General features: G+C 37.0%; 2 protein-coding genes across 4 annotated transcripts; both read left to right on the top strand.

Annotated features, from left to right (window-relative positions):
• The first annotated feature begins 17,522 nt into the window (after nt 1-17,522).
• On the top strand, nt 17,523-19,782 carry H2AZ1 (H2A.Z variant histone 1). The gene is made up of 5 exons (XM_060011620.1): nt 17,523-17,680; nt 18,124-18,201; nt 18,490-18,603; nt 18,954-19,083; nt 19,326-19,782. The coding sequence occupies exons 1-5, from the start codon at nt 17,678-17,680 to the stop codon at nt 19,385-19,387; spliced, it is 387 nt and encodes a 128-aa protein (XP_059867603.1). The 5' UTR covers nt 17,523-17,677; the 3' UTR covers nt 19,388-19,782.
• Nucleotides 19,783-21,048: 1,266 nt separating this feature from the next.
• Nucleotides 21,049-68,453, top strand: DNAJB14 (DnaJ heat shock protein family (Hsp40) member B14). Of its 3 annotated transcripts, XM_060012038.1 has the most exons (9): nt 21,053-21,103; nt 21,327-21,481; nt 37,012-37,183; nt 43,584-43,729; nt 56,377-56,562; nt 58,322-58,416; nt 59,234-59,343; nt 60,227-60,399; nt 63,206-68,453. In XM_060012038.1, the coding sequence occupies exons 2-9, from the start codon at nt 21,349-21,351 to the stop codon at nt 63,328-63,330; spliced, it is 1,140 nt and encodes a 379-aa protein (XP_059868021.1). In that variant the 5' UTR covers nt 21,053-21,103; nt 21,327-21,348; the 3' UTR covers nt 63,331-68,453. The 3 variants fall into 3 exon arrangements, with proteins under 3 accessions (XP_059868022.1, XP_059868021.1, XP_059868023.1); XM_060012039.1 differs by lacking the exon at nt 37,012-37,183 and having other exon boundaries at nt 21,049-21,103; XM_060012040.1 differs by lacking the exons at nt 21,053-21,103; nt 37,012-37,183 and having other exon boundaries at nt 21,300-21,481.
• The last annotated feature ends 3,636 nt before the right edge of the window (nt 68,454-72,089 follow it).

The following is a 72,089-nucleotide window of genomic DNA, read 5'->3' as shown; positions in this document are numbered from 1 at the left end:
CTTTCTCTAGTTGCATTGATTGGGAGCTACTCTTCATTGCGGTGCGCAGGCTTCTTATTGCAGTGGCTTCTCTTGTTGAGGAGCACGGGCTCTAGGTGAGCGGGTTTCAGTAGTTGTGGCTCGCGGGCTCTAGAGCACAGGCTCAGTAGCTGTGGCGCACAGGCTTAGCTGCTCTGCAGCATGTGGGATCTTCCCGGACCAGGGCTCGAACTCGTGTCCCCTGCATTGGCAGGCAGATTCTTAACCACCACCAGGGCAGTCCCAGCCCAATTTAAATTAATTTTAAAAACTATCAAAAAGTTTTAATGAATCAAGAAACATTGTCTAATTTGACATACTGTCAACATATATTAAATGATAATCTTGATCATAACATAATTAGTGACATTTCTAAAATGAAAGGAAGAATAACAATTATTATGGAATAAATATATAATAATTTATTAGTTCCATATCCCTTTACTATATACTATCCAAATATCACTGGTTCATCAACAAAAGGCCAGACATGCCAACCATAATTAAAATCAGTCATCCTTTACATTTTCTAACTTGGAGTTATATAACAATAACATAGCTCTTCATTTAAAAATTTTTGTCATTATAAATGAAGTTTTTTCAATGTAGGGAGATAAAAGATATTTTATTTAACAATGTTAGCTTAATTTGTAACAAGCGAACATTCAGGAATATAGTATATGAGTCCACACAAATGCTAGGTCTGATTTATTAAAAGTCATTATATAGGGCTTCCCTGGTGGCGCAGTGGTTGAGAGTCCGCCTGCCGATGCAGGGGACGTGGGTTCGTGCCCTGGTCCGGGAAGATCCCAATGCCGCGGAGCAGCTGGGCCCGTGAGCCATGGCAGCTGAGCCTGCGCGTCCGGAGCCTGTGCTCCGCAGCGGGAGAGGCCACAACAGTGAGAGGCCCGCGTACAGCCAAAAAAAAAAAAAAAAAAAAGTCATTATATAAATGTATAAAGTATTGTTTCATTCCCAAGGAATTGAGGATTTATATCTTATTTACTTGCCTCATTTACAGTTTATCAGCTGTTCTAGTTTGTGATGCTGAAAAGAGATGACTCCCCATATTAAAGAACCCCACTGAAGATTACAAAACAAAGGCAAAATGCAATAATAGGATAATAATAGAAATTGGTTACTCATTAAGATTTTGACATCTGTATTGTTTTATTTCCTGTCCTACAGAGACAGTATACTTCCTGGTGCTTTATTATAAACTAATAAATGTAACCTATAGATACTAATAGAATTACTACATATATTATATCATGTCAGACATTATTATGAGCTTAAAAGATTCTAACAGAACTATTAGAAAAAAGATTTATTATAAGTATTCTATCAAAATCTTAGGGATGTAAATCTAATAAGAGTTATATGCAGACAATGCTTAGTCCCATTAAATATTTAAATAAATTAGTGATGAAAATGACAGCTTTGATCTTCACCCAGGTGTTTTTGAGACTCCCTGTTTCTAAAGTGTACCAACATTCCTAAATGTGAATAATTCCAGACTCTTAGATAATAAAAACATATTTGAGACAGACTTTATTATTAAAATACATGTATATATTGTTTTATTGCCGCACCTCTTTCTTCCCCAGAGTATCTCTTCTATATCAAGTAAATTTTCTATGGCTTCCTGGCAATGTATATATTCCCTATTTTGAAGACTTCCCTGTTAGGTGAACCCTACCTTCTGAATAATACAGGCAGTTTCAAATCAGCGTACAGAAGCTCATCAACAAGATGTTTCCACTAGAGATGAATGGGGAAGAATGGAAAGGATGGCTGGGGGGAAGGTTAGAGAAAAAGGGAGACCTAGCAGTTGATGGAGGATTTTAGAAAAAACAAAGGTAGCTGCGATCTGGAGGAATTTAGGGAAAGAAAAGAGGCGTGTAAAGGGTGTTTTATGAAGTGTGTCATGTGCTTTGCTATTTAAACTTACCTCCTTCACTTTATAGCCTTAAAGTGAGTTTGATTTGTAGGCTGTAGTTTTTCTAATATCATTGAAAAGAAATACTTATCTATTAAGGTAACATTTTTTTCAAAGCATCTGCTATCTGAAATCATCTCTATGCACAAGTTGTGCATGGGAATGTGTGGAGAGAGCAGAGGGCTTAGGATGAAGCCCTGGGAAACTGCCGTCCTGCAGTCAGGTAGTGAAGAGGCAGTGAAAGGGGAAACGGAGGGAGAGAAGGAGCAACCACGTGGATCCTGCAAATCAAGAAAGACGGTGTTTGGAGCCCAGAGTGGTCATGCTGCTGAGAGCTGAGACGGAGGCCGAAAACTGACCCTTGGGTTTGGCAGCATGACAAGTAACACAGACAAGGACATTTCTGGATGGCTGATAGGAATGAAAGCCAGATATAAGTGGGCTGAAGAGAGAGATGGAGAGGGAAACAATGACAGCCATCTGCATAGCAAAGCCTTTCGAGAAGGTTTGCCAGGAAAGGGAGCCTAGACAACGTGTCTGCTGGAAGGAGGCCTGAGGGAGGAAGAGGAACTCTTTCCTACGGGCAAGCAGAGAAAAGCAGGAAAGATGGGTGTGGGTGAGGCAAGGGCTTGCGCTCGACCTTGGTAGGAAGAGCATGGTTTCCTGAAATGAGCTCAAGGATTGAGACAGAGGGCGAGCAGGTGGGTTAGGGTTACTGATTCTTAAACTTAGCTGCAAATGGATAACTAATAAGAATCTGCTGTATAAAATAAGAAAATAAAAAAAAAAACCTTAGCTGCACGTTGCAGTCAGTCATACGGCAAGTTTTAAATAGTCCTTATGCGTAGAATCCACCCCCAGAGATTCTGATATGATCAGTATGGGGTGAAGCCAGAGGATTATGCGTTTCCACATCTGCCCAGCTGATTCTAATAGCAGCAAATTTTGAGAACCACCAGGTAAGATTTTTGAGGCTAGAGAAGGTATTAGGCATCAACCACTTGCTGAAGTCCAGACTACCTGCTACGTGGAAAACAAAAGAGATAGGAATCATTTCTTACTTTCGAGGAGCCTACAAATCCATAAGCTGTTCAGAAATCTTCTGCTCAGGAAATATGAAAATAATTTAGGAATATTAGCAATTTTAAATATATTAAAGAAAGCAAGGTACAAACCATATTCAATTATGCAGAATAAGGGAAATAAGAGATCAGTTTTAGAGACAATGGTTCAGGGAAAGCTCGTTATAGGAAAGTAGTGACCTACATTCTGAAGAAGTGAAGGGCAAAAACTGAAAGATGTTTAAAGGATAAAAGAAATAATTTCAGATAAAAGAAGTAATGTGAATAAAAGCACGTCATCAAGGAAAGTATGGGGAAAACATACTTCTGGGTAACTGAAGGACAGGGATGGGAGAGAGAATTTTCACTATGTACCTTTTTTTTAAAAGCCTTTTAAACTGTTGAAACACGTAAACATTTAACCTTTCAAAAATAGATAATTTTTATCTAAAAAGATCAATCTGGATTGAAAGACAAGAATAGTAAAAAGTGAGGGTCATGAAACATGGAAGAGCCAGCTGATAAAGGTATTAGAAGTACTAAAGTAACCACAGGAATACAGTCTGTTTTCTCTATCATTTCTCTTGAAGAAACAGGATATTAGTTTAACTACATAAGGTCTAACATCACTGTAGTGAAATGAGTGTTGGCAGGCACAAAGTAAAAAGCTAACGTGGAGCTCTGTGTCTGCTGAGCTGATCTAATCCTTCTACTGATAGAAAATCAGATGAAATGTTTCTTACTGCTGTTCATTAGGAAAAAAAATACTTTTGTGTTTCTTTGTTTTAAAGTACTTTGTAGCCGTTAAGTCATTAATTACTTTAAAGAGGTATTCATGTTCTTTCATGTGGCCTCTTTTGCTGAAGAGATGATAGGGGAAAAGGTTTCGTTTTCTTCAATTCTCTTTTCATGATTCACAATTATATTGTAAAACGACTTTTCATTAATGCGAGATGTTTAAGTGCCTTAAACAATTTAGAGAAAAGCTGTGTTCAAGGGCATAACAACACTGAGTATTGACAGCAAATTGAAATTATAAATTACTGAAAACAAGCTAAGTCACAGTTAATGTTGCCTGTTGCCCCTCAGTATGGTACTAAATTTACCTACGTTTTTGAATAGGTGCGGAAGTAAAGCAAACACACAAACTTGATATATTAAAGATAAGGCATGAAACAGTAAAATGGGTAATATTCTGTATTATGAAGTTATCATTTCTTTACTCAGGTATCCTTTAATGGAAAATTTTGGTGTGTTTATTTGCTTTATTTTTTTAATTTTTTTATTTTTTTGCGGTACCCGGGCCCCTCACTGTTGTGGCCTTTCCCGTTGCGGAGCACAGGCTCCGGACGCGCAGGCTCAGCGGCCATGGCTCACGGGTCCAGCCGCTCCGCGGCATGTGGGATCTTCCCGGACCGGGGCACAAACCCGTGTCCCCTGCATCGGCAGGCGGACTCTCAACCACTGCGCCACCAGGGAAGCTCTATTTGCTTTATTTTAAATAAGATAATTTAGAAAATTTTTCACTTTTGGAAAGTAAAAGTAAATATTCATATGAAATATTGCCAGTATTCATTCTTCATACTAATAATGTTATGATGCTTTAGAGCTGAAAAATACCTCACATAGCTCATGCAATCTTTATAATAACCACGTTACCATTCCCATTTTGCCCAAGAGAAGCGTAGTGTTCACAGAGGTTGATTTGACCAACGTCTCTTGGCTGGGAAGTATCAGTGTCAAATCCACATTGCCTGAATTCAATTTTCCTCTTTTTTTCTATTCCTGCCTCATTGCTCCTTATGATTTGTGGTCCACATTGGTACGCTGTGAACTCTTATACAAATTCCCCGCATGTTATTTTAGTATAGACAAAGCAAAACAAAATTAACAACAAAAACATTTATATAGATAAACTTGTCTGCTAAAGACAGCTGAGCACAACATCAAACAATAAAGTATCCTTTACGTGGTGAAACCAGAGTGGCTGAGAAGCCATCCTGGTCCGTTCAAATCAGATATTGGGGTTGCCCTTTATAAAAAAACATTTTTAAGGGCAAACCATGATGCAAAACATAGTTTTAGGCCCTGAAAAAGTGGGGGCCACAAATGCATTGGACTTGAACTTTTCATGACTACAAAGTTTACAATTTTTTTCCCTCCCTACATGAAGATACCATTTGTAGCAGTTTCATCACATTCAAAAAAAAAAATTGGGGGGACTCCCCTAGCGGTCCAGTGGTTAAGATTCCATGCTTCTACTGCAGGGGGCACTAGTTCCATCCCTGGTTTGAGAACTAGGATCCCACATGCCCTGCGGCAGGGCAAAAAAAAAAAAAAAATGTTTTTTGAACTTTGCCTGAAATTTGCAGAACAAATACCCAGTTGCAACAATCATCAATGTTTTGCCATGTTTATCTCTCCTGCATTGAAAAAAAAAATTCTTATTTTGGTTGGAACGTTTTAAAGCAAATTCCAAACATTTTTTCATCTTTCCCCTAAATATTTCAGTGTGCATCTTTACAAATAATAAAATAAGGGACAAATAATAAAAATAAGGGACATTTCTTTGCAAATAATAAAATAAGGGACATTTCTTTACATCACTAAATGTTATTATTTTATCTAATAACATTAACAATAATTCCTTAATATTACCTAATGCTAAGTTCATATTCAAATTTCCCCACTTATCTAAACTTAAAAAAAAAAAACCCCACAAAAAACTAAGGACGGAACATCAGCTTCCATAGGAGGTTCACACACATTATTGGGTTATAATGTCTCTTAATGCTTTTTTAAAATCTTTCAATCTAAAACAGCGTTCTTCTCTCTCTCTCAGTCTCTCCCTCTCTCTTCCCCTTCCTGTCTTCTCAGTGCTATTTCCTTTTTGGGCACACCAGGTCAATTTGCCCATTCTACATGTGGCTAATAATGCTCCCTTGCATTGTCTGTATGGTGTCCTTTGATTTCCAGTGGCTAAGAAGTTAGTTCTAAAGACTTGAATAGATATGAAATGAACTACACAGCCCCATCTATAAAATAGTCTTTTAAAAAGATTATTCCATGTAAACTTAGAAATATTATTACTTTCAATCTTCAGTGGAATATATTATGAAGAAAGAAAAATAGTTTTACCATAGAGTTAATGACCTTTAAATGATTCATGTGAAGGTTGCATAATGGGATTTTTTTCTAATTCCCTTATTTCTTCTGTATTTATTAGCCAGAAATCTTTTGTTTAGAAGAATTTTTCCTCATCAGTTAGTTCAGTATAAACTGAAATATAATTCATTGCAGAGAGACAAGATCAATGTTCACGTCTTCCCCTTTAATTATCAATCTTTAGAGTAGTGAGTTGGAGTTGTGGACACTTCAATGGCATCCAATAGATTTTCTTTTCTCTCTGTTTCTCTCTCTCCTTCCTCCTCCTACTCCTTCCTTTCTCCCTCCCCCCTCCTCTCCCCTGTCCTCTTTCCTCCTCTCTTTTCTTTTCAATTTGAACTCATTGCTTTTTCTAAATTCAATGTGTTGGACTTAAACTTAGAGGCATTATTTCGATGTTCAAATTACCCCATTTTAGCCACTGGGAGAATCTTCAAACTTTTTTCTGCGTCCTTTTTGCAAGACTCCACAACCTTTGATAGTGTCACTTTCTGGGACAATATAATATCACAAGCTCATCATGAACATTTTCTGCCCCATCCCTGGAGTCAGCCATTTCTCAATAGATTCCATTTAGTAGGAAATGATATTTAGAGACCAGGATCTTGCCACTAGGAGTATTTACTGATAGTAGGTTGTCATTGCTTCTAAGGCTTTTCCTTGGACAGAGCTAAGAAACACGTTTTTTTAAGAGGAGGGGCAAAGTCATATGTTCTCACTGATATTTCTGTTCAAATATAAAATTAAAGGGTCTTAAATTTTTGATTTTATATTCATATCTCTTTTTCTTATGCTAACTTACTGATATTTAAGAAAATTAACATAATAATTTGCTTTATCCTATTATATACATGTAATAATTTAAAAAATAACAATACTGATATTATTACCAACATTGACTATTGAATAAAGTGTAAGACTTCTTGGTATTTTTTTGTGTGTGTCTTTATAGTATATTCCACTGCAGATTGAGAGTAATACTATTTCTAAGTTTACTTGGAACAATTTCTTTCCTCTGTTAGAATAAATCCGGTTGAATTTATTCAATTTGCTTTTAATATTTACAGATTGCTTATTAAACTTTTGTTTTTTTAATTATATAAAAACACTTACGGGCTTCCCTGGTGGCGCAGTGGTTGAGAGTCCGCCTGCCGATGCAGTGGACACGGGTTCGTGCCCCGGTGCGGGTAGATCCCACATGCCGCGGAGCGGCTGGGCCGGTGAGCCATGGCCGCTGAGCCTGCGCGTCCGGAGCCTGTGCTCCGCAACGGGAGAGGCCACAGCAGTGACAGGCCCGCGTAACCAAAAAAAAAAAAAAAAAAAAACCACTTACAACACACCAAAGTGAAAACTATAAAACAAGAAGTTTTACTTCCATCCCTGTCCTCTCTACCCTTCCTCTGACTATAATTTTTATTAATTTTTGGTTATCAATCTACTATTATTTCTTTCTGCAAATATGAGCAAATATACAACTTATACAAAACATAACACGTTAAAGAACCTATTCTGTACTTTCTTTCTTTCACTTCAGAATACTATATCCTGCAGATCACCATCTATCAATGTGTACGTATCATTCCCTTTTACAGCTCCATCTGAGTTCATTATGTTGATGTGCCGTAGTTTATTAATAAGTTCTCTATTCATGCTTTTCTGGGTTATTTCCAATCTTTTGTTATTACAAATACTGCCACAATAAGTAACCTGTGCATAAGTTCCTTTGTAGTTTTGCAAAGCACAATGGTTTTAAAAGTAGGGAACAATGAAAACAAGGATTCTTTATTAGGGAACGTTTGCCAAAACTTCTCCTTCTATTGTATAGTATTAGCAAATGAATCCAGCATCCTAATAATAATAGATTACACACAAACAGGCCTCTCAAAAACACCTTCACCTTCACTGTTTTGTGTCTGTAAACTAGGTGATTAGTTAGGGAAGGCGAACTGCTGTAATAAACAACAGAACTGTGGTGACTTAACACAGTAAAAGTATTGGTCTGGTGTTCCTGGTTGGTGGGTGGCTTTTGTATGATTGATCTTGAGGCTCTAACCTCCTATCTTACTTTGGAGTCTCCTGCTTTGTGTACAACTCTTAAACAGAGAAAAAGAGGGTGGAGAAGACACACTTACTTTTTAAAAGCCTTGATATGAAAATGACACATGCTACTTCCACACACCTTGACAAGGACCCACCCCTCCCTGCAAGGGAGCAGGAGTTCTGGTGGAATGTTCAGGAAGAAAAAATGGTTTTGGTGAATAGTGAGTCAATATCGGTCTTTCAGGGCTCTGGTTATCGGCTTCATATTCTTCAATATATTTGTTCCAATGTTTATATACGAATCTGTAGCCCAGATAAATAAAGATCATGTCAGTGAAAAGGCACTGTGTCCCACTTGCAAAATAGCCTTTGGTTCTGTGTGAAGCAAATGGAACGAAGGAGCCTATGACAGGTGCAATCTTATAAATGTCTGTATTTTTACAAGAGCTATCATTCAAGACAAAGTTTCAGCACCTAGGAGTGCCTTGAGGAGATTTGACCACCCCCAAAATATGCAGTCTGAATAAAAATGTGATGCTTTGTAAATGCAGTTTCAAGTCTCATCTCCCAGTCCTTGAGGCAATCAGATTGCCACAGGCAACCAAGAGTAGAGCCTCAATATTCCAGATCCTATTCACTGAGAATTTGTCATTGGAAATGGAATTGAACTATAGTTTAAATCATCCATAAAGAAAGTTTGTAAACCAACTTAATAGAGAACAGAAAGTATAGAAAATTTCTAATATATATTTTAAAAGTTCTTGAGCTTTGATACATTTACAAATAAATAATGCTATTACAAATTCTTTTTTAAAGCAAATCTACTAGTATTTGTTCTTGGCAAAACTATTTCCTTGTCACTTGGAGTGTTATATGTCCACATGTAAAAGTATTATAAATTTTCTACATGTTTATTTTTATACATATCATATGTGTATTTATTTTCAAGCGCTCTATAATTCATAATATTCATTATTTTGAAAAAGTCCTTTCTGTAAAATTAGCAAAGTTTTACTACATTACAAAATCAGTGATGTGAAACAGGTTCTACATTATAATAATATACAGTAACACTTTTTCCTCTCCTTACAGATTTTTGTAAAATTCCTGAATTGTCAGCTTAGTTGTGAGAAAAAAAATGACTTGTTTCATTTTTGAGAATTAAGACGAGTACACTGTTTTAATTTTAAAACAGGAAATAAAAATCTAAACAAAGAGCCAGCATGTAAATTTCCATATACTGTGGTGAAATATGATAAATGACCTGGCCAGCTCTTGCCTAGACTTGTTAGACTAATCTGTTAATGGAGAAAGAGTTCATCTCAGCCTGTTTCCTTTTGAGATTCTGAGCAGTAGAGAAGGCTTATTGAAGAAATTAATGACTATTTCACGAAACATCAGGACACTAGAAGGCAATGAAAACAGTATTCATCTACAAACACTGATGTCTTAAAAGTTGTTCAGTTAGAGATTGTATCTATTTCGTTTAAGACAGAGAAGATCACAGGTATGTATGGTCATGGGCACTAATCAAATCCTCTTCCGAGAAGGTTTTTAACTCGGAAGTACGAAGCTATAGAAAGAGCATAGGGAACTTACATCAGGTCCTTTTATCCCTGAATGTCCCCCTAAGTCTACTTCTTTATCTTTTAAAATGAAGATAAGCCATGATCATGTCTACCTCAGACATTTTTAGGTGGGAATTGGACCTCTAGGTCAAATTCCATAGAAAACTCATAAAGCACCTTGTAAATGTACAGAATCAGTAGGAAGTATTTTGAGCAACTGATCTTGCTTAATATCATGTCTCAAGTATCCTAAACCTAGTGACTCATTAATCATGTTCTGAAAGCCTTATCTACTCCTATAAGCAAAAGCATTGCTCTTTCTTTCTCTGCCTGGGTCCAGACGGTATGAAATCTCGATGAGAATAATTCTATAGCAAACTGGGAAAAACTCCTTAAAGCAGTTACAATAGTTAACAAGGTGATTTTCAGATAGATTGTTAGCTGGATTAGTTAGCTTTCACCAGGTTATTCTGTGCTAAAACATAATTCCAAACAACCACTCCCACTCCTACATACACACACAAACATACATACCACACACACAAAATGAAGTTGGGAAAGTGTAAGGGTGTGGAAAAACCTTTAGATTCTTCTCTGAGCTATGTCCATCCAATTGAGAGGACTAGGGAGTCACATTTATCTCAGAATGGCCATCATCAAAAAATCTAGAAACAATAAATGCTGGAGAGGGTGTGGAGAAAAGGGAACACTCTTGCACTACTGGTTGGTGGGAATGTGAATTGGTACAGCCACTATGGAGAACAGTATAGAGGTTCCTTAAAAAACTACAAATAGAACTACCATATGACCCAGCAATCCCACGACTGGGCATATACCCTGAGAAAACCATAATTCAAAAAGAGTCATGTACCAAAATGTTCATTGCACCTCTATTTACAATAGCCCAGAGATGGAAACAACCTAAGTGTCCATCATCGGATGAATGGATAAAGAAGATGTGGCACATATATACAATGGAATATTACTCAGCCATAAAAAGAAATGAAACTGAGCTATTTGTAGTGAGATGGATAGACCTAGAGTCTGTCATACAGAGTGAAGTAAGTCAGAAAGAGAAAGACAAATACCGTATGCTAACACATATATATGGAATTTAAGAAAAAAAAATGTCATGAAGAACCTAGGGGTAAGACAGGAATAAAGACACAGACCTACTAGAGAATGGACTTGAGGATATGGGGAGGGGGAAGGGTAAGCTGGGACAAAGCGAGAGAGAGGCATGGATATATATACACTACCAAACAGAAGGTAGATAGCTAGTGGAAAGCAGCCGCATAGCACAGGGAGATCAGCTCGGTGCTTTGTGACCGCCTGGAGGGGTGGGATAGGGAGGGTCGGAGGGAGAGAGATGCAAGAGGGAGGAGATATGGGAACATATGTATACGTATAACTGATTCACTTTGTTATAAAGCAGAAACTAACACACCATTGTAAAGCAATTATACTCCAATAAAGATGTAAAAAAAAACAATAGGTGCGATGACCACAACGTTTATATGGTTTTGGCCCTGGGGCCAAAGTCTGCAGAGGGGTGTGAAGTATACATTGCATGGTTTTAGACTCTTGCCTTTTTTTTTGTGATGCTCCCTTTCCTCCTCAGGATGAAGGTGGTATTTGGATTCCCACTAGTACTAAGATAGGAATGTGGAATTTCAAATTTACAGAATTTAGCCAGTGGGCTTTTCTCATTGCTTTATAACATTGGGCATAAATGATTTACTTAATAACCAAGAGTTTTGATAAAATGAGATTTAGTCTCAGAATTTGTGGCAACCTCATCATCTTTGGTAAACAGAAGAGAGTAGTAAAGATCAAACAGATTATTCTTTACCCAGAGCAACAATACACACATGATGAACATCATCTTGCCAGATGTTGTAACTACAGGAGATTTCTAGTTTAGTACGGAATCGTTATGCCTACTGAGACACTACGCTTTACTTCTCTGGATCTTTTTCTTTGGCTGCTCTTCAGCTTTCAATTGTATTCACTCTTTTCCTTGCTATTGTCATCTGTGATGTCAAATTAATTAAAGAACCAGGTTATTAGATTGAAGTGGCTTTAATGCTATGGCAGCCTAAAATCTAAGCCTATAAATGCCTCAGGGTTATGAAATCAAAACCTAAAGACAACCAATTGCTTTAAGCTATAGCCAGTCAAATTATTTCCTTTCTTTTCTTCCAGATCTTCTCTACAGAAGTCTCCCCACCCCCCACCCCCCACCTCCTCTTGGCGGAATGCTCCTAACCACTTCCAACTTGCGCTGCCTGATTCCAACTGATTTTTGCTCAAATAAACTCTTAAAACTTTTAAATATACCTCAGTTTATCTTTCAACAGTTCTGACATCATCGCCTAATGTTTTTGTTGGGAATCCTTCTTGGGATATATTTTTGAAACTTCTTTCAGAAGCTCCTGCCCTTATTGCCAACATACTTACTAGAAAATTCCACTTGAATTCCCCAAATGTCAACTTAAATATTTCAGAACTTTCCTGACTTTCCTCTTTTTTCTCTCCTCTGCCCATGCGTGTCTACCCTTTTGGCATCCCCATTTCTATAGATGCTACTTCATATCTTAGACCACCAATCTAAAAACCTGAGTATCTTCTTCCACGCCCTCTCTCATTTATCCATTTCCACTTCCTATACCTTCCTAAATGTCACACCTAGCTACTAAATCTTATTGAGTCTTCCTTCAAGATGTTTTACATCCTTGTCTTGGTTTCAGTGTTATACTGGTTTTAGGGTTTATACCTAAATGACATACATCAGCTTTACCAGCCTTCGAACAAAAATTTTCCCTTTTGCCATTTGCCTTGTACCCCATGCTAGATTAGTATCCTAAAATCAAGGAACCCCTTCTCAGAAATATTGATTGGTTTCTTAGTGCCTCAGGGTAAACGGTGCTATCTTTCCTTAAGATTTAGGGTGTTGACTTACTGTAATGGTTAAGATCAGGTTCAGCAAGTGATAGACAATCCAAAATAAAAGTGGCTCAAACGAAATAGATGTAAAAGTTCAAAGAGATCCAGGGCAGGTTTGAAACTCCATAGTATCAAAGACTCTTGCTCATTCTATCTGATTTCCTTTACATGTGGCCTGCATTCCCAAGTTTATTTCATGGTCCAAAATGGCTTTCCAACTTTGTCTTTATTCCAGTCAGTGAGAAGAAGAAATGGAAAAGAAAAGGGCTTGTCTCTTTTAAGGAAATTTCCTAGATCTTTTTTGTGCCTACCATTGCTGCTTACACCCTTTGGTCAAAACTTATTTCCACGGCCAAATGTACTTATATTCTCATGACCAAGTGTCCCACTAAAAATTTGAAGTTCCAGTACTGAGGAAGATGGGAAAATAGACACAGGGTTATAACCAGGAATCACTGCCACACTTACCTTCTAACTGCTACTTCCTTACGTTAACCTGTCATTGTAGTCAATCTCTCCCCTTGTCCATTTAAACAGAAATTCTTCAAGACACTTCAGCCCATGTTTTTTTCTGTCCTTCAAGCTAGAGGAACTGTCGATTTGGCAGCCAATCAGGTACTTATTTTGTAACAGCCTTAGAAATGTGGCCTTAATGATTAGAGCATTGTTTAAATTTTCTTCCTTGTCTAATCCTCTCAGCTAGATGGAGGGAAGAACCTGAGCCTTATACATCCCATCTCCCAACTGCTATTGCTTGGCCTGTTGCCTGGTACAATTTAATGGTTGTGTTCTAGTTTATCTAACAGGCTGAGAGCACCAAACTGGAATATATCACATCTATTCCTTTATTAGGGAGGGATTATATATCATATGTTGTGGTGTACGGTATTGTATTCCATTTCAGTTGTATATATAAAGACAAAGAAGACAATACAATAATAAAAATGTGTTAACTGTCAATAACAATCTCCTTGAAATTATGTTAAAAACGTATGATAGGGACATTATTATGCAAGTGAATGTACAATTTAGCTGGAGGGATAAGTTATTAAATACCAATATAGGTGAAATATTATTTAGGAAAACAATATCAACACATAGACTCCCTCTCTCTACCCAGCAAATCCTAAAGATCAATAATAGACAATAAAAGGATAATATGAGAAGAAAAGACCCCCAATTTTTTTAATTTTAAAATTAACAGCAAATTTCCAAAAATTTTGAGGACTGTTAACATACAGAAAAAATAACTTAGTGCTGTATTAAAAGAGATATTGGGTCCCATGATCTTTGAATTGTTTTTCCTGAAATGGCAATGGATCAGGTAGAGTAGATTCAGCTGATCCTCTTTACTTATGCCCTGTATTTGTGAATTAAGTGTGTGAAATCTGTGGTCATGGGAGGTGTATAACTGGGAAATTTGGAATTTAAATCCATGGTCTTTGTTTCATCAACACTGAGTTAAATACAGAGGCTTCTCTTAACATAATCACACTTACGTGAAGAATTCAGGGAGAACTATGGCCTTTGTGCCACAAATATTAGTACATCATATTAGAATATATGGAGTACATTCCTCACACTTCATGAAATCCTTTCACAATTCTATGAGGTTGGCTTATCTAGTGCTGCGAATCCCTCTATAAAAAATGAAGAAACTGTGGCTTAGAGTTCAACCTACTCAGGGCCATATAGTTAGTAAGTGGCTGGCTGCCCAGAATCATTCCCAGTTCTTTTACTCTAGCTCAATATTTTGTATTATACTGCAGCGGGACTCAGTTATCGACAACTGAGTGAGCCCTTGAGGGCACTTTCTTTCCCGGATGCCCTAGGTGGATGCCAAGATTCTAATGTGGATTATCTAACCAAAAGAATTCTGCCATTATCTATCTAGGCCAGTGGTCCCCAACCTTTTTGGCACCAGGGACCGGGTTCTGGGAAGACAATTTTTCCACAGACCGGGGGCAGGGGGGTGGTTTGGGGATGATTCAAGCACATTACATTTATTGTGCACTTTATTTCTATTATTATTACATTCAAATATATAGTGAAATAATTATACAACTCACCATAATGCTGACAGGAGCCGGAGCTCAGGCAGTAATGCGAGTGATGGGAGCGGCTATAAGCACTGATGAAGCTTTGCTCGCTCCCCCGCTGCTTACCTCCTGCTGTGCGGCCCGGGTTCCTAACAGGCCAGAGACCACTACCAGTGGTAGGCTGATATCCTTTGAAATAACTGGGAAGTCTGTTTGCATTTGCTTAAAAAACAGGTGTTCAAAGTAAGATATACTCGAGAAATTTGAGATTCCCCAGGGTGAGACCATCTCTCAAAAAGTCAAGAATAGAAGTTAACATTCATACTAGTGTTTGAGAGGGGATAATAATTGGTCATAGAAAGTGTGGCTGAGTTAGGAAAAGACTACTAAGGAGAAAGTCAATAACAGTGGAGCCATCTACCTCATATTAGTTTAGTTTCCTATGATAAGAGAGCACTTACTAAGTAGCTGACTGGGTATGGCATTGAACAAAAAGAATTATATAGCTCTGGCTATATATATACACACGTGTATTACATGTATTAGTATAAACCCAAGTTGAGGAGAAACCAAGAATATTAACACATTTTTACCATGCTGTTTCCAGGGCAGCAAAGCGAGTAGGAAACCTTCACAAAACTGCTGTGAAAAGTGTTGAAACTGATATTCTCCAAAGGATGAGGAAAACTATTGAAAGCATTAAACCAATTTTGGATTTTAGTCTGGATGTTGGATGACTTGGTTGCATATACTTCGGGTAGGTTTCAGGCTTGCTGCTTTCATGTCAAAGGACAACAATGCACTAGACAGGGAAAAAGATTTAGGAATCAAAGATACCTTATTTCATCCCTCCCCAACATCCAGTGTAGAAGATACCATAGTTATCATCAAGGGCTTGCTGTGTGATAAACACGTTAGCGCATACATCACATACCTTCTCCTTTAATCTTTCAACAACCATGTGAAAATAGGTGTTCCCATACCGTTTTCATAGAAGAGGAACTTGAAGCTCCAAAAAGTAACTAAGGTGACACATTGAGAAGGAAGCAGAGCAGAATTCTTGTCTACCTGCTCCTGACTCATTCTCTTAACCACTATTCAGTGAGGCAACAGGGAATTCCTTTAGCTGGGCCTCATGGCAAAGAGTACATATATAGTCTCCAAACTAGAAAAGGTATTAATGTAGGTTTGTGAGTTATATATCAGGAAGCCTCAGTGGAGCTCAGGTTAACTATTACATCAGGTTTCATAGCTTTTAATGTCATTATATCAATTCAGTGGGAGAACTGATTAACTCTTGCTATTGATTACATCCTAAGAAATCTCAGTTGCAAGGGGAAGAAAATAAGAAGCCTTCGTGTCAAATTGTTGGGAATCTTGGAACTTAACTCCTAGAAATAGAGAAGTCCTCTAATTTGATAAAATCTTTCAAATTGAAACCCGAACTACAGTATTTAAAAGTATGTATTTCAAAATTTCTTGACGTCAGAAATACTGAAATATGTTTAAAATGTAATACACTATTAAATACTATAAATGTTAAAGATTTAGATCACTACTTTCTTCAAGCAGCTGGACATGTATACAGGTGTTATTAATCTATTAGTTGGAAGACTAGGTAGCTGGCATTAGGATCGTACTGTGTGTGTACAGTACTATTTTTTAAGCCCACCATTTGCAATTGATTACACGGACCATCTGTAACTGTCTGTGAATCATGCTGGGAGTTACCCCACTGACATTTACCGAACATTTGTCATGTAGCAAACTGTTTAGCATACAAGTTGACACATAATAGCTTTAAGGTTTCACTAAATCAACTTTAGACACCAGGCTATAGGTACAACCCATTGACATGTAATTTCCAGAAAAACATGGCTTATGATTTAAGAAAAGATAACCGCCTCACCCCAAGCCCTCTATGGGTAGACCAAAACGTCTTTTGTGACCAACGAGGTGACTTTGCCTCACTGAATTTCCTGTGAAACTATCCCGTTGGGGTGGGGTAGGGGAGGTAGGGGAGTCACAAGTCGTGAGGAAAGAAGAGTAGGGACATTCAGCTGAAAATGAAGTTGCAACAGTGGGTCCTGATCAGTCGGTGGCTCGGGACTCGCCTAGGGGGAAGGAACGCGGCATCACTATCAAGGCTGTGGTTCGCGATGAACTCGGGGCTCCTCTCACTGTACGCGTTCGCGCTACCTGTCAGACCGGAGGAGCCGCAGCGATGCAGAGGGGACCGGGGAGGAGGGTACCCCGGGCCCCGGAAGAAGGATGAGGACTGGTGGGTCTCCGCCTGCGAGGTACTCTTGCGGGGGGAGGCAGGGCGGGAAGGAGGGCGCGCTAGACCCCGCGGAGACTTCACGTGGTCTCTGGAACCAGGCTAGGAGAAGAAGGCTGAGCGGGTGACGTGAGTGGGGGGGGGGGGGGGGGCGGTGCTCGGTACTGCATGCCCCTCCCCTAAGCCTCTCAGCCCCTCCTCCCAAGCACGTGACCACAGCCGGCGGGTCCCCTTGCTCCCGCAGCGTAGCTCGCTCTGTTTCTTCCCTCCCGCCGCCGTGCCCTTCTTCTCCCCAGTTCCCATCCCTCTGCCCTCCCCCACCGCCTTCCCCACGCCCCAATAGCGGCTCGAGCTGCGAAGCGCCCGCCCCTCCGCCCTTTTCTTCGCTTGCTCATTGGCTGGGGCTTCAAGGACGCGTCCCGAGGGCGGGTAGCAGCCATTGGTGGGATGAGCAATCCGGGTTCCCGGATGAGGGAACATTCTGCAGTATAAAGGGAGCGGGGAAGGCGGGAGACAGCGCAGTTTGAATCGCGGTGCGACGAAGGAGTAGGTGGCAGGTTCTCGCTGGGTGTTTGACTAGTCCTCTCTCTGCCTTGCTTGTTTGAGCTTCAGCAGAATTTGAAATGGTAAACTTGGTGGAGGCGCTCGAAGACTCCGCGGGTTTTTGCCGGCGGGAGAAAAACCCGTTACAAACGGAGATGGGTTTGAAGCGGCAACGGCTGGGAACGCGCGGAGACAGGATTTGGAAGAGCGGGGGGAGGTGTTTTGTCGGCGGCGAGCGGAGCAGCCTCCGATCTCGCGGCGGGCGGCGACGGTTGGGTGGCGCGCGCAGCGCCGCTGGGGGCCGGCGGGCGGCGAGCGGGTGGACGGCGGCGCGCGGCCGCGGCGGGCGCGCAGCGCGGGTCGGGCGGGCGGGGTCGCCCTTGCGGCGCGCGGCGGGCCGAAGACCCCGGCTGGGCACGGGGCCGCGCTCGCGCCCGGGCCGCGCCGCGGTGGGGGAGGGGCGCGCCGCCCTGGTAATCCTATATTCTGCGTTCCTTCTTCGCTCGCGGGCGTGTGCGCGCCGCAGGCTGGCGGTAAGGCTGGGAAGGACTCCGGAAAGGCCAAGACAAAGGCGGTTTCCCGCTCGCAGAGAGCCGGTTTGCAGGTCAGTCAGTGGTGGTTCGTGCAGTCTGGGAATCGTGGCGTTTTTCTTTCCTTTTCCTCTCTTGTTTATCATCACTCTAGATGAGCGTTTCGTCTTTGCGTGGGTGATGGTGTCGCGACTTGGCTTACCGATACAATAAATATCAGGGAGGGGGGCGATCACGTGTGTGGGTGCTGGGGCGCGTTGCTGCACCAGCGTCCGTTCCCCTTGCTTTGGCGCGCGTATAATTTTACCGTCTTTGGCCCGTCTACCTTTGTGCATTTATGTTTGTGTATGCTAAAAATAAAGTTCCCGGTGGGCCGTATTCATCGACACCTGAAATCTAGGACGACCAGCCATGGACGTGTGGGCGCGACTGCCGCTGTGTACAGCGCAGCCATCCTGGAGTACCTCACCGCAGAGGTAAATGGGTGTACGCCTATAATCTGGGAAAGATTGGGGGGGTGGGGTGGGGGGAGGCGGCGGGAGGGAAGGAGGAAAGTGATGCAAGAAAACTCCCAGGCTCTAAACGCGGCGAGAAGCTTCTGACAACGCTAGAGGGGGCTGGTGTTCACGATGGGTTCCCGCTGGGCTTGAGTTTGCGGCTTCAGGAAATAAAATTGCGTTCCCCCTTTACAGGTTTTGCGTATCTTGCCATTCAGGTAGTGGGGGAGATGACACTTGGTAGATACACGTTCATGAGGCTTTGATTCTTGTCAGGATCTTGAAGATAAGGAAAGCGGGAAGGAGATTGATTACATTCTGTCTTCTAGGTACTTGAATTGGCAGGAAATGCATCAAAAGACTTGAAGGTAAAACGTATTACCCCTCGTCACTTGCAACTTGCTATTCGTGGAGATGAGGAATTGGACTCTCTCATCAAGGCTACAATTGCTGGTGGTGGTATGTAAATACTAAAATTTTAATTGCTTTAGAGAAAAGAGTTCTTTGCTTTAATTCCTACTAGTAATTTTCAGTCTAGAAGAGGACACAGTATAGTTTCAGTGATCTGTAGTATGGTTGCATCATGAAATTTGATATCTGTATGTATTTCTGAATTTTTACTCACATTTAAAGACGTCTTCCAAGTTGAACATTAAACTATTTTGGTTTTAAAGTACTATGTTATTTTATCCTTCTTCCAGGTGTCATTCCACACATCCACAAATCTCTGATTGGGAAGAAAGGACAACAGAAGACTGTCTAAAGGATGCCTGGATTCCTTATTATCTCAGGACTCTAAATACTCTTAACAGCTGTCCAGTGTTGGTGATTCCAGTGGACTGTATCTCTGTGAAAAACACAATTTTGCCTTTTTGTAATTCTATTTGAGCAAGTTGGAAGTTTAATTAGCTTTCCAACCAACCAAATTTCTGCATTCGAGTCTTAACCATATTTAAGTGTTACTGTGGCTTCAAAGAAGCTATTGATTCTGAAGTAGTGGGTTTTGATTGAGTTGACTGTTTTTAAAAAACTGTTTGGATTTTAATTGTGATGCAGAAGTTATAGTAACAAACATTTGGTTTTGTACAGACATTATTTCCACTCCGGTGGATAAGCTCAATAAAGGTCATATCCCAAACTAGTTGTGTATAAAATCTGCTTGATTGTAATAGGAACAGCTTTGTTTTGAATAGGTATCTTATCCAGCAATAACCTAAGCACATTTCTTTCCTTGAAATTAAACTCTTAATTCTGTACATCAGAGTCAGAAGGCACAAGTATAATTTATTTTTACTATGTAATGAACTGTTAAAACTTCAGCAGGAGCCGGAACATGGGACAGGTTGCTGTTTTCTAGGTTAAGTTTGACCATCTCCGTTTGTTAGCTGTGTTTGCTGTTAGTGACAGCAGCCCTACGCCAGAGCACTGTGGTGGAGTTGGGTGGGAGAGGTGGGGAGCAGGTAGGGGAGTCCTGTACGTAGCTCTCTCCACGGAAGGAACTTCCAGTTTAGACTGAGAATAGTGTTTCCTGTGTGCTGCAGGCTGTTTTGAAGGCTACTTGAATTAAATTGTTCAATACACGGTAACATCTTTGGGGGACGTGCTATTCCCGTTTTACAGAGAGGAATCAGGATTTTTATGCAAGTCCTGAGTTCATATTTGCTGGCATGGCTAATATCTCTACTGAGCATTGTGTGAAAATGGTTATTTTGTAGTACGGATCATTTCGACACTTGGTTCCTGGCAAGTTCTTAATTTTTGAAATTTGGAAGAGGACATTACCAAGCAAAAAGTGGGCCCTTTCCCTTCACCGAGGAGACCAACATGACATGGTACATCATTTCACAAGGGGTGATGTTAAAATGGAAGAAGGGAGAAAACCCAACAAGTTTACTTATGTGATGGTAATACGCTCTCAAAGAGCTGATTTCCGTCCTGTTTCGGTCATGAAGCCTTATTACGGTTGTGGTTTTCACCAGAATAAGTGCAAACTACAAATTATGTAAGCGTTTGCTTTGTACCTCTTGGATGTACTAAGTTTAATGGCATCTGGGTCAGAAAAATGGTGTATCGCTGAAATACGGCAATGAAACAGGAGTGAGGGTCAAACTAAGCTCTCCTGGGCTTCCTGAACACCTGTGCCGGAAGCGCGGTCCTCACCTGACAGAATCCTCCCGAGGCTGGGGGCCCAGAGGCGGGGCCTTCGATCCCTGGGAATCTTCCTGAAAACGGACGTCCCCACCCCGACCCGTCGCCTGGCCGCTATAGGAAGGCGGGCTGCCGCCCGAGCGGGCCGCCCCGGGAGGTCAGGGGGCACGTCACTGCCGCTGCAGGCGGCCGGGTCCCCGCCTCGGCGGAACCCCCCGGCGGTCAGCCGGCCCGGTATCGCCCGCACCCCCGGCCTCCAGGTCGGTCGGCCCCGAGCCGGGCCGCGCCAGGCAGGGACCGCCGAGTCGGCTCGGGCGGTCGGACCCGGGAGGTCAGTCCGGGGGCCGGGAGGGATGCGGCTCGAGCCGTAGCGGCCCACGGGGGGCGGGGAGGCCGCCGAGAGGAGGCGGAGCCGCAAGCCCGCCAGCGCGCCGGGGCCCCGCCGCCGCGGTCGCCTGCGCTCCTCCCCGCTCGCCTCCGCACGCCCCCAACCCCGGCCAGCCTCGCCTCCTCGGCGACGGCGGCTTCCGCCTCTCGTCGCTGCGCTCCCGCAGGAAACGGAAGAAGGCGCAAGCCATGGAGGGGAACCGGGATGAGGCGGAGAAATGTGTCGAGATCGCCCGGGAGGCCCTGAACGCCGGCAACCGCGAGAAGGCCCAGCGCTTCCTGCAGAAGGCCGAGAAGCTCTACCCACTGCCCTCGGCCCGCGGTGAGGCCCTCGGTCCCCTTCTTTCCCGGCCGGTCCCCGGGCCGCCGCGCAACCCGCCCCCGCCCCACCATCGCCCCTCTGGGAGCCGCAGGGCCCCCGGGCCCCACGACCCCGCCCGCCCGGCCCCCCGGACGGTCCTCCCCGACACACCCCCGCCCCGGCCCTGACCGACCCAGCCGGGCCCGCTGTGGACCGCCCGAGACTCCCTCCGCGCCAGCTTGCCTGCGAGATGCCGGCTCTCAGCCGGCAGGCAAGAGTTGCCGGTTCCCTGGTCGGTTTTCGTAAATGTCCAGCTGTCATTCTTCCAGGAGATTCGTCTGGTCCTGTCTTACCAGAGTGGGGCTTTATATCTGGGTGTGTGGGTGTGTGGCCCCCTCCCTCCTCATCTTCACCCCCAAATAAGGTCTAGGCCCCTAATGAAGTGAGAGGAACGGGGAACTCTTGGTGGTTAATGTACAGGTCCCTGGTTCCACCGCCTCTGGGGTAGGAAACACTGTTGCCAAAGCAAACGTTTTCGAACACCTGAGATGACATTGCTTTTCCGAGAGAGAGTTCTTTAGAAGAGAGGAGCACAAGAATGATAAGAGTCAGGAATGATTTGCTAAATAGTATCCGATTCGATAGCACCATAATTATCGGCAAATGAGGCACATGTTTAGGAATAGAGTACTGGACTTCCTTTAGTCGAAGTCCTGTTCTTGTCCTGCTTTCTAGGCTATAAAGTAATTATAGCCAGCATGTATTGAGTGCTTACAGAGTGTCTAGTGTTTTACATGAATTGTTTCATTTACTCCCCAGAACAATCCTAGGATTCATTTGACCAGGTTTACTCATAGGGAAACAGACTTTTTGATGAATGAATGAATGAGTAAATGAATGAAAATAACTTACCCAAGGTCAGACAGTAATTAGTAACAAAGTCAGAATACTACTTGAGCTCTCTAGCTCCAAAAGGCCCTTCACCACTACACTCCATTGTCTGGCCGATAGGATACTGTTTTCACTTGAGGTTCAAGATATTTCCAGGTTAAGAAAAAAATTATCAGTAAGTCAGTAAGAATGTGGGGAGACCTGTTTCATTTTGTTGTTGTTGTTTTAATTCTTTTCTACATTGTTAAAGCCCTTGCATTCCGTACTTTTCTCTATCCTTTTCATTACACTGCTGCTGAGTACTGTACCAGGAAGGACAGGAGAGGGCAATGAAAGAAAAGAAAGTGATTTTTTGTTTTTAGTGTGGCAAAAACACAACAAAATTTACCAACTTAACCATTTTTAAGTGTATAGTTCAGTCGTGTTAACCATTTTCACATTGTGGTACAACAGATCTCCAAAATTTTGTCTTACAAAACTAAAACTCTATGCCAATTAAACGATTCCCCATTTCCCTACCCACCCAGCCCCTGGCAACCACCACTGTAATTTCATTTAAAAATTTGGCTACTATAGATAACTTATATAAGTGGAATTATATAGTACTTGCCTTTTTTGACTGGCTTATTTAACTTAGCATAGTGTCCCTGAAGTTCATCCATGTTGTAGCATAAATATACCAGGAGTTCCTTTTTGAAGGCTGTGTAATATTCCGTTGCATATATATGCACCACATTTTCGGCATCCATTCATCATCTATGAATAGATTGTAGTTTCCATATCTTAGCTACTGTGAATAATGCTGCTATGAACATGGGTGTGCAAATACCTCTTTGTGATCCTGCTTTCACTTCTTTTGGATATATACCCAGAAATGGAATTGCTGGATCATATTGGTAATTCTGTTTTCACTTTTTTTGAGGAACTGCCATACTGTTTTCCATAGCAGTTAATGCCATTTTACATTCCTGCCAACAGTGCACAAGAGTTCCAGTTTCTCCACATCCTCACCAACACTTGTTATTTTCTGTTTGTTTGCATTTTGGTTTTTGATAGTAGCCATCCTGGCAAATGTGTGGTGATATCTCATTGTGGTTTTGATTTGCATTTCTCTAACAATTAGTGATGTTGAGTATCTTTTTATTTGCTTTTTGGCCATTTTTATATCATCTTTTGAGAAATATCTATTCAAGTCCTTTGCTCATTTTTAAATTAGGTTATTTTTTTGTTGTCGAGTTGTAGGAGTTCTTTATATATTCTGGATATTAACTCCTTATCAGATATGTGATTTGCAGATTTTTTTCTCCCATTTTGTAGGTTGTCTTTCATTCTGTTGTTTCCTTTGATGTACAGGAATTTTTTAAGTTTGATATAGGGCCATTTGTCTATTTTTGCTTTTATTGCCTGTGCTTTTTGGTTTCATATCCAAGAAATCATTGCCCAGAGTTAAAATTTTTTGAATTTCTCAACTGTATGACCACATGATTTCATTTAGTCATTGTCTAGTCTTAGAGGGACAGTTTTAACATTGAGCATGTAACCACTCGAGATGATACCTTGGCTTTTGAAGCCTTGCCCAAAACTAACTTGTAACCTTAATCTTGGGCAAGTTAGATAACCTTTCTAGCTTTTAGCATTTTTGTCTGCAAAATGGGACAATAAGGTACCGATTTTATAGGGCTTTTATGAGAATTAGATGAGTTAATACATGGAAGGCATTTAACAGCACTCAATTATTTTGGTATCATTTCCATTTAACAAGTGTGAGGCTTTGAGAATTTTTAAACTTGTAGTCTGTAATTCTATCATACAAGCAACTTGAATCAATCTGCTAATACTAAAGATACTGTAAGATATCAAAGCACAGCACATTGCTCTTAAAGTCATGAACATAGGGAAAATTAAGAAAATAACAGTGAAAGTTAATAGTACAGTGTATTGTATGGCAATATGTGATTACCAAATAAAGTGGTTGATTACAGTTGTGGTGTAGTCTGAAGACCTTATTCAGGTGCAGACTTTGCCTCTGACAGCTTTGTAACCAGGGATGAGTTGCTTAACGTTGCCAAGCCTTGTTTAGTTATGAGTAAAAGGAAGATTTTCATCACAGGGCCCATGTGAACATTAGCTAAGTCACATGCAAATACTTAAAGTGTATTTTACATAGAATGTTCTCAGAAGATGTTTATTGGAATAATTTAAGAATTCAGGGGAGGGAAAGATCTAGAACATTTGTATAAGTTTCTGATAAAATATTTCATGTAGAAGGGAATTGAAGCTGTTGGTTAAAATGGAATTTAAAATTTTTATACCTGAATTTCACCTATTCTAGACTACCCTCAAATCCTTGTAACAAAGAGTTTTGATGAATGTGTTTTCATGCTAGGATAGGCAAAATAAAACATTGCATTTTGATTTCTCTTATATAGTGAATGAGAAGATGTAAGACTAAGTTCTAGCTAAATTCTAGAATTTTTGTCCTCTTTACATTTTATTCTTGCCAGGTGAGAAGTCTGATTGATAAACCACTTTAAAAAGCTGGCAGGAGTTTCCCTTGAGGAAAAGCATCTTCAAATGAGTCTAGGACATTGTTGCTTTCTAAGTATTTAGTTGAGAATATTATTTTACAGTTTATTTATTGCAGTGGACTTCTAAGCAAATTGAATTTTACAGCTTTCAAATATTTTCATACTGTGAGTTTGGTTTATGTTTGAAAGGATTGATATATGTATATGTCTACTTACATAGGACATATAAATATTCTGGAAAAGTAATGTCAGCATGCGAAAGTAAATTGCATTTTAGTTTCTTAAACTGTATATTTATTGGATTATTGATATGTTTTGGATTTTTACAGAGATACAGTCTCACTGTTTTAATTCTTTACATTGGTATTTTAATACTTTAATGTTTCATACTAATTGGCAGGCAGTTTGAAGTATAGATTTTTTTTTCAGAGAAAAGCATTTTAATTGTTTTCAAGAAGTTCATAGTAATTTGAACCAAATGGCAGCCTCCAGCTTCAAAAAAGGCCATCCTGTGTCTACTTTATTGAATGGATAACTCACGTATAATTTGCAGCATCTATCAGCACAATAGCAATAAAAATAGTCCTCTTTTTATTTTTCCCCTCAGATGAGACATATGTTTGTAGATTTTTCTTCTTTTTTTTTTGCTGCATTATTTTTAAATTTAAATCTGATAAAAAATTCAAAGTTCTCTCCTCCTTTGTCACACTTAAATTGGTAAAATAAAGCTTTTAAAACTGTCATTTCACATCTGTAGTAGTATGCAGCCTATTCCTTTCAAGACAATTCCGTTTTCTTCTGTTTCTGACTTAATCAAAATTTAGTGACAAGTGTAAATTATACATTCAGAACAGTTATTTTGATAGCACCAAGTGTTATAAAATGATCTCCAAATTTCAGCTAATAACCAAACTATTTCAGACATTATAGTTGAAGAAAGAATACTGAATTTGGTTTGAGCCTTAATTTAATGGTTTTGTGCCCCTACATCCATAACTGTCTTTCTGATCCTCAATTTCCTCATCTATAAAATGGGGATATATTTATTCAACAAATATTTACTGAATCCATACTTCTTTGTGGCAGGCACTGCTCTAGGAACTAGGGAGTCAGTGAACAATAAGACAGTTCTTCTTCTCTGGGAGCTTACATTCTAGAAGAATGAAATAGGAAGTATCTGCTGGACACAGAAATGGCTCAATTCCTGTCATTCCCCTTTCCTTTCCTGGGCCGCAGTTTTATCTGTAGTCTTCACAGGATTATTATAAGGTTATTTTATTAAGAGCTATAAGAATTTCATGTATTACTATTGAATACTATGGCAAAAGTATTTGGATGGTGCCTTGGAGTTAACAATATAGTGTTCGTCTCTTTTCTGTCATTTTTTAATTACCTATTTAAGCATAAAATAATTACCTTAAATTAGGATTAATCTCTGTTTGGATTCAACTACTCATTCCCTTCTTAGTTAACATGTAGTTCTCCTTGCCTTGCACTTATTCCTTGTATTATTTATGTGTATAGCTGTTCCTCTCCTGTTGTCAGGAACTATTTTAATGTTAATCATCTTTTCTACTCATAGGGTGTCTAACAGTGTTTTGCATATACTTGTGGCATCTGTAAAGCCTAGATTTTCTGGAATAATACTTGTTTATATAATTTTATTCCCTTATCAATGAAGACAATTTGTTAAATAAATAAATGAAAAAGTTATAGCTGTAAGCCTTTTCATGGTAATATATTCACAAGTGAAGTTTTTCCATGATCGGACAAGTGTGCAAAAATGTATGTATAAGGGTTGTCACTGTAGCAAAAATTTGGAAAGAGTCCATCAGTGGGAATTGATTAAATAAATTGCATTGCATTCATACACTATGCACCTATTAAAAACGATGATGTGCCTCAGTAATTTTCCATCCACTGACCCACCTCACCCTGCTTATTGGCTACAAATTCCCAGCTGTCTTAATGAATTCAGAGTTCAGCCTGCTCTCTCTCCCCTATTGCAATAGTTCTGAACAAGGTCTTAAAAAATAAAGATGATGTGGACCTAGATTTATTGCTCTTAAGTGATATATACATTGAATTATGAACTTAATAAAGGTAGGCTACAATCATATGTAGATTATTCTCATTTTGTTTCAGAATATATAAGAAGCTAGACAGCTAGCCAACTAGAGTAACTAGAGTTAAATATACCAAAATGGTTGAGTGATTTTTTTTCTTGTGTAGGATTTATAAGTGATCTTCACTTTGTTATGTCTTTTTTAATGAGCTGAACAACATTACTTTTATAATCACACAAATAAAAGCTATTTCCAGTTTGTGAGGAGGAAGGAAAAAAATCCTTTTTTCAAATCATGTGTTCTTATTTTAGGTTTTGTTAGTGATGGACATTATATATAACAGGTGTGCAGCAGAACCTTATGAAATAAAAACAGATCTTGGTTTTTCACTTTTGGATTATCCACATAACCATTTTTAATACTATATTTACTTTTCCACTGGTCCTTAATACAGAGTATACTTAAAGTAAGTACAAATTACATTAAAACCACAAGCAAGGCTGTTTGTCTGGAAAGTGAACACATAAAATAAGGTTGCATAGTTTTAAAACCAAAAGTAAATGTACTCTGGTTTATAAGTACTGTATCTGCCCAATTAATATTTGTAATACTGTACATTATTGTGGTAACTGAGATCTCCTATGATAGCTAAGACATGTAATAAATCAGAAAAGGCCAGTGTGTTCTAAATTCTGGCAGTATTTGAAACTGAATCCATTACCTTCTCAGGCATTGGTTCCAGTGATTGTTAATCCAGAAAACCTTGCTGATTCCATTTTTAAGATGATAAAACTGGATAGTGAGACCCAGAGGTAATGGAACTTGTCCAAATTTTCACTCTTCTGGAGCCAAAGAGTGCTTGGCGTGAGTGCATGTATACACACAGCCATTGTTAAGCACAGCTCCTATGCATGAAATTGTAGAAAGATTTTCAGTATCATAATAACTTGAAAATTTAAAGCAACTGTATGATCCTGCTTTAACAATATCTAGCATCTAGCTTTTAACATGGAAGATGTCCATGAGAATCTGTTCGTGCTAAGAATGAAAGGGAATGTACAGATAACTCCTAATTAGCATGCATAGGGACTTTGTGGCCACCTGCAAATATAAACACATATAACCACTTTCACATCTGGCTTTAACCATTTTTAAAAAATAATTTTTCTTTTATTGGCTGAAATACTTCTATAAAGAGACACTTTCCCCTCACCTGTCTTAGGGTTACACAGTGTTGCAGTTCATATAGGAAAGGCAGGATATGATAAGTGCTTGACTGCTTTTATCAGTTTTCAAGAAAAGGAGTTGGCTCCCCTTTTCCAAAGGCAGATAATATTATTTTTTAGATCTGGCCAGTGGGAACACCTTTAGGTTAGCTCCTGAGTCCTATAGACACATTCACAATAGTCTTTAATAGTTTCCTTTCTCTGGTATAACGGAAAGTTTCAGGTTCCTCTTATATATTCCCTATACTAGACCTGGAATCAACCATATCTCCAGTAAGCCCTGGTTTCTTTTAGTGGAAAATGGTGTTTCAGTATCACAATCTGGTACTAAGGATGCTGTGGCTAATAGATTGTTCATTGTTTCTGGGCCTTTTCAGTGTACAGACTAGGGAATTTTTTTTTTTTAAGTTAAAACAGCTTAATAAGTTTATACTAGTAAGTCCAATTCAAGTTAAGCACTTTGGGATGTTTAAACTTTTCTCACTTCTGTTTCTGTTTTTTTCCTTCCACAGTAGTAATCCTGGTTTTCAAGGCCATGGCAAATGATAGACTGTGTCATGATTATTTATTTGCTTTATGCCACATCATATACATAATAGTTTCAGTGTAATATTACCAATACTACCTCACTGATAAAAATTACTGAAAACAGTTATATTTTCTTTTCATATACTCTCTCTATTTTCCCTCCATATTTTAGCTTTTTAAAAATTCTGAAATACTTTCCAATTTATAGAAAAGTCTTAAAAGTAGTGTAGACTTCCCTATGTACCTTTCACTCAGGCTTCCTATTTGATAAAATTTTACTGCATTTGCTTTATCGTGCCCTCCCTCTCTCTCCCTGCTATCTCTCCCCCACCCACACACATACACAATTTGTTCTTATTATATTTTTTCCTGAACCAATTAAGAGTAAGTTGTAGACATGATGTCCTGTTACCCCTAAATAATTCAGTGTATGTTTTTTAAGACAAGGACACTCTTACATAACAACAGTATAACCATCAGATTCATGAAATTAATGCATGTACCTCATTCAAATTCTGCCAGTTCTCCCAGTTATGTTTTTGATAGCAAAAAGGACATATGTTGCATTTATTTGGCATATTTTGTTCTCTAGATATCTTTTTTCTTTTTTTTTTTATATTGGAGTATAGTTGACTAAGAATTGCTTGTTTAATCAAACAATTAACAACATTGTGTTAGTTTCAGGTGTAGAGCAAAGTGATTTATTTATACATATACGTGTATCTATTCTTTTTTCAAATTCTTTTCCCATTTAGGTTATTACAGAGTATTGAGCAGAGTTCCCTGTGCTATGCAGTAGGTCCTTGTTGGTGATCTATTCTAAATATAGGCATGTATACATGTCAGTCCCAAACTCTCAATCCATCCCTCCCCAACCCCAGCCCCTCGTAACCAAACCATAAGTTCATTCTCTAAGTCTGTGAGTTTGTTTCTGTTTTGTAAATAAGCTCATTTGTATCATCTTTTTTAGATTTCGCATGTAAGTGATATCACATTATATTTATCTTTCTCTGTCTGACTTACTTCACTTAGTATGATAATCTCCAGGTCCATCCATGTTGCTGCAAATGACATTACTTCATTCTTTTTTAATGGCTGAGTAATATTCCATTGTATATATGTACCACATCTTCTTTATCCATTCATCTAGCAATGTACATTTAGGTTGCTTCCGTGTCTTGGCTATTGTAAACAGTGCTGCAATGAACATTGGGGTGCATGTATCCTTTTGAACCATGTTTTTCTCTGGATATATGCCCAGGAGTGGGAGTGGGATTGCTGGATCATACGGTAGCTCTATTATTAGTTTCTTGAGGAACCTCCATACCGTTCTCCATAGCAGCTGTACCAATTTACATCCCCTCTCTTTTCTTTCTTGATCTTGGCATTTTTGATGAGTGCAGACCAGATATTTAATAGAATTTCCCTCAATTTGGGTTTGGCTGACATTTCCTCTTATGAATCTTTGGCAGGCATACCATGTTCTTAGTGTAACTTATCAGGAGACATGTTATGTTGATTTCGTCCTTACTGGTGAGGTTAACTTTGATCACTTGGTGAAGTTGGTGATTACCAGGTTTCTCCACTCTAAACTTACTTTTATTCCCCCCTCTTGTAATTAATAAATATTTTGTGGGAAAATACTTTGAAACTGTAAATGTCCTGTTCCACAACAAACTTTCACTAACTCCTTTTAGCATCCATTGATGATTCTTTTCAGAATAAATTTCTGATGGTTGCCACATGTTGGTTTTTTATTCCATTATTTCTTCTGCAGTTTATTAGTTGGCACTTAACTTTATTTATTAGTATGGATTCATGGATTCCTATTTAATCCATTATTATCGTTATTCATTTTGATGCTCAGATTGCCTCAGATTTAGTCAGTAGGAGCCCCTTCAGGCTGGCTGCTATGTCTTTTTGACATGTCCTCATCATTCTTTGAACTTCCTTACTTTCTGGCACAAAAAAGTTTTCAGGCTTATGTTTTGTTTTACTTTCTCTGCCCTGGGAATCAGTTCTCTCCCCAGGAGTCCTGATTCTTTTTAGAGGATAATGGTACTTAGAAACTAAGATATAGACACTTGATAAGCTCGTTGCTACAGGTATGTCATTGTCTCTAGGTCCTCTTGGTAGAGCTAAGAAATATATGTATGGGGACTTCCTGGTGGCACAGTGGTTAAGAATCCACCTGCCAATGCAGGGGACACGGGTTTGATCCCTGATCTGGGAAGATCCCACATGCCATGGAGCAACTACACCCATGCACCACAACGACTGAGCCTGCACTCTAGAGCCTGTGAGCCACAATTACTGAGCCCACGCGCCTAGAACCTGTGCTCTGCAACAAGAGAAGCCACTGCAGTGACAAGTCTGCGCTCCACAACAAAGAGTAGTCCCCTCTCGCCACAACTAGAGAAAGCCGGCGTGCAGCAATGAAGACCCAATGCTGCCAAAAATAATAATAATAATAAATAAATCTTAAAAAAAGAAATATATGTATGTATGAATGCATGTATGTGTGTGTATGTTGCATGTATGTATGTGTATCTCTGTGTTATATGTGTTTGTGGGTATACGCATGCCTGTAGTAATTTAATCTATATTAATTTTGCAGTCTGTGCAAAGATTCACACACCTCCGTTTGAAGTCCACAGGGTTCATTCTAACCTTCTGTTTTCATATTTGTAATTCCATTTTCTTTGTTTTTTTAAAATTTTATTTTATTTATTTATTTTTGGCTGTGTTGGGTCTTCGCTTCCGTGTGTGGGCCCTCTCCAGCTGTGGCGAGCGGGGGCCACTGCTCGCTGTGGCGTGCATGCCTCTCACTGCGGTGGCCTCTCCTGCTGCAGAGCACGAACTATAGGCACACAGGCTTCAGCAGTTGTGGTGCACGGGCTCAGTAGTTGTGGCTTGCAGGCTCCAGAGTGCAGCCTCAGTAGTTGTGGTGCATGGGCCTAGCAGCTCCATGGCATGTGGGATCCTCGTGGACAAGGGCTCGAACCCACGTCCCCTGCATAGGCTGGCGGACTCCCAACCACTGTGCCACTAAGGAAGCCCCCTGTAATTCCATTTTCTGAGAGTAAGAAATGTGGCTCCCATTATTACCAATTTACTCATTTGTTCATTTTTCCCCCCGTATGTAATGAGTTGCATTTTTGATCCCATTGGTGCAGGCCTACCAAGCTTAGCCATGCTTTTGGCTATGAGTGCTTCCTTGGTCCCAATAAGTTCCTTTGGTCCAGGCTTCAGCTGCCAAATGAAAATGAAAGGAAGAGAAGACAAATGATCTTTTTTTTTACAAGTAAAAGGAAAGACAGAGGAATCCTACCATTTAAAAAATATTTGAACCTATCTACAGTGTCAGAGCATATTATTACTACATACTATGTGCTCTCTTTTAATTGTAGTTCAGTTTTAACTCAATAGGTCACTGTACATTTAATGTTCACCATCAGTCCTTATGTCATTGTATGTCTAATTTTGGATTTCTAAAGCCTGTTCTCTAGTAGATTTCTAGGAAGGCCTTGTGGGAACTATGCTCCCTAAGTTCTGGAATGTGGAAAACAGTTCAGCTGTGGGTCTTAATGCTTGAAGTTAGTGAGGGATACAAAATCCTTGATTCAAATTTTCTTTCTTTGGGTATCTAAATATATATTTCTATTGTTTTATGCAAGTACTACTGATGAGCAAAGTCTGATGACAATCTGATTTTCTTTATAAGAGAATAAGCCATTTGATCTTTTTGACTAGATGCTCAATTAATTTTAGTAGAGTATATCTTAATGTTGGTTTTTCTGGGTCAGTATTCTTAGGTACATGATTGGCCCTTTCATTATGTGGTTTCAGATGTTTTTATTTTTATATCAGAAAAGTTTTCTCCAATTATTGTTATATTGGTTTAATTTCCTTTATTTTTCTTCTTCAGGACTCATTCATTATATGTATGTTGGATCTTCTTTAACTATCGTTGATATTTGCCATTTTCTTTCTAATTTTTTGCCTTTTTCATTTGTTTTAGTTAAAAAATTGTACTTTTTATGTTCTCTTTCATTTACACAGCAGTTCTGTTGTGTTTATTAACTCTTTGTTCTAGTTTAATTCTTCTTTTTTGAATTGATTTTTCCATTTCTTTTTGTCTCCTGAGTTTTATCACCTAAGCTATGGGTAGATAATTTGAGGGGGGGTTAATTCTAATTTATGTTGTTCTTTTGTATTGTGAATAATTTTTAAAAGTCTTTTCAGCTTGTTTAGAAATAGTAGGTTATAGTGTTTACCTATTTTGTTGGCAAGTCTTTGTGGTGTGCTTTCATTGTGTTCAGAGATTTATCCTGTTCTTTTTTTTTTTAAGGTAACTTTGTATCAGATTTCACTTCTATCATTTTCTTTTATTCATTTTTATGTGAAGTTAGTTAGCCTTTCTAAATACACAGAGATCTTCTCCAGTTTCTGTGTAATGTTTGAAAGTATGTCACCTTGCTATATAAGATCTCCTCACTCCTTTCTCCTTCCCCACTTTATCTAGAATTTCGCTTTTCTTTTTCTTCTATTGCCTCTCGTCTCTTCAGTTTGGATCCTGTTCCCAGCAGTTTCTCCTTGGTGTGACTTTGTTCTGGAGGAGAACTTTGACTGATTAGTTTTGAGAATTGTAGTGACTGGATGCCCTTAAGAGTTTATTGTGAACCCTTTCAATCATATGCTATTGTAGTGAGCAAAACCCATTCCTTTTTATTCACTTTTCTCATTTTCGCCTGCTCTGCTTCATAGAGAGTCCCTGTTGGCTATTTTGCAGTTATTTTGTTCTGTGGACTGGTAAAATGCCCTGTTACTGTCCTCTGCTTTTTCCTGCACAGATGATACTACCCACATAGATCTTGTAACTATTGGTGGCTTGTCCCCACCTTCTTGTATTTTGGGATTTTGTACATGAGGTTTTGATTTTGCTGTCTAATTGCTCTAATTTATGAGGTTTAAAATGTAAGCTGGGGCTTCCCTGGTGGCGCAGTGGTTGAGAGTCCGCCTGCTGATGCAGGGGACACAGGTTCGTGCCCCGGTCCGGGAAGATCCCACATGCCGCGGAGCAGCTGGGCCCGTGAGCCATGGCCGCTGAGCCTGTGCGTCCGGAGCCTGTACTCCGCAACGGGAAAGGCCGCAATAGTGAGAGGCCCGCGTACCGCTAAAAAAAAAAAAAAAAAAAAAAAAAAAAAAAAAAAAAAAAAAAAAAAAGTAAGCTGTTGTCTTCCCAGAATTTCCACAAAATTTTTCATATTAAAAAGTTGTGAACTACTACCCACTAGACCGTGCTGGCTTCTGTTCTCAAGGTTAATGTGATTGCATTAAATATGATCTAAACTATAGTTAAAAGTTAACTATATGTTATTCTTATATTGTTAATAACTACTAGATTGGTGTCTAATTAAGAGCCTTTCTGTACCATCTACAGCTAGATTGTTATAAAAACTGAATATCGTATGTCTTTGGTGACCTCTTGAATGCGTTAGCTAGGAAAAAGATATGGAAGAAATTTCTCATATGTAAAATATTAAGAATAATTATCGGGAATTCCCTGGTGGTCTAGTGGTTAGGATTCAGCAGTTTCACTGCTGTGGCCTGGGTTTAGTCCTTTGTCGGGGAACTGAGATCCCACAAGCCGTGTGGCAATGACAATGCTGGATTTTAAAATATATATATATAACAGCTTTACTGAGATGTAACTCACATACCTTACAATTCATTCAATTAAAGTATACCATTCAGTGGGTTCACAGAGTTGTGCAACCATAACAGCAATTAATTTTAGAACATTTTCTTCATCACAGAAAGAAACCTCATACTCACTAGCAATGACTCCTCATTTCTCCCCAATTCTATCCTTCCCTCCCCAGTAACCCTTGGCAACAACTGATCTTTCTGTCTCTGTAGATTTGCCTATTCTATACATTCCATATAAATGGAATCATACAATATGTGGTCTTTTGTGACTGGCTTTTTTCACTTAGCATGTTTTCAAGGTTCATCCATGTTGTAGCATATATCAATAGTTCATTTTTTAAATTGTCAAATAATATTCCATTATATGGACATATCACATTTTATTTATCTGTTCATAATTTGATGGACATTTCAATTGTTTCAACTTTTTTCTATTATTGGCAATACTATTATGAACATTTGTGAACCAGTTTTTGTATACATGTATGTTTTCATTTCTCTTGGGTATACACCCAGGGATAAGATTGTTGGGTCAAATAGTAACTATATGTTTAATCTTTTAAAGAACTACCAGGTGATTTTTCAAAGTGGACATAGCATTTTACATTACCACCAGCAATGTATAAGGGTTCCCATTTTTCCATATTCTTGTCAACACTTGTTATTGTCCATCTTGTTGATGATAGTCATCCTATGGATGTAAAGTGGTATCTCGTTGTAGTTTTAATTTTCATTTGCCTAGTGGATATTGTTGTGCAACTTTTCATGTACTTATTAATCACTTGTATATCTATTTTGGAGAATGTCTATTCAGATCCTTTACCCATTTTTAATTGAGTTTTTGGTCCTTTTACTATTGAATTGTAAGAATCCTTTATATATTCTAGATATATGTCTCTTTCAGATATATGATTTTGTAAATATTTTTTCACATTCTGTGGATTGTCTTTTTACTTTATTGATGATATTCTCTGAGGGGCAAAAGTTTTCAATTTTGATAAGGTCCAGTTTCTCTGTTTTTTCTTTTGCCACTTTACTTAATTTGTCAAATCTAAGAATTTTGGACTAAATCAAAGTCACAAAGATCTACTCCTATAGTTTCTTCTAAGAGTTTTATAGTTTTAGCTCTTACATATAGGTGTGTGATCTATTTTGAGTTAATTTTTGTGTATGGTGTGAAGAAGGGGTCCAGATTCATTGTTTTTCATTTAGCTCTCCAGTTGTGCCAGCACCATTTGATGACCCACAAAATCTGATATGTAGTATGTTCATTTTTCTTCAATTCCACTTTCTTGTTTATATTATGATTGTTTCTCTGATACATGAGTTTTTCTAGACTCTTCTCCTTTCCAACCCATTTGTGATCTAGTTACATTTTTGTAATTGATTTCTCACTTAAATGCATTTTGCTCAGAGATTGTAGTATATTATAATACTAATTATTTGAGATTTGAAGAGGATAATATTATGGTCTAGTTATAATGTAGTCAATTTTCATTCCTTGTGTGCCTGTAAAGAATGAATATTCACATTTGTTGTATATAATTACTTTATGTTTCTTAGATCAAACTTGATAAATTAGAAGTTTATGTCATTTGTATCCTTAGTAATTATTTAATCGACCCAGTGTCAGTTTGGGATTAAAAGTGTGTTAAAATCTTTTACTGTCAAGGTGGGTTTCTCTGTTTTTTCCTTTTAGTTCTGTTGATTTTATTTTTTCAATGTTTAGTTTTAACTCATTGTGGGAAGTTTCAAGCATACCCAAAAGGAGAGAAAATAGTTAAATCAATCCCTCCCACCCTCCCATCTTTAATCATTATGAATATACATGGCCATTCTTATTTCATATATTCTCTCTACCCTCTTCTGTGCCTCTCCAGTATTTTCTAGGAGATCCTAGACATATACTGTTGCTTTATGGACTCAGTTTAGATTTACTCACACATTACCACAGTGTTTGCTCCACAGTATTTGGACCTCATGATGTCCATTCCCTTTTACATCTCAGCCTGTCTGCAAGCATTTTCCTTTTGTTCAAAATATTTTAGTATTTAGTATTTTAAGTATCTTCTAGTGAAATCTTAGTGGTAAATTTTCTCAGTTTTTGTTTGTTTGAAAATGTTTTTATTTTAATCTTATCTAATTTTCAGAAAATTAATGCAGAACTCAAGTTGATAGTTATTCTCCCTAAGTATTTTGAAGATATTACTCACTTAGCTGCCATTGTTGCTGCTGAGAAATAAATAGGAAGTCTAATTTCTGTTTCTTTTTAGGTAATCTCATTGGCTACTTTAAGGACTATCTTTTTCTTTGGTATTCTGCAGTTTCACCATGATGTGACAAATAAAAGTATGTCATAAGTTATTGGATGATAGTAATTTTGAGTTACTAACATTAAACTTCTTAATATTCTACTTCTAAATGGTGATCAGTAGTCTGTCAACAGCTAAGTACATAAGGGAATGCTTGCTATTTATTTTAAAAGACCCTATGGTGTATCTTTCTGAAGTACACAATTTGTCAGCTTTAAAACTTTTTTCTCAAGACCATGTGTATGTAAACAGAGATAGAGATAGTATGCTTTCTGTATCTTTCCACAGCGCTATTGGAAATAATTATGAAAAATGGAAGCACTGCTGGAAATAGCCCTCATTGCCGAAAACCGTCAGGTAGTAGTGATCAAAGCAAGCCTAACTGCACAAAGGACAGCTACTCTGGTAGTGGTGAAAGTGGAAAAGGCTACACCAAAGACCAAGTAGATGGAGTTCTCAGGTAGGAATAAATAACTTATGTGTCCATTATAACTGATACTAATATAAGTTTAATGTCGTAACACCTAAAAAATGGGTTTGGATTATAATTCAGTAGCAGAACAGACATTGAGGAATTGAACTCTGGGTGTCTTATGCTTTATATTCTTTATAAAATCAGTCTGTAAATTACCAACTCTGGAAGTTTCCATCTTTTAAAGTAACTATAAGCCACAAAGCTACTTACAGAAAGAAAATTTTTGAGGCAAATTGTTTCAATTTTTGACACAGTACAGTGTTTAGATAACAATATTGAAAGAGGATAAAGAATTGTTTTGTCATATATATATGTATATATATGAAAGCAGGAGAATTTCATATGAGAAGAAGATTGAGGGCAACTGCAGCAGCATTTTCAATTTCCTACTTATATTAATGAAGGATAGTTTTTTTTTTCTGTTTATATTCTTTCTTTAAGGCTATCTTATACATATGCAAACACTATAACGTCCTCTCCTTTTAATATTTTTCTTACTCTGATCATTCTGTCTCAGTGTTTTAGTTTTACTTCATGATACACTTCTACTTAAAGCAGAAGAATTAGGTAGAATTGGAAAATTATGAACTGGGTTTTGGAGATTGACTTTATTAATTTTATAATTAAGAAAAGATTTTCTGGAAAGAAAATGAACTTCTGAATATGAAACACTAGAGAAAATACTGTTATGGTCTCCTGCTGTAGCTTAAGGAAACTGTATTGATGTTGTACTGAAATTGCTGTCTAAGGAAACTAAAGTATAAGGATGAAGGACTCTGAACAGTGATTAATCGGATAATTCAACATAGAGAGTGAATAGTACAGTGAACTAGCTTAAGTGAAAAGTAGGTAAAGCTAGTTTTCTTTCTCTTTTGCCCTTTCTTACCTATTTCTCTTTTAATCTTATTTTCTTTCTTTTTTCACCCTTTTTTTCCCATTCTTATTTTTAGTTAATTCTTTTTTACTCACCATAATTTGGAATTGAAGTTATTTTTAAATCAAGTATCAATGTATTTATATTTTGCTTTTCTTCATATATATTCAGATGCTAAAGCTTGAATGTAACATTTTATCTGTGTGACCACAATAAGAAACAAAGACTCCATAATCATGGTAAAGGATATTTGGTTAGTCTGAATGGTAGTGAAGTACTTTGAGAATTATAAATAATCTTGCTAATGACTTTTATAACAGTAGTATTGTGTCAGAGGTGGCTGAATAAGTGAATAAATGAGAGACTTGCTTTTGAATTTCTTTAAGAAAAACCTTTAATTAAACAGTGTGCTGAAATGTGTTTCAGGAAACCACATCTCTCCAAAAACAAATTTTATTTTCTTGTAGAAATTACTTTTTACTGGGAGAACTTGTTCTCAGTAAAAGACCTAAATAGAGTGAACTGTGTGAAAGATGAAAGATGATAGTGGGTGCAGATCCCCTTTGTATATGGCCAGAATTGGACAGATGGAAATAAAATGTTGAGGGAGTTCCTGTCTTTTGGGTCTGTGTTCTCTATGAAATTGGAGTTGAAGTTATCCTCTGACAGTTAGAAGAAAAGAGATGAGATTGAAAGCTTGAGAAGAGTGGTAAAGGTATAGAATATTTGCAGAGGGGAAAGGCAGATGGAATGGGAGGATCGCTGGCTAGCACTGTGGACCCAGCCAAGTTTGATACTGAATTTTTATGGAGTACAAGTATTAGCTTAGTAGTATACCTGTATTAGAGATTGTTTCTCTTATCAATAATTTTAGCATACCTTTTTTAAATTAAATAAATGAAGTTTTTGTCCTTTGGGGATAAATATGATCAGAACATTCTTTAATAGAACCCCTAAGTTATTCAAAGTATTTCTCTTGGTACCTTATACTGAATAAGAGTTGCTTAGCTAATCATGTAACACTTACTCGTTATATTAGCCTTTGTAAGTGTCACTTTAGTGAGGTAACAGATCACCAGCAAACACTTACATGCTGTATGTTTTTGTTTTTGTTTTACCTATACACAGGGGATTTTTCTGAAGAAAGCCATGTTATCTTGGTTAGCACGATTATGCAAACAAGTTGCCCAGTGACAGTTTGGCTCAATGGGAGAAGCCATGCAATAATACTGCATCCATTGCATAAGTAAGAGCTAGGTTACAGTAAGACTGAAGAAAAAGTGTGTAACTTTGTAAAAACTCATATTCTGTGAAACTAAGCACTGTTTGTTGTCTTTACATTGAAATATATTGAAAAATTACAGAGCAAAAGGTGTCCTGGATCTAATTTAAAGAGACTTTTAATATCTCATAGAAAAAAAGCCCATCTTTTATTTTAAAAATTTACAAGATCAGTGAGAAATCATTAACTGGCCATCATTATATTTATCAATTAGGAACACTTCTGTATAACTGTTAAAATTATTTGAATTATGGGGATTTCATTAGGATTGGATTTAAGCTGTAGTTCTTTAAATGAAAAGAAAATAAACCATTGTGCTAAATTTATAAAATAAATAATCCTTTGTCTCAGGAGTAAAGAATTATTTTCCTAAACACCAATTAAATTTGAAGTTTATTTAAAAATCATCTATAATATATGAAAAAAAGAATAGAAAGAGACCCCTCCTTCCACGGCCAGAATGCTTTCTCACACATAAAGGAAGACATAAAAGTTGAGCCATGCATACATCTCCCCTGTTGAGCTCCCAGACATATCTTTCTGGCCTTTTTACACAATATTTTCTTCCAGGGCAGGTAATAGATTACCTCTTTTTTCTTTTCTTTTTTCTTTCTTCCTTCCTTCCTTCCTTCCTTCCTTCCTTCCTTCCTTCCTTCTTTTTTTATTCTTTGGTGAGGATGGTGAAGAAGGTTTGAATCTTTCAGTAAGGAGCAAACTATAAAAAAATGTGACAAAGCAGTTAGTTGGTGAACAGGAGTATAATGAACAATATATAGAATAAAATTAATTTGTGAATGGTAATTTCTCATTTAGGTGTGAAAAATTAAGTAAATGAGTATATTTGTAGCGTTACTTGAGATACGTACTCTACAGCTTGTCCATTGGTAATGTTGACTTTATACCTCTCTGCTAGCTTCTCAAAGAATTTCTTCTCTAATATTATTTTAATTACAGTTGAAAATTACAGATGAAAAATTCAGTGCAAGGAAGATATGGTAGAGCTAGATACAGCTAAGAGTTAGTGAAATAATTGTTTTTCCTACCTTTTTTCTCTTTGTGACAGTACTTAGCTTTATGACCCATCTCTAGAAGACCTGTGAATCTCTAGAAGGTGAATTCCAACCTAATTTCCCTATACTATCCAGCAGCCCTCTCCTAGACTGCCTTTTTCTATTGCCTAGCCTTTTGTGCTCAGGAAATAATCAACAAAATAATTTTATAGGATTAATCTGGTACATAAGGAAACATCTTACGCATTCAAAGCAAGTAGTAATGACTTTAGGATTGTTCAGTGTTTTGTTTATCACTGCCTTTTGTCTTTTGTGTTCAGATAGTGTCTGTCATATTTTTAGCTCTGGTCCTTGTCCCACAGTCTTCTATTCCAAATTGATTTTTTGGTGCCAACTATATTTTTCTTACAGCACTTACTATCTTTGGTCCAAAAATGACTTTTAGATCTTCACCATTTCTGCCCTCAAATTGTACTAGTCATCCATCCATTTCAACACATACAGTGAACAAGACACAATCCCTGCCTTCAAGGGGCCTAATAGTCTGGAAAAGTAGGCGAACCTGTAAACTGATAGCTGTGGTACATTTAAGATAATTGCTGGGATAGGGCTAAGTTCAGAGAGCTTTGGGAGAATATAAGAGGGTCACCAAACTTAGTCTTGAGGAATCTGAGTTCTTGAGAAACGGAAGAGCTCAGCTGAGGTCTGAAGACATTGTAGAAACTAACTAAACAAGAAGAGAGGAAGAGAAGGCATGTTTGGGGCACCAAAACCAACAGAGAATCTGTTTAAACACTGATTAGAAGAGCAAATAGAAGGAAGTGGTTGGTCTGGAGTCTGAATGGGCTCCTTTTCTTCTTCATTCTGATTCTGAGACAGCAGGATTTTCAAGTCAGACAAACTGAGGATTGAAGCTTCACTTGTGAGGCCTTTCCTAATCACCCTATTTAAAATAGCAGGCCTCTCTTTCCATTCACTCTTTCCCTTTGCCACTTCATTTTTCTCTAAATATATTATCACCATATGATGTCATATGATGTACTTCGTATTTTACTTCTATATTTGTTAATTGCTTGTCTCTCTCCCAATTGTAAATTTAATGTGAGGAGGGAATTTTTGACTGCTTTATTTACCACTATAGTGTCTGAAACAGCATCTAGCAGAAAGTGGATATTCAGTAAATTTTTGTTGAAGAAATAAATTCTGGTTTCCATCTGTTACTTGGTTATATGACATTTGGCAATTTACATAACCACTCGAAGCCTTGATTTCCTCATTGGTTAAATAGGAATAGTATCTACCTAATGAGTAAATGAGATAATTTGTATAAAATAATCAGCATAATAAGATTCTACGATTCTTTACGTGAAATTTTTGTGGACCAGATGTAGTTTGGAACTCGAGATCTTCATATTTTCGAAAAGTAATAAGGAGCATATGTTATAGATTACATAATGTCTTAGCAGGGTCTGGTAAGCAGCCCTAACCTAATAGTGCCATTCCTGCAGCAAAAGGTACAAATATTACACTTAAATGTGATAAATGAAGACTCTATAGCAGCTTCACATCAGTTCAGTTTTGCCTTTGAAATTTTGCTTCTGACAGTTTCCAAGTCAGGTTTTTGCAGTCAAGTTAGTTATAGAATAACTTCCATTTTTCAGAACTTTATGGATGTTGGAACATGGATATGGGGTTGTGGATATGTGCCTGACACACAGTAGGTGTTCTGTACATGTCGTTCTTCTCTTTTTTTCTATCACATAGTTTCTTAACATATCTAGGAGAATGAGTCTCTACACAGGCAGTGATCGTTCTCTGTTTTGTTCTCTAACAGATCTCAAGTGCCCTGGGACGTAGTTCATGCTCAATAAATATTATTGACTAAATAAAGGAAATGTCATGTTTATGAAATAATATTGACTTGTGTTCATATTTATTAAGTATCTAAAGTAGAAAAATCTAATTTTAATTATTACTCTGAAGAAGACTGCCTAACAGATTTTTGTTGTGATTATTAAAAAATTCTATAATATTTTCAGTGTGTTCTTTTTTTCCCCTTGTTCATATAACAAATGATGAATGCTTTCATTATGAAAGGAGAGCTAAGGTTCATTTATTCCATAAATATTTACTGAGAACCCATCATGTACCAAGCACTTGTGATGGCTAATAGGTTTAGTAGCGAAATAAGATCAATCTTGTCTCTTTTCTCTGAAAATTTCAAGTCAGCCTTTGCAGTTCTTTAGCTGTCAGGGAACAATTGTGCCTCAGATCCTTTTACTTCTTACTACTTCTGTCATCAGGGCTCTCATACATGGAACACATTTAAAGTTATATAGTACTCAACAAAAAATATTTAAAATGTAGCTGTATTTTAGTGAAGAAAAATTTTTAGGCCATGGGACAGTGTTAGCATACAAAAGGATTAGTATTCTCTGCTCCATTCAGAGTATTTCTTTTCCTAACATACTTCAAAGACTCTAGGCTTAAATATATTTAGGATTATTAACATGTTTTTAGGGTTATAAACCCATATTTAGGGTTATAAACATGTAAGTAATCATTAAGAGTATGTTCATCATAATGAAAATCAGGTGTAACAAATATTTTTGAGTCCATTATGTATTTTATTATGAGATTTTATCTTTCATAGAGACTGACACAAATGAATTTTCTTTATCATTGCCTAGCTGAATTAACTTGCCTTGACATTGAAGCCATAGGGTACTGTAATTGCCTACATGCACTAAACTGTTGCTTTGATATTTGGTTAGGTTATATTATGCAACAATAAAACTCTTGGAATGCAATGCACATTAATCTTTAGCTGTGACATACTTGCGAGGAGTTTTGGAATTTATTTATGCACTTAAGAGTACTATAAAATTGTTCTTACTCTCTCCTTTTAGTTACAGTGTGTGCTCTGTCCTTCATCCACATTTGTTATGAGCTTTGCTTTACTTCTCTGTAGTTGTGATAAATTGCACCAAGGACATTCTTATGGTCAATTCTTCTTAGATTGGGAGAGGTTGGAAAAATGGTCTGTGATTGAAAAAGAGAATGGAGCAATAACCCTTAATGGATAAACTATAACTTGATGTCGAGAAAACAGTCCACAGACAGTTCTTTATACTATTCTAGTAAATTAAAAAATAGAGGTATTACTCGAAGCTCTTCGTTGAAGTTTACTTACAATGTAACACATTCTCTTGTTCACAGCATAAACAAATGTAAAAATTACTATGAAGTACTTGGAGTTACCAAAGATGCTGGTGATGAAGATTTGAAAAAAGCTTATAGAAAGCTTGCTTTGAAGTTTCATCCAGACAAAAACCATGCACCTGGAGCAACAGATGCTTTTAAAAGTAAAGTAAACCTTTTAAAGCAATTTTCTAAGCCCTTTTCAGAATCCGTTTTACAGTGTTTTAGAATATTAAATTCTGCCTTTAGACTGGTGCATTTAGAGGCCAGCATAAGCAAGCCTCCTCAAAATCCTTTAAAACTTCACTGTTAACTTGTTATACCAAGAGCCAAACAAATGCTGTTTGGCTTCACAAAAGCAACATGTCAGCTTTGGCAAAGTTCTAAGTAACTTTTCTAGATACCCGTGCATGCCTTCTAGTTTACTACACACAAGTAGTGTGATGATTATGCATGAGCTTCTAGCATGTTACCAGCTGGTTCTAAAAGAACTAAAAGCAATATATTTTTTATGAGTTTTTAAGATATTAGAGACTGTCTAGAATTGAGAAATTACTTGGAATCACTATTTGTCCAGTATTCTTCTATTTCTGTTAACTCTGGCCAATTTTTGCATATTTTATATGTAGTTCTAACTACTGTGATTTTTTTTTCAAGAATGTTTCTTTTCTCTTGGCTAATATTTTCTTCATTTTCTTTCTTATTATTTCAGTTTTTTTGCCAATTTAGTAAATAAGTGTGAGAGAACTGATTTTATAATTCATGTTTATTACAATTTATTCATAATAGTTAATTTCTGATTCATAGGAAAATGCTTAAATTTGCGATTATTTGTTCTCGTGAATTTGGCATTCATAAAACCAATGTATGATGTTTACAGTGAAATGCTGGGGTCTTGGAATAACAGGAAGGAGATAATCATTTTAAATGTTCCTAAAAGATAGACGACTCAATTGTCATTCATAAAAATACTGTTAACATTGTTTGCAAAACAGTTTTATTTTTTAAAAGAAGTTGGCAAGCAAAATACATTTGGGGATTATTAATAGTTTCCAGCAGAAGCAGCTGCCAAAGTGGTGCTGGTGAAAGTAGACTATCCCTGTGACAGTGAGAGCCTTCTCTGTCTCCTTAGATTAGAAGTGGTGTGTTGAAAGCATAGGAAAAGCTGCTTTACTCAAAAACACTAACTTTAGCACATATTCCCCCCCAAAGTTAAACACCTTTTTTTCACTTTCTGAATTAAAATCGTTTAATTTAAAATTTTTTGTGTTTTTAAGATGTCTAAACACATTTGGCAGTGAGTTATTTGCATGTTTGTGATCTGTTAGATGATTTCAGTATTAATTCTTCATTAATGTCAAGGACATTTAACTGCTTCTTTCTCCCATTTCTGTACTGAAGTCATGTTAGCATTATCGGTCTTAGAATAACAGTAAGTGAACCTACCAATATTTTACAGCCTGTGTTGTGTTTTGAAGAGGTGAGCAACATATATGTCACCCCACACAAACACTTAGAGGAGTTTAACAAAGGTGATTGTTCTTTGGTGTGGTACATTTCAGAGTCTAATACTACACTTTGCAAAACTAGAAACTTAATATTTATCAACATGCTTGGCGGTGATTCATCTCTAGAGGAAAGGCGCACATTATTCAATACATAGGGGGTTATTTGTAAGTCAGAATGCCAATTTATTAACTCCAAAGAGGATCATAATAGGGTGGTGGTTGATGAACCCATATTTCATTGAGTGGAAACGACATAGAAAACCAAGATTGTTGGGACTTCCCTGGCAGTCCAGTGGTTAAGACTCCACGCTTCCACTGCAGGGGGCCCGGGTTTGATCCCTGGTCTGTGAATTCCACGTGCCGCGTGGCATGGCTAAAAAAAATAAAGAAAAGAAAACCCAAATTGTAAGCCAGAGATGCTTGGTGAGCAAAGGTAGTTAATTAGAAAATATTACTGTTAGTGTGTCAGCACACAGAAATGGCAGGTTTCATTCATTCAACACATAGGACCTTTTCATTACCTTCTGAATCGTCTTATTTTATTTTTAAGCATTTGATCTAAATTTCTGTGTTTGGGATACCAAGCTGTTTATTCTAAGTAAAGACTATAGTTTTTTGTTTATATGAGAGGTAAGTATAGATTTATTGCTCTGTAATTGCCAAAATACTTTTTACAGAAAATGGAAACCACTTGTTTTTTATATCTTTCAAGAATAGAAAAAGAGGAGATAATTGGTTACGGAATTAAATTAGATAGAAGAGATATTTTCATTTGTGTGTTTTGTAAAACTTTAAAAATAAAAGTTTACTATCAAAGAGAGTAGACTAGGGGCTTCCCTGGTGGTGCAGTGGTTGAGAGTCCGCCTGCCAATGCGGGGGACACAGGTTCGTGCTCCGGCCCAGGAGGATCCCACATGCTGCGGAGCGGCTGGGCCCGTGAGCCATGGCCACTGAGCCTGCGCGTCCGGAGCCTGTGCTCCGCAGTGGGAGAGGCCACAGCAGTGAGAGGCCCGCGTACCACAAAAAAAAAAAAAAAGAGAGTAGACTAAATGAACTCTTAACTTCATGTAGCTCTTTCTTTGTTCTTTAGTTAGGTTTGTGAGTTTCTCAAAGCAGAGAATATTTTATTTACATATAGACAGTGACTTGCATAGTATATATAAACGTACCTTAAAAAAATATTTGAATCAAATGGATCCCTTTTCTTCTGTCTGATGTGGATATCTTCAAAACATGTCCAGTCTACCTTGACCTTCAAAGACTCCCAAGTATTTCACAGTCTATTTGAATAGTACATGTGCCTGTTTACATATACTTGAATATAATGACAAGGGCATTGATTAGCTGTTTATATGTTTGCTTGATAAATAATAATGGATCAGATGCTACTGCCTGTGTTAGGTTTGGTAGTTCAATATTCTTAACATCTAGAGTGAATCTATAAGAACAGAGATATCAGTTCTACCCTGTGGGCTAATTCTGAGAGATATACAGTAAGAAAATATGAGATATCCTCTTACTCAAAAAATGTGTAATTTTTGAAGAGGAGACAAGACTCACACAGAACATTTGGAATAATGGTAATACCTAACATTTGACAAGCATTTTATAGTTTTTTCATTCTTATTTTTAAAAATTTAATGCTTATTAACAATCTTCTGAAATAGATGGGAACCAGTGTCATTCTTTCACAAATAAGAAAATTGAGGCTCAGAGAGATTAACTGATTTACCCAGGATCTCCCAGAAGACTGAATGTAATTAAATTCAAAACATAGAATAAAGATGTCTGAAGAAAAGTCAGAAAGATAAAGTAGAATTATAATGAGTAATTGGAGAAGCCGTCATATAATTGGTGAGAATTAAGAGTTTACACAAGATGTGTATGATTTCTATGGTTAGTGAAGAGAGAAGATGACAGAAACTTGGATATGAGAATGAGGGAAGTGATTTAAAAGTCAGTGACGGGCTTCCCTGGTGGCGCAGTGGTTGAGAGTCCGCCTGCCGATGCAGGGGACACGGGTTCGTGCCCCGGTCCGGGAAGATCCCACATGCCGTGGAGCGGCTGGGCCCGTGAGCCATGGCCGCTGAGCCTGCGCGTCCGGAGCCTGTGCTCCGCAATGGGAGAGGCCACAGCAGTGAGAGGCCCGTGTACCGCAAAAAAAAAAAAAAAAAAAAAAAAGTCAGTGACAACGTCCACTTTCAGGAAGATGGAAGAGATATACTTTTCCCTCTTCCTCACACTGAAGTGCAATTGGATATTAGTTATAAAATAAAACAAACATAAGAAAACTGAAACATAGAGGGAAGAAGGTAGACCAGCTAAGGACCTTGGGACCCAGAGAACAACATGGCAGTGTGTTGCTTGGGTTGCATTTTGCCTTTTATGTCTTAGACTGGGTGCGGGAGAAGCAGATAACCCAGAAACACCAATGAGCACAGACAAACAATTCCCAAGAAAGGCCTGCTGTCTCTAGCCAGACAACCCGGAAAGGGGCAGCATAGCAAGACAGAAAACTTTTAAGCAGTAGCCGTTCTACCGCAGCCAAATACCACAGAAAAAACTGTGGCCCCACCCACACCCACACCAGCGGAGGCTGAGAACCTATACTGTCACCCTCTCCAGGCTGTAATGAGATGCTCTACCCTCCCAACTGGGGTGGTAACATACAAGATTGAGTAGGGAGCTGTTACTTCCACTGCTACCAGCAGTAACAAGGTATCCCTTCCTCTCCCCCACCACCCGGGGTAGTGTTATAAGTGGCCTGGAATTTCACTGCCATCCAGAGGTAAGCAAAGCCATATCATTGTGGTGTCATTAAAGCCACCTGGGGAGCAATAATGAGGCACCCCTCCTCTTTCCAGCCAAAGAGATATCAGTGGAGGCTTGATTGGGGACTGGAAATCCCATCCCTGCCCATCAGTGATGAGGAGCCTCTTCTTTCAGACGTCATCAGAGGCCAAGGGGGAAACCTCAACTTCTGCTCCCACCTTGGAGTAACAAGATGGTATCCTCACTTCCTGTACCAAATAGGACAATTAAAACAGAAGCTTTAGAAAGGTCGACAGCTTTATAAGATAATACCTCAAATGATCACAAATCAATTGAAAATCACTTACCATACTAAACATTAGGAACACTTCAAATCAAATTTAAAAAGTCAATCAACAGAAATGCACATGAAGAAGACAGAAGAGTTAGAATTGCCTACCAAAGGCTTTAAAGCATCCATCATAAAAATGCTTCAATGAGCAATTACAGATATGCTTGAAACATTTAGAATAAAAGTCTCAGCAAAGAAATAGAAAGTCAGAGCAAATAAACAAAAGGTATAAAGAATCAAATAGAAATTCTGTAAATTAAAACTGCAAAACCAAAATGAAACTAGCAATGAATAGCATAAACAGCAGAATAACAGAGGAAAAAAAAATCAGTGAACTGGAAAATAGAAAAATGGACATTATTCAGTCTGAACAGTGGAGAAAATAGACTGAAAGAGAAAAAAGGAACATAACCTCACGTACAAGTGAGACTATAACAAAAGATTTCACATTCTTATATGTTTCCTAGAAGAAGAGGAGAAAGAGGGCATAGCTGAAAAAGTACTAAAAAAAAATAAAGGTTGAAAACTTCAAATACTTGACAAAAGATATAAACTTCCATAATTTAAGAAGTTGAGTGAACTCCAAAAAGATAAGCCCAGTGAAATCCACACCAAGACACATCATAGTCAAATTTCTGAAAACTGAAGATAAAGAAAAAACCTTGAAAGCAGCAAAAGAGAAGTGACACCTTACCTATAGGGGCAAAGCAATTCAAATGACAGTGGATTCCACATCTGAAATCATGCAGGCCAGGAAGAAGTGGCACAGTTTTCAATACTGAAAGAAAAGAAACTATCAACCCAGAATTCTATACCCAGCAAAAATATCTTTCAGGAATGAAGGGGAAATCAAGATATTTTCAGATGAAGGAAAAGTAATAGAATTTGTCATTAGCAGACAAAGAATAGCTAAAGGAAAATTTCTAAACAAAAGGAAATAATAAAAAAAAGGAATCTGAAATATCAAGAAGGAAGAAAGGACAGCATAAGCAAAAATATGGGTAAATGCAATATACTTTGCTTCTCTTGAATTTCTAAATTATGTTTGACATTTGAAGCAAAAATTTTAATCTGATGTGGTTCTCAATGTATGTAGAGAAAATACATAAGGCAGTTACATTATAAATGGGGAAGAACAAAGGAAAGTAAAGAGAAGTAGAAGTAAGGATTTCATAGTACACTTGAATTAGCAAAGTGATGATATTCGTAGGCTGTGGTAAGTTATGTATATATAATGTAATATCTAGAACAACCACTGAAAAACTGTACAAAGAGATAGAGTCAGAAAACACTAGATAAATCAAAATGGAATTCCAAAAAGCATGTTCACATAACTCCCAGAAAGTCAGGGAAAAGAAAACAGAACAGAAAACAAAAAATAAAATGGTAGACATAAGCTCTAACTTATCAGTAGTTACATATAAATGTAAATGATCTGAATATAGCAATTAAAAGACAGATCGGCCGAGTGAATTAAAAATATATGACTTGACTATATGTTACCTATAAGAAACTCACTGCATTTATAACAATATAGACAGGCTGAAAGTAAAGAAATGAAAAATGATATATCATGTAAACATTAATCAAAAGAAAGTGGAATGGCTGTATTAATACCAAAAAAAGTAGAATTTAGACTAAAAAAATTACCACAGATATTATGTTATGATAAAGGGACAATCCTTCAAGGGGATATAACAATATAAATGTGTATGCACCAAAAAACAGATGCAAAATATGTAAGTCAAAAACTAATATGACTGGAAAGAGAAATAGGCGAATTCACAATTGTAGTTGGAAACCTTAGCAGCTCTCTCTCAACACTTGATAGAACAAAAAGACAGAAAATCAGCAAGAATATAAAAGAATTAAACACCACTATTACCCAAGAAGATTTAATCAACATTTATAGAACACTGCACCCAACAGCAGACTCTAAAATCTTTTCAAGTGCTCAGAACATACTCCAAGTTAGACCATGTCCTGGATCATAAAATAAATTTCTACCAAGTTAAAAAACTGAAATCATACAGAGTGTGTTCTTTGACCACAATGAAATCAAAATAGAGTCAATAACAGAAAGATAATTGGAAAATGTTCACTTGGAAACTGAACACCACACTTCCAAATAATCTATGGGTAAAAGAAATCTCAAAGAGAATTTCTAAAAAATACATTAAACTGAATAAAAATTCAACATATCAAAAATTCGAGGGAACCAGCTAAAGCAACACTAAGAGGAAACATAACACTTAGTGCACGTGTTAGAAGAGAGGAACAGCCTTAGTCATCTAGGCTTCTCCTCATGAAACTAGAAAAAGAAAAGCAAAGTAAACCTAAAGCAAGAAGAAGGAAGGAAATAAAGGTGAGAGTGGAGATCAGTAAAATTGAAAACAGAAAAACAATAGTGAAAATCAGTAAAATTGAAAACAGTGAAACAAAAGAACTAGTTGTTTGAAAAGATCAATAAAATTGACAGACAGACAAAGGGAAAAAAGAAGACAATTTACTATTATCAAAAATAGTATCAGAAACAAGGATACAAACTCAGCAAACATCAAAAGGGTAAGAGAATACTATGAACAGCTCCACACACATAAATTTACAACCAATTTTTTGAAAATTGAAAATGATCAGAACTCACTCACTTTGAAGTAGGTAATATGAACAGCCCTATAACTGTTAAGTAAACTTGTAATTAGGAAACTCCCAAAAGGAAATCTCCAGGCTCAGATGTCTTTATTGGAGAATTCTATGAAACTTTTCAAGAAGAGTTAAAACCAATTCTACAGTCTCTTCCTGAAAATAGAAGAGAAGGAAATATTTCCCAGTCCATTTCACAAAATAATTATTACGCTGCTATCAAAACCAGTCAAAGACACTGCAAAAAAAGAAAACTACAGGCTAATATCCTTCATGGAATAAACCCAAATATCCTTAATAAAATATCAGAATTCAACAATCTTTTAAGGGCTTCCCTGGTGGTGCAGTGGGTAAGAATCTGCCTGCCAATGCAGGGGACACGGGTTCAAACCCTGGTCTGGGAGGATCCCACATGCCGCGGAGCAACTAAGCCCGTGCGCCACAACTACCGAGCCTGTGCTCTAGAGCCCGCGAGCCACAGCTACTGAGCCTGCGCGCCTAGAGCCCGTGCTGCACAACAAGAGAAGCCACTGCAGTGAGAAGCCCACGCACCGCAACGAAGAGTAGCCCCCGCTTGCCGCAACTAGAGAAAGACCGCGCACAGCAACAAAGACCCAATGCAGCCAAAAATAAATAAATTTATTGAAAAAACAAAACAAACAATCTTTTAAAAAAATTATACATCCTGACCAAGTAGAGTTTATTCCAAGGATGCAAAGCTGGTTCACTATTTGAATATCAATCAGTGTGATCCACTGTGTTACTAGGCTAAATAAGAAAAATCTTATTTTATCAGTCAGTGCAGTAAAAGCATTTGAAAAATTTCTCCACTCATTCATGGTAAAACTGACAGGAAATAAAACACTGATAGAAAAATAGTAATTCCAAAGGAAACTGCCTCAAATTGATAAAAGAGCAACTATGGAAAACCTACAGTTAACAGTATACTTAACAGTGAAAGACTTAATGCTTTCCCCCTAACACTGGGAACAAACAAGAATGTCCCCTTTCACCACTCTTAATCAACATAGTGTTGGAAATTCTAGTCAGTGCATTAAGGTGAGAGAAGGAAATAAAAGGCACACAGATTGGAAAGGAAGAGATCAAACTGTCCCTATTTGCAAATAACATGATCATGTATAAAATACCCATGGAATGTACCAAAAAAAAAAAAAAAAAAAACTCCTAGAACTAATAAGTGAATCCTGCAAGATTTCAGGGTACAAGATAAACATACAAAAATCAATTTCTATTTAGCATATTTCTATATACTAGTAGTGAACATGTAGACACTGAAATTAAAAATACATTACTGTTTACAATCACACACACACAAGAAATACTTAGCTGTAAATTTAACAAAACTTGTATAAGATTTGTATGTTGAAAGCTATACAATACTAATGAAAGAAATCAGAGTATCTAAATAAATGGAACGATATATCATGTTCATGGATTGAAGGACATGGTAGTAAAGATGTCAAGACTCCCCAAGTTGATAAACACATTTAATACAGTTCCTGTCAAAATCCTAACAAGACTTTGTAGATAAGAGCAAGTTTATTCTAAAACTCATATGGAAATACAAAGAACCTGAATAAATAAAAATGGTTCATTAAAGGTAAGGAGTAGGAGTAATTAGTGTACCTGATTTTAGGGCTTACTTTATAGCTACAGTTAGCAAAACAGTGTAATATTGGGAGAGGGATAGACACATAGATCAATGGAACAGGGCAGGGAACCCATACAGTATGACAAAGGTGCAAAATAATTCAGTGGAGAAGAGATAGCCTTTTCAGCAAATGGTTTTGGAGCAACTGGACATTCATAGGTAAAACAACAACAACAAAATTTAACCTTGACCTAAATCTCATGCTTTATATAAGAATGAATTTGACATGAATCTTGAATATAAATATAAAACAACACTTTTAACTTTTAGCAAAAAATCATGGAAGCAAAACTTTAGAATCTTAGGCTATGCAGTGACTTCTTAGACTTAACCTAGACAGTTTATAAAACAAAAAGTGGATAAGTTGGACTTCATCAAAAAATTTTTTGTTTGCTCCGCAAAGATGCTATGAAGTAACAGAAAAGACAAGCAACAAGATAGGAGAAAATATTTGCCAAGCACATATCTGACAAAGGACTAGTGTCTAGGTTATATAAAGAACTCCCCAAACCCCCAATTAAAAAAGCAGACAACCCAATTAGAAATTGGTTAAGAGACATGAAGAGACATTCCACAAAAGATTATATACACATGGTAAATAAGCATGTGAAAAGGTTTTTTAATACATTCATTAGCCATTAGGGATAATGCAAAGTAAAACCAAAATGAGATATCACTACACACCTATCAGAATGGTTAAAGTAAAAATTAGTAAGAACACCATATACTGGTATGGATGCAGAGTAACTGGATCACTTATACGTTGCTGATGGGATATGAAATGACACAGTCACTCTGTAAAACAGTTTAGCAGTTTCTCACAAAACTAAGTATTCAACTAATAGACAGCCCAGCAATTGCATTTCTGGGAATTTATCCCAGAAATAAAAATTTATGTTTACACGTACATGAATGTACATAGCAGTTTTTTTTTGTTGTTGTTGTTTTTTGCGGTATGTGGGCCTCTCACTGTTGTGGCCTCTCCCGTTGTGGAGCATAGGCTCCGGACGCGCAGGCTCAGCGGCCATGGCTCACGGGCCCAGCCGCTCCGCGGCATGTGGGATTTTCCCAGACCGGGGCACGAACCTGTGTCCCCTGCATCGGCAGGCGGACTCTCAACCACTGCGCCACCAGGGAGGCCCGCAGTTTTGTTTTTTTTTTAATTTATTTATTTTTGGCTGCGTTGGGTCCTCATTGTTGTGCGCAGGCCTTCTCTAGTTGTGGCGAGCGGGGGCTACTCTTCATTGCGGTGACTTCTTTTGTTGCGGAGCATGGGCTCTAGGTGTGTGGGCTTCAGTAGTTGCAGCACATGGGCTCAATAGTTGTGGCTCACGGGCTCTAGAGCGCAGGCTCAGTAGCTGTGGCACACGGGCTTAGTTTCTCCACGGCATGTGGGATCTTCCCGGACCAGGGCTTGAACCCGAGTCCCCTGCATTGGCAGGCGGATTCTTAACCACTGCACCACCAGGGAAGTCCCTATGTAGCAGTTTTATTTGTAATAACCCAAAACTAGAAACAGCCCAGATGATGTTCACTGGGTTATTAGTGAAACAAACATCCATACCATGGAAAACAATAAAAAAGGAATGAATGGCTTACATAACAGCTTGGATCCATCTCCAAAGAATTATGCTGATTGAAAAAAGCCAATCTGGGAGGTGTCATTCTATTTATATACTGTATTATTCCATTGATATAACATTCTTGAAATGCCAAGATTTTAGAAATAGAGAATAGAGTGGTTAGTTGTTGTGGGGATTTGAAGAGGGGATGGAGGGGAAGGAAGTGGGTGTGGTTTAAAAGGCAACCTGAGATGGTGATGGAAATGTTCTATATCCTGAGTATATCAATGTCAGTATCCTATCTGTGATATTTTATATATAATTTTATAAGATATTATCATTGGGGAAATTAGGTAACAGGTAGAAGGGATCTCTTTGTAATATATTTTACAACTTCTTGTGAATCTAAAGTTAACCTCAAGATATAAAAAGTGTGATTAAGGAAAAATGAATAAAGCAGAAGGTATCTTTTAGTGAAGTAAATAACACTGAGATGGAAATGTATTTTGTGAGGCTTTTGAATACCAAAATAAATTTTGGTTTTAATTTGTAAGATAATAAGGACCTGAAAAAAAAATCTTGATTATAGGTATAGCACAAAGTAAGTGAATAGAAAATTAGTCACAGTAGATAGAAGAAATTGTCTTACATATACAATTATGAATTATGACAATCTTTCACAAATATTTTCTAAAACATCATAATGTTTGGAAGTCATTTTTTTAAAAAGCAAAGCTTTAAAGATAGAATTGGGTTGCCAATATATTATTAATATAAAAAGTAATAGCATTATGAACCTGAAATAGTCCTTTTAGTGCATAGAGGTTAAATCCCAAAACTGATATTATTACTGGAAGTACAACTTTGGCAGATATTGAAAGATATACTTCTTTTTTAGGTATGTGTTAATACCTTGATGGTGTTTGTAAGTACATTGCTGGGATCTCTGATTATGCTTCTCCATTGGAGCAGCATTATAAATGATTGCTATATTTCTGAGTCACAGATCTATTTGCAAATCTGAAGAAGGTTTTGGACCATCTCCTGAGATAAATGGACCATCCTCCTAATTTTTCATACCATAGGGTTCACAGACCACCTGAAAGCTATCTCTGAATCAGAAGAATGGGTCCAGAGTATCTGTATATGATTAATTTCAGTGTGATATGTAGTCATCCAAAAACAACCACCATACCATAGGGTTCACAGACCACCTGAAAGCTATCTCTCGTTCAGAAGAAAGGGTCTAGAGTATCTGTATATGATTAATTTCAGTGTGCTATGTAGTCCTCCAGAAACAGCTACCTAATGAGCATGTATTTGCTTGCACAGTGCCTATGGCAGCCACCACATGGGATCTCAAACGTATTTTTAAAATAATCCCATATGCAAGAGGTTTATGATCCAGTTTAAGAAGTAAGCTGTTCTTATAAAATGATTAATTATTAGATGTTTCAGAATGTGAATAGAGTAATTCTTGCATTTAGATTAAAGCATTACAGCTTTTGTAAATTACCTCGAGAAGACATTTTGGTAATTAATGTGCTCTTTTGGACATGGGAGTATGAGGTAGGCAATAGAATTCTTTATGAATATCATGAAAGTAGCAAAGTGAGATAGGAGGACTAGAGATATGGATATATGGATTCATTCAACACAAACTCAGTCTCTATGCTCTACCATGGGGATATTGCAGTGAAAACTTAGATACAGTCCCTACCCTCATGGAGTTGACAGTTTAAGAGAAATAAAATTGTTCAGGAATAAAACGAAGAATAGCTTACTCTGGGCTGGAGTGTGCAAAAAAAGGTTTATGGTGTAGGTTGCATAGAGTTTACTTACTATCCTAAAATAAATTTGATCTTGAACAAGTTTCCTAACCTTTTTGAACCTCAGGGTGCTCATCTGTAAAGTTGAGATACTAATGGATAAAGTAATAAGATATTGGGGTCAGAGCCTGGTAGTTGGTGGCTACTGCTATTATTATTGGTTTGAAGGGCAGTAATGAATGACTAGATTGAGATACTCAAGAAAAGAAGCAGGAAGTTAGGGGAGCACAATGGTAAGAAAGCAAGATGAGCATTCCTTTATGTTCAAGGCAGTAGGGAGACTTGCCTGGATAATATAAAAAATTGTACTGGGAGGTAATATGTGTAATTGTAAGCAATGTATAATACCTTTAAAAGAAATTGTTACTGTCTTATTATTTTTTTGATTAACCTCAAGTCATTTTTTGTTGTTGTTTGACAAGTAGCCTTTATATGGGGCAGTCTTTTATAATATAAAAGCTTTGCTTATCAACTTTTGCTCATTACTTTTTCAGAGATTGGAAATGCTTATGCAGTTTTAAGCAATCCAGAAAAACGAAAGCAGTATGACCTCACAGGCAATGAAGAACAAGCATGTAATCAGCAGAACAATGGTAGATTTAATTTCCATAGAGGTTGTGAAGCTGATATAACTCCAGAAGACTTGTTTAATATATTCTTTGGTGGTGGATTTCCTTCAGGTATTTTAATGTTAGTTATAAATATTTGTACTTTATGAAGCTAGAGATCATCACCTCCAGTTAGGCTATTTAGAGATTTATGTACCTTCTCCCTGACATTTTCTTATAGTATTATGATCCTGTGATGGTTTTTCATAAAGATAGGAGAAAATTGTTAGACTTATTACCTTTATTGTAAGTCTGTCTTTTTCCTAGAACATACTTTATTTTTTAAAAGATGTTGTGTATTTTACATAGAGCTGAAGAAAGGATCTGTAAGTAGGAAATCCAGTGGCAATGCATTAGTTAAGTGCCAATACAATTGTAGGAAGTAACCTGTACCTTGAAAGACTATTTGACATTGGTTCTTTGAAGATCTTTATAGATTTCATTAATAATATTGTAGATTGTTAATATGGATGTATGTGGAGGTACTGTCCATTGAAATGTCTGAATCATAAGTTACATATAAAGTAAGTGGGTTTTAAAAAATTACATTAAGATAGAAATAATTTCTTGAACTACGCTATCAAAGTGAAATACTGTAGAAGTACTACTAAATGAATAGATTTTTAGTACCAGCATAAGTAGTACTGTGTTTTACTTACATTTACTGTAAGTTGCTTGTGTGGAAATTAATTTTCTTTAAGAGTAGCTTCTCTAAGGTGTTTAAAATTATAGCTCCAGTCTTGTTTACAGCAGTAACAAAAGGTGCTAAGTTTAACATCCCATTCAAAATTAGGATAGTCTTTATGAATGTAGCAATATAATTTGGCCTGGTAGTCCTGTCTGGATATTATTTAGAAAGATTGTGATCATTGATAAGGCATTTTGTAAAGCATCCTTGAAAGAAAGAGGATGTGTAAATACAAATTAATGACTGAAAATATAACCTGCATTTTGACATACTAGGATACATAATTACCTCTCACAAAAAAATTATTCAGACTAATAATTTTGACTAAAAATATGCTGGGAACAATTAGAAATCTTTCAGACAATAGTGAATTTTTCTGATAGTTGATTTGCAGTTCTTTTGCTTGTTATAACACAGTTTACTTTATCAGTGATAGCCATTTCTGGTTGGTCACCTTTTTATTTTTTGCGGTACGCGGGCCTCTAACTGTTGTGGCCTCTCCCGCTGCGGAGCACAGGCTCCGGACGCTCAGGCTCAGCGGCCATGGCTCACGGGCCCAGACGCTCCGCGGCACGTGGGATCTTCCCGGACCGGGGCACGAACCCGTGTCCCCTGCATCGGCAGGCGGACTCTCAACCACTGCGCCACCAGGGAAGCCCCTGGTCACCTTTTTTGAAAACAACTTGAATATCCATCAACAAGAAAATGTTTGAAAATTGTGGTCCACCTGTACCATAGTATATTATACAGCTGTTTTTTAAAAAATGAATTAGAGCACGAGCTTTTGATTTCTAGAAGTACTTGTGATTCATTGATAAATGCAGAAAGCAGAGTTTCAGATTAATGATCCAAGGTTTGTAAAATCAACCAACCACAGCAAAAGTCCTCTCTGTATGCAGTATTAGGAAGGACCTCTCATTCAAGTTTTCATCAAGAAAGAGCTTCTCCTTAGTTTAAGGGAAGCAAAGAAGAATCATTCCTGGTTTTGTCCACCCTTCACTCACAAGAGGAGAGGGCAATAAGCATTCATTACTCAAACATGCATTGTTTTAGTAATTAAAAATAAATAAAAATATAAAGGAAAATATGATTTTTCTGATGATAATTGTTCTCCCTAATTTAACCTTGCTTTTAATTTTCTAGGTAGTGTACATTCATTTTCAAATGGACGAGCTGGCTATAGCAGTCAACATCAGCATCAACATAGTGGACATGAAAGAGAAGAAGAAAGAGGAGATGTATGTTTATGATATGATTAGAAATCAGAAAATGGCAAATTTCAGCTCAGGAAGAGCATAGAGTTGTCTGAAAATAGGGCAAGTTGTTTTAAAAGGAAGTGATGAGTTTTCTTTTACCAGAGGTGTTCAATAGAGACTAGAGAATCCTTAGGGATATTGGGGGAGCAGGAGTAGAAGTCAAGGTGAGGGGTGGTTGGGCAATATGACACCTTCACATTTGGTATTCTATGATTCTAATGAAGGTAAACTTGCAGTGTGCATGTTCTGAACGTAAATTCTTATTGTTGGTTCTAAATAATTTAGAATTAATACTGAAAAAATTAAATTAGAAGTAACTTGCCTTATTCTAATGCAGTTATACCTAATTGCATATAGCTGTTAAATTACGTGAAGGAGAAAGGTAAATGGAAAGGGCACTGGACCAGAAATTAAAAGGTCTGGTCCCCAGCTGTGCCACTCTCATCAGTGTCCATGTTCCACCCTCAAATCCATGATAAAAATAGTTTTGCAACCTGCTGCGTATTGATAGAGTCTCTGTACGAAGAAAAAGAGGGAGACAGAGAACTTCCTCATCTGTAAAATGAGATCAGGTTATACCAATGTTTTCCAAATCATGATCAGGATCTCTAGGTGAAGCACCTAAAAAGTTGTATTTTTAAGAATCACCCCAGGACGTTGGTATGATCAGGCGGATTTGGAAGCACTGAACCGATTATCTCAAATGTCCTTTCTTCCTCTAAAAATGTTTGACAATTGTTGGATTATTGACAACTAAAGTTATATTACAATTTGTTATTCTTTGATGATTTTTTTGTAGGGAGGTTTTTCTGTGTTTATCCAGCTGATGCCCATTATTGTATTGATCCTCGTGTCATTATTAAGCCAATTGATGGTCTCTAATCCTCCTTATTCCTTATATCCCAGATCGTAAGTAGCTCAGTGAAGTTTTACAAAAAAAGAACTCTTGTTTCTTACCTAACTAACTTTAAAGGGCCTTGTGCTCTTTTAAACTTTGAAGTGCCAAATATTCTATTACTACATGTGTACCTGATTTTAAAATGTCTAGTTTTAAAGGTAGTTTACTTATGCAATAAGTTTGTATTATGTTAGTTTACATTTCTGTTCTATTGTGGATAAAGACAGAAGTGTTACTTTGTTGAACAGACAAAACACAGAAGTGTTACATCTGTCGAACTTGATGGCAATTTAATGTAATAGGTAATGTGTTGACATCAAAGACAAAAAGCTTTAGAAGACAAAACGACTTTAAAGACAAAAGTAGAGTTGTGATTGATCTCACATAGGATTTGTGTCGTTAAAGAGGATATGACTTCACTCTTCTGTTTATAAAATATTGATTAAATAAAAGCAAATATTACTTTTTTGTTATGTGAGGTATTTTTCCACAATATACTTTATATATAAGCGATCAGGACATATAGCAAATTTAATGCAGCATACCTTCCAAAAAACTTTAGTGGTAATACAATGAATATAATGGAAACTTTGTAAAATCATATTGCTAGTGATTATATAGTATTAAAAACAGATTGGTCTAAAAATAAGAAGTGATTTATTTTTTCCAAATAAGTTTTTTATTAACTAAAAATTGAGAGAACTTATAGGAACATAATGTATTAAAATATGATTACTTTTTTATGACATAAATGGTGGTTTTAGGTAATTTGAGATATTAAATATTTGATTACCAATATTGACTTTTTAATAATTTTTATTAGCTTGATTTGTAGAAGCAGATCAGAATGTACAATTTTATTTAAAAAATAATGATCAAGCATTTCTTTTACAGTGGATCAGGGCAAACGATTAAAATGCAGACAGAAAACTTGGGTGTCGTTTATTATGTCAACAAAGACTTTAAAAATGAATATAAAGGAATGTTATTACAAAAGGTAGAAAAGAGTGTGGAAGAAGATTATGTGACTAATATTCGAAATAATTGCTGGAAAGAAAGACAACAAAGTAAGTTTATCAAATATTTAACATTTAAAAACTTATTCAGAGTCTTTGGAATTGATTACTGTAGATTTCCCTACTCAAGGAATGTTCTAGAATTGCCTGGCACATACTCGGAGCCCAGTACTTAAATGAGACAATATGTTTTAATGTACATGTGGTCTTATAAGAATATTTGGCACATGGCAAGAACTTAATAAATGGTATTTATGTTATTGTTCTTAATAAACATTTGATGGAATAAGTAGATAATATCAAATTTCATTGTATTTAAGATGTTGTCAGTTGTAACATGCAACATTATTTTATGTACCACTAAGAAAGAAAAAAATCCTGGTATAAACTATGTCATCAGTTTTAATATGTATCCTGTTTCAGAATTAAATTTGAAACTCTTCATCAATTTAGCTTCAACAGGTAACACTTAATGTACAATGAGTTTTGTTGACATTCCACTTTCCTTTAGTTATTTTGTAGGTAGAGAAGTTCTTGTGAACACTTAATTTGTTTAGCCTCTTCCAGCCTCAGCTTCCTTAATTTAAGCAGTTATATCTATAAAAAGATTGACTATTGACCATAAGAATCTGCTGAGATGCTCCATGTGAACTGTTATTATAGTTTTTTGTTTTTCTTACTGTTCCAGATAATAATATAGACCATATAGTGTAGACATTGGAATTAAACAGGCTAAAGTTGAATCCTAGGTCTGAAATTTTTAGCTGAGTGATTAAGGCCGAATATTCTAACCTCTATGAATTTATTCCCTCGTGTATAAAATGGATGATGATGATGATGAGTGGGTACAGGAAGTAACTATAATTTATATAATGCCTATTTTTTCAGTCATTGTCCCAAGCCCTTTATATATATTAACTCATTTAAGCTCCACAATGACACTGTGAGGCGATTATACCCACTCTACATATGAGGAAACTGAGGCATAGAGAGATTAATTAGTAACTTGCCCAAGGTCATTGAGGTGATCTGTGATTCAAAACCAATTTGCTTTCATAATCTAGGCACTGTGCTTCACAGTCTTCTCTCTAATACCTAACTTTATGGGCTTGTTGTGAAAATTAAATCAGGCAATAGTTGAAGTGTTTCACATGTAGTAAATACTCAGAAAATGGGAGCAATTATCACCTCTTATCCACTAGAGAAAATTTGATAAAACATAACCATTGTATACTTCTAAGAGAGTTCTTATCTCTGGCATTGGTTTCTTCATCTATATACTGATAGTTAGAGGAGAAACCTCCTTGGTTTCTAAGTCTCTGAGTCTGTGAATCAGTATGTTCTCAAAGTGGAGAAGGTTACATAAGACCAGTGGTTTTTCAGCTGGGAATGATTTGCCCCTGCCTCCCAGGGGACATTTGGTAATGTCTGGAAACTGTGAGCGTCAACACGGGGTTGGGGTGGAAGGGATTGCTACTGGCATCTGATGGGTTAAGGCCAGGGATGCTGCCTAACATTCTAGGATGCACAGGACAACCTCCACACCAAGAATTATCTAGCCCCAAATGCCAGTATTGTTGAGGTTGGGGCAACCGTGCATTAGCCAAAGGTCTTAAGGGAAGTATTTCCCAAATTTTACTTATTTAATTTTATTTCACCTAATTTTTTGACCTGTAGCACCTTGCACAATTGTTGGTACAACATAGGCAGAGTAAATTTTTGATGGATATATGAACAGTTGGATGAATGATTAATGAATTCATATGAATGAATGTATGAAAGACCTGCTTATTTTGTGCTAAGAGAATGATGAGCACATTAGATATCTCATTTTCAAATACAAGTCCTAGTCCCCAGCCAAATACGGGTGATTTGGGGGTTATGCATACTTACATTCTATTACCTTAAATAAAAATTGGGAATTGACTGCATAAACAGAAAGAAAGAAGGAAAGATATTCATGTTTATGAAGGAGTGTAATGTTATGTTTAAAGTGCCGGCTCTGGGACTGCCTTGCAAGATCCTGTCTTCACCAACACATTACCTAGTTACTTAACCTCTCTAAATCTTAGTTATCTTGTCATTAAAATATGGACCATAACAGATAATATATGGTAACACTTAGCGTAATGTCTTGTACCCATAAGTACATAAGTATTCTATATTATTATTTTTTATTATTATTTTTTTTTTACTCCATCCCTAGCATAAGCCAAGTAGTTTTTCTGGCATAATTTAGATTAATCTTTTAACAATCCGACAAGATCAATATCAATAGTTTCACAAAATGTGAAGAATTGGTCAATCAAGGTGAGGGGTTTTAGAGTGTTTATTGTGGTACTCAACTTGTGTATGTTTAAAATTTTCAATATACAGTTCAACAAATTCAGTGGAGCGGGGCTTACTCTTTTGTTGCAGTGCGCGGGCTTCTTGTTGCGGAGCACCGGCTCCAGGCGTGCTGGCTTCAGTAGTTGCAGCACTTGGGCTTAGTAGTTGCGGCACGTGGGCCCTAGCGCACGAGGGCTTCAGTAGTTGTGGCACATGGGCTCTGTAGTTGTGGCGCACAGGCTTAGTTGCTCTGCAGCACATGGGATCTTCCCAGACCAGGGCTCGAACTTGTGAACCCTGCATTGGCAGGCGGATTCTTAACCACTGCACCACCACGGAAGTCCCTCTGTGTTTGTTTCACGTGGTAGGATTCCAAATGGCTTTTAGGTCTAGTACTTGGATTTCTTTAAAACAAACAAACAGTTAATAGAAATATATTGAAGGACTTATATGAAAACATCTTTGAGTTTAAACAACTAGTTGATCTAATTACTATTTACTTAGAAAATTTTTTGGTTGTTGTTAACAGAAACAGATATGCAGTATGCAGCAAAAGTATACCATGATGAACGACTCCGAAGGAAGGCAGATGCCTTGAGCATGGACAACTGTAAAGAATTGGAGCGGCTGACCAGTATTTATAAAGGAGGATGAACTGGAATTTTATTTATACCTTTTAGAGTACTCTCTATTTTTTCTGTAAGTAAGTTTAGTTTCATCATGAGAGCTAAAGAAAAAGATTTGATGTTGAAAACTAAACTGAATAGTTGGTCCCTGAAATCTTGGACTGTTTATGACCTACTGGCTCCTTTAAATAGTAAGAAACTGAAAACTAAAATTAATATTTTAGTTATGCTTCTGCAATTATTTTCACTTTAAAAGCTTATATGATTCCTAACTAAAAATGTCTTGAGAAAGGATTATCACACCTGTAGCCATTTCTGGTTTTAGATTCTCAATTTTTTTCCCTTGTCATGTAAATATTTATGGAATGATCATTTTCTGTATATACAGGTTATTGCCTTTTTATTTAAATTCTTTCGGTGTTTAGCTCCATGAGACACTTTAGTTTAAAGTGATGGAATAAATGTTTTATGACGAAATTACATTTTCCTTGTCAGGTGTCCAGTGTGTGGAGGTTGCAATGAAACTTTATCAAAAAGAAAAGAAAAAACAAAAGTTGTTTAACTTCGTGTAAAATCTTGTAGCATTATCAGCGTAGAGGGAATCGATATTTTTAATATTGCCATTATATTCTAAATTATATATTGAGATAAATGAACTGGTGTAAAGTATCAGTTTGCTATTTATTTAGTTTTATGAATTGCTAAACCATGCATAGAAATGAAATGCTATACTGATAGATTTTAAAGAAAATATGAGGAAATGGCTATATAAACATTAACCAAAAAGGGTCTTCAACAGTAAATTGCAGTTATGTCATTTGCAATTCCAGTACCTAAAAGGCCCCCAAATGCTCATATATATACATCTTTGAAGGCTGCTAAAATTTATGAAGAAAAGGGCCTACCTGTTTTACCCCCCATGGAAATTTGCAGTTTCTTCTTAGTGATCAGGATCCTTAGTAAACAGGATCCGAAACTAAATGAGTTCTTAATATTGTCTAAGTAATAGGAAAAATTACTACTGAAATGAAGCTTTGTGCCTTTTAACCTGATTGCCAACTCGTAAACATATAGGTAGATTAACATGAGACTTACTTGATCAGAGCATGATCTGTTTGGCCATATACAGCAGTGAGCAGAAACATAGCAGTAGGTAGAATAGTGATTTATAGCAAGTTATCCTTACAAAAATTTGAGCTAAAATCTATTCACCATTGAGTAATTCAATTAATCCTATAGGAATAAGCTCCTTATAATTAAATCCGTAATATAAATTGGAAAAATCAGCTGGAAATTGAAGTTTTTGGTGCCTGTATGTTGGATGTGAAACTATTTGATTTCTAGTCTTCTATGTTTTTTTTCTTTCTTCTATGTTTAACAGTTGTATTTTAATGATTTTGCTTTCATACTCATTTAACAGAACATGAGCACATCTTTGGTTAGGTTTTTTTGTGTGTGAGAGAATGCTAGTTAGAGTGCAGTGTTCTTTTATTTAAAGATTTTTTTCTGAATGTAATTTATATACCATCTGTTGAATAGAACTTCTGAAATGACCATTCTTTTTTAAATGTTCTCTTGTATCCCCTTTTCCAGGTAAATCAATAGAAATGCTTGATTGAATTAGTTGTTTAACTAAACAGCATACTATCCTAGGAAAACTGGACAGCTTAACCAACTTTCTTTAGAAATGCAACCTTAAAAAGAAAAAATATCGTGCTTAAAAGAAAATACAATTTAAAATATTTTCTTCAGCCTATAGAATTAGTTTCTTAAAAACAAGGTCATAGCATTCTAATTAACTTTGAAAGTTTATATGCATCAGAAAACCTATACAAATATAAATGAAAAAATTTCATCCATTATTTTTCCAGTTTTAATGGGATATTTACACTATTGTGATTGATGCTTATGTGAATTGAACTCTTGTTGACTGATTCTTTTTCCCTTAATCCTGACTTTAAGGGGATAGGTGAAGTTATCAAGTTAAGTGAAGTTATATATTGTGAAGTCATACATGGCTTTTGGACAGTACTATATTTCAGTTGCATTACATTTCATTTCATAAAATGCATTTGATAAAATTTTCAAACAACTGTGGGAAATGACTGATCGAGTGCCTGACAATTTAAGCCACATGTAAAGTATGCAAGTAAAAAGTAAGTCCTTAATGTCACCTATATCATGGTGTAAAGGCCCGTCCAAGTGTCTTAGAATTTGGGGTTAATTCTACAAAGTAAAAAGACTTCTACTATCTTTTTGTTTTTAATCAAAGTGTATGATTTACAGTGTCAGCTATCTTGAGATGTAAGATTTTCACATTTGCTGCTCTTCTAACAAAAATTCCATTTTGCCATCTTATTTTTAGCTACCTGAGCTTTCCAATTTAATTTGATAACTTGTCCTCTTCATTTTAATCATTGCCTAAAAGCCCTCAATCTTTGAGTATTGATTTACTAGCTTTTCTAACTGGTATTTTAGAAGCTTGGCAGCAATTATATTTATTAGTACTTTACATTTTTATCCCTTTTTAAACACATACACAAACATCATTGTCTTTGCGAGGATTTGGGGGAAAGTAAATAGTACCTTTTCTCCTCCTCTTTTAATTCCTTTGTTTCCAAATAGGTGCTAGTCATTTGTAAGTTTTGGAATTTATTGTGATCAAATCTGAGAATTTAATTCTCAACAATGAGAAATAATAAGTGAAAACAATATGTTTTGGGAACAGACTGCATTTGAATGCTTAAATAAGTATTTGTTTCATAATCATTACATTCTTATATATGATAATTACAAAGATTTGGTAGAGAAGAGTAAGCCCTTAAGGTATATATATGCCAGTGCATTAAACCACTTTGCTTTTATGTCAGCTCAGGTGTTATTAGGAACAGGAAGATAGAATTCCAGCCCTTTGCTTTAATTGCACTTTCATGCTTAAGTGTTCTTCCTGTTAAATCTTTAGTTATACTAGTATGTAAAATTGTTACTGAGAGAAATGGTTAACCTCTTGATTTCCCTTTGTTGATTTGTAATATTTTTAAATGCAGCTGTTATTTAACAGATGTGACGTGTTAGTATTACTTAATAATGCATTCTAACGTATTTCATTTAAAAAATATCCCACCTGTGTTAAGGCAGTGAAATATTTCTAGATGTTGGCCTGAGGACCAAATGAGCCATCTTTTTAGTTAAGTAAGAATTATGTCAAAAGACCAAATGATTCAAAAGGAGAATTTGTGCACTTATTTAGCTTTCCCATATGAAGCTTGTGTTGAGTATTACTCTTACTATTATCTGTCTTCATACTGAGTGAACCAACTGAAAAGGCATTCATAATCTTTTTTCTTTTTTTTTTTTTTTTTTATGTGGTACGCGGGCCTCCCACTGTTGTGGCCTCTCCCGTTGCGGAGCACAGGCTCCGGACGCGCAGGCTCAGCGGCCATGGCTCACGGGCCCAGCCGCTCCGCGGCATGTGGAATCCTCCCAGACTGGGGCATGAACCCATGTCCCCTGCATCGTCAGGCGGACTCTTAACCACTGCACCACCAGGGAAGCCCCATAATCTTTTTTCCTAACTGAACAGAAAATCTTCTGAAAATGAACAATAAATCTTAATTTTAATCTGTACTAGATAGCTGAAAAACCTTGTCTCTTGGCCATATTGGACTACTGCCCAAAGTCCATAAAATTCTCCATAAACCCATGAAAAAGAAAAGAGAGTAGTCTCACAATAACTTCAAAGTTTTTTTAATTCTAATTTTTAAGTTCAAAGAAGAAGTGGGTAGAATGATGATCTTCAATAATTCTTGCACATTCCTTTAATAATCTGGCAGGCAATACAGTCCTCGAATTCAGGCTTCCTCTTTGTTTTATTACTATTAAATAGACAGTTTCGTATAAATGGAAACATTTTCCCTCAAAACACTAGTTCAAAACATATTCCTTATATTAAGGATTATGTAATCACATTTTTTGTAACTTCCTGTATGTAACTTTCCTGTTGATATGTGATTCCTTTTCATTTATTTAATTTTATTATCTGCTGGTTTTGGGGCCAATAGATTTGTGAATATTCTGTGGATGTGTCCATGTATACGTGTGTGTGTGTGTGTGTGTATATATATATATATATATACACGTATATATATATATTTTTTCCAGCTAATACCTCAAATATGTGATTGTTTAATATATACCACATTATATTTGCACAGAGCAGGGCTTCCATTAGCAGTGGATTTTCTTATTTCTAACTTTGAAAATCAGTCCACAGAATTTCATTGGTGTGGATTCTTTCTGTTGATCTTTCCCATATTTTAACAGAGATTCCTATTATAAGGCCCATACTTCAAATATAATTGTATCTTTCTATAGCAATCTGGAAGTATGTAGGGGTAAGAAGTGTTTCTTGGAATGTTTTAGTAAGTTACCATAAAAAATTGGAATTACTCGTTGCCAAGCTGTCTGGTAACTGCATAACAGATGACATCTGGCATGAATGTGAATGTCTCATTCACTTCAGTCCATGAGTTGGGACATTCTAATCTGATATTCTACTTTGCCATTTAAAAGCACCACTAAAATAATAGAGATTTTTCAATAACATCGGAGTATTTTAAGCATCAATTTAAAAATGAACTGCTTTGGACTGTATATGGATGGATGACTATATCAATGAGAAGAAAGAAACTCACACATAAATAATATTTTTATAATTTATTTGTATTAAGAAATGCTTCTTACCTTTTTTGTTTAATTTTTGGGTTGCTACATAAGACTTTCTTTCCATATGAAGTTTAGATCATGTTTTTTAAAAGCTGCAGGTAATTTTCAAGGTGTGATGGAATTTTACTGGAAGCCTTGTGTAAGTTAAATGAAGTGAAATTGGTAAAGGAGATCTTAACTTTATTTGTCTATAGTGCATTCAAGATTATACAATTAGATTTCAAAATGAAATGTCAATGAAATGTCTGATTTGTAAAATATTTAATGTTATATCAGACTTATATAAAATAAAATTTTCTGTGTGAGAACTCTGTTAAAGAAAATGCATTTGATTTTTAATGAGTGTTCTGCTGAATGATTTATGATGAATTTTTGTCTTTCAGTCTCTGCAGTTTATCTCAATATATGAATAAAAAGAAGGTCTGTTCTCACTGTAAAGGATTTGTTTTTATCATGTTTTATATTCTTAATATGGCCTTTCCTTCATTCATTCAACCATTCAACAAATGTATGAATGTTTGCTATAACCCAGGCAGTAATATGGAAATTAATCACTGAACAAGGCAAAAATCCTTATGAAGTTTACATCTAGCAAGGGAAATAAATGTCAAGTAAATAACTACTTATAATTATGATGAATGCTACAAAGAAAATTACAAGGTACAACAAAAGCATATATCTGGAAGGCTTAACCTACTCTGGGAAGATTAGGGGAGGTTTCTCTGAGGAAGTGAGCTTAAGCTGAAACCCAAAAGATGAGATAAGTAGGAGTGAGGTGAATGCTAGATAAATATTTCAGGCAGAGTGTGCTAAGTTGATAAAGTCATAGAAACTTTACAGAAGAGAAAACAAACTTGTATGATTATGACATAGGAAGCCAGGCTAAGTTAGAGAATTAAAATAAGATAAGGGCCAGATCCCATGAGGCTATATATAAACCATGATGATTTATGTTCAAAGAAAAACTTTGAGTTTTTTGTTTTTTTTTTTTGCGGTACACGGGCCTCTCACTGTTGTGGCCTCTCCCATTGCGGGGCACAGGCTCCGGACGCGCAGGCTCAGCGGCCATGGCTCACGGGCCCAGCCGCTCCGCGGCATGTGGGATCCTCCCGGACCGGGGCACGAACCCGTGTCCCCTGCATCGGCAGGCGGACTCTCAACCGCTGCGCCACCAGGGAAGCCCAAACTCTGAGATTTTTAATGAAGGAGTTAACATGATGAGACTTGAGTTTTTAAAGTAACATTTTAGTTGTTGTGCAAAGAAGACTGGAGGGCAAAAGTGAATGTAGGAAATGATGGGAAGTATTGTCAAAGGAGAGATGATCATGGCTTGGACCAGAGTAGGAATATAGTGATTGATTTTGAGATACAGTCAGGATGTAGAATCAAGAGAATTATTTGATTGATTGGATTTGGGATAAATGGAGGCAGCAATTAAAAACTTTCCAAAAATTTGGCTATGAAAAGAAGTAGAGAAAAGGGGTGGTAGCTGGAAGATGTGGTTTCTAAGAAGGCTTTTGTTTTTTCAATTATTATTTATTACATGAAACCTTACTACTTATTACATGGGAGACCTTACTAATTCTTTTTATTCTGGTGGAAAGGGGCAAGTAGAAAGTGAAAGAATAGAGAAAAAGAAGGATAATAGCATTAAGTACCTGATATTCCAGAGGATGTTGGAGCCACTGCAAAGATGGAATAATTACTTTAGGTAAGAGACACCACCAGCATTCTTTCAGAAAGGAATATATGGGTTATGGCTTGTATTTTCTTAATAAGATAAGCAGTTTATGGAAAATTAGGGGGTGGAGAGGATGATAAGCAGACACTTCAAAAAGAATGAAGGCAATTTGAAGGAATCATTTTCACTGAGTCATCTGACTAGTGAAAAGTAGGATTTCTTTGGATCCCACAGTGGTGACAGAATTTACAATCTGTTAAATTTTGTGTATTTTTTCCAACTTAGTCCAGCAGCCTTGGCATAGACATGTAGAATACAACTCATTTAACTCTTCCAAATTTGAGGTTCTGGTAGGCAGGAAAGATGGTAGGGGCATTTAAGATGTTGACAAGTGAGTGGTTTCACTGACTATTAGATGTAAGCCAGAGATCGAGGGAATTAGTGATTCCTGAGGTGACCGCCTAAGTCTAGAGAAAGTTATTGTATAGACCTTATAATTGACTAGAGAAAGTTATTGTATAGACCTTATAATTGTATTTTCAGTGGGCCAAATCCCAAACCAGAGCCAAAATCAAAATTTGTAAGACATTTTCCAACTTGGCCAGTGTAAGTGATAAAATTTTCATTTTTGTATGTTGGAGAATCAGCAAGACTCTCCTCCCCTTACGAGTTTGAATACCAATAGAATTTTCACACAGACAGCAGAGCCAGCCTAAATCCAGATGATTGATTGTTGATTTTTTGATAGGAAACCAGAATCTAAAAACAAAAACAAAAAAATTGAGAGCTCTGCTGTATACAACAGCTAAGAGAAATTTAAGCTAAAGAGAAGCAGAAACAAAGGCTCTGATATAATAAACTCAGAACTTTAACATGTGTATGTTTGTTGACTATATAATGTACTAGTATGCTGTGTACATAGTAGAACAAAATAGCAAATTTGTATAATGAGATAAAAATTTTGTGTGCATATGCATGTATGTGTATACTATCTGTTTCTTTCTGAACCTCAGAGATCATCTGTTAAATCCCACTTTGGAGAACTGGCACACGGTGCTGATAATCTTTTAGGTCAGTAAATATTTCCCTTAGTCCTGTACCAACAGCAGTGTTATTGATGGGTAAATGCAAACAGATCAATCTGAGTACATAAGGAACTCTCCTATTGACATGCCATAATTTGGAAACCACCACACTTGGAAATTAAAAATCTTACTAGATTTTTCAATTTGTAGACATCATGGTATTTGGAGATCTTGGAAAGCTGTGCTCTCCCTTTTTGCCACTCAAGAGGAAGAAAAAAATCAGCAATATTTTCCAGATCAACTACCATATAATAATGTCATTAAAATGGATAATTATGTTAAAATGAAAAGTAGTGCTTCCAGAAATTGGAAGTTCTTGCTAGAGTTCATATTTTTATTTGCCTCCAAACTTGGGGGCAGATGGTGGGGAGGTACGGGGGAAATAAGGAGTTTTAGTTTTAGTCAGGGCCAGGACTAATGGTTTCTTGTAATCACTTTCATTCTACAAATGTTGAAATGAGTACCTACAGAATGCAAGAAACAGAGGCATTGTAGGAAACTGGAAAAAATCTAAACCGTGACCCTTCTTTCTAGACCTTATGGTCTCACTGGGTAAACAAACTAAAACTATGACACATAATTATGCACAAATAAATATCAGTGATTCTTGGTAGTATATAGGAGCATTCAAGAGAATGCGATGGATGAGAAGGTGTTATAAGGAAACAAGATTTAAATAACTAAGGCAGAAAATGAAGGGGTTTAGAACATGCCACCCTGAAATATGCCACTTTAGCATATTGATTATTTTGATCTGAAGGCACTAGGAAACAGCAAATGCAGGAAGGGCTCTCTGACCTCCTACTTTCTACTTAAAGCCCTGTCATAAAACTTCCCATGAGAAAGGTGCCCTCCCTCTACCAGGAAGAGAAGAACATTCTTATCACCAGAGATGGAACTGACACTGAAATGGACCTGTGCAAACAAACCTACTAAAATAACCCTTACCTTCCATTAGTTTATCCCATACGTTTAATAGTCACTGTTGTACAATCTACTGCCCCTAGCCCAAGCCCCCTTGTCTGTCTCATCCCCACCATTTGTTCTTTGTGTAAAAAGGTATATAAACTTCGGGCCTAACGGCTTTGGGTCTTCATTTTCCTTCTGAAGACTCCCATGTACATGTAAAAATATTCAATGGATTTGTATGATTTTCCTCCTGTTAATCTGTCTGTTAATTTCATTGTTAGACCCAGCCACAAAATCAAAGAAGGTAAAAGGAAGTTTTGCGTCTCCTACGAGAGAAATGAGCATTTCAGATTCGGGAACCTCCATAACTAGCATGGGAAAATAAGA

Source organism: Delphinus delphis, chromosome 5 (assembly GCF_949987515.2).
Source record: "Delphinus delphis chromosome 5, mDelDel1.2, whole genome shotgun sequence".
NCBI classification, from domain to species: domain Eukaryota; kingdom Metazoa; phylum Chordata; class Mammalia; order Artiodactyla; family Delphinidae; genus Delphinus; species Delphinus delphis.
The sequence above is the reverse complement of the archived record's forward strand: the minus strand, read 5'-3'. Positions and strand labels throughout refer to the sequence as shown.

Bases quoted from the DNA above. Each gene is read 5' to 3' on its own strand.
- H2AZ1 (XM_060011620.1), top strand. The intron at 18,202-18,489 runs GTCAGTCAGTGG...CTAAAAATAAAG, and splicing joins CGCAGAGAGCCGGTTTGCAG to TTCCCGGTGGGCCGTATTCA. The intron at 19,084-19,325 runs GTATGTAAATAC...TCCTTCTTCCAG, and splicing joins GGCTACAATTGCTGGTGGTG to GTGTCATTCCACACATCCAC.
- DNAJB14 (XM_060012038.1), top strand. From the start codon at position 21,349: ATGGAGGGGAACCGGGATGAGGCGGAGAAATGTGTCGAGATCGCCCGG. The intron at 58,417-59,233 runs GTATGTTTATGA...ATTTTTTTGTAG, and splicing joins GAGAAGAAGAAAGAGGAGAT to GGAGGTTTTTCTGTGTTTAT. The intron at 59,344-60,226 runs GTAAGTAGCTCA...TTTCTTTTACAG, and splicing joins TATTCCTTATATCCCAGATC to TGGATCAGGGCAAACGATTA.